Source organism: Sorex fumeus, unplaced genomic scaffold (genome assembly GCF_029834395.1).
Source record: "Sorex fumeus unplaced genomic scaffold, SorFum_2.1 ptg000054l, whole genome shotgun sequence".
NCBI classification, from domain to species: domain Eukaryota; kingdom Metazoa; phylum Chordata; class Mammalia; order Eulipotyphla; family Soricidae; genus Sorex; species Sorex fumeus.
The window spans coordinates 29,543,649-29,615,737 of record NW_026606111.1 but is presented as its reverse complement, the minus strand read 5'-3'; the positions used below and the strand labels follow the sequence as shown (position 1 = coordinate 29,615,737).

The window sequence follows — 72,089 nt, the reverse complement described above, 5'->3', positions numbered from 1 at the left end:
GAGAGTATCCTGCACGCACGGCAGAGCCTGGCAAGCTCCTCGTGGCATATTCGATATGCCAAAAACAGTAACAACAAGTCTCACAATGGAGATGTTACTGGCTACCCGCTCGAGCAAATCGATGAACAGCAGGAGACGATGCTACAGTACTACAGTGCTATGTCTCTAACACCAAGGAAGGGCACAGCCTGCACAGCTCAGGAGCTCCTCCAGCTCTGTGCTTGGGGATCACTCCTGGCAGTACTTGGGGGATCATGAGGTGCAGGGGATGAGTCTAGCCCAGGCCTCCTGCATGCAAAGCATGAGCTCAATCCTTAGAGCTCTCGCAGGGCCCATGGAAGAGGCACATTAAATTTTTTTCTTTCCATGTTTCCTCACTTGCCTTGCTTTCCCCCCACTCTTCCATTCTCCTTTCTAGCTCCTGTTCCCCTCTTGATTTTTCCCTGGTCTCCCTTTTCTTCCTTGCCCTGGAGCCTGGACTCAATTAAGAATCACAGCTCTGTGCTTAGAGAAACCTTATCTGAAACAAACAACCCATGGGCTGGGTTGAGGTTGTTCTGTTTATTACCAACTTGCAATGTGGCATGGTCAGTCTGTTCCCATTAGCCCACTGGCCCCTGTTCCAGAGCCATCTCCTGCCACCAGGTCAGGTCGTGCTGTACTTCCTGTAGCCCCATATGAGTCTTATTGAGCAGGGTAAGAGTAGCAGCCAGTAAATGTTCCCTCGACTCTTGGGCTCAACATTTCACCTCCTTCAGCAAATCAAATGGAGGAGCTTCTCTGGGAAATTCTGCAAGTAAACTTGGAAGATTTCTCTCAGTGCAATCTGGACCTGAGCCAAACTGTTCACTCAAAACCAGCCTTCCACTAAGCAACCCAATGGGAAGCTTCTCGTGCATTTGAGCAATAAACAGAGAGCGTTAATGAGTTTAAAGGAGTTTGCTAACTCCTGACTTTCAGGCACTTATTTTTAAAAAATTGCTTCCTGGGGAATGAAGAAAGACCTCGAGAATCTTTCACTGGAAGTATCTAAACTGAATGGGAGCTGAAGCTCCTTCTAGCCGTAAATGTATGTTTTTATTCATTATGACCCCCCTCCCCCCCGAAACACACAGGCTATGTCTTTAGGACGCTTCTGCCCTTTGTTGTTGATTTTGAAATGCCTTTTATTAATTTATTTTTGGGTTTGGGACTACAAACAATGCTCAGGGCTTACTCCTGGTGGGGTTTGGGGACCCTATAAAATGCTGGGGGAGGAAACCAAGCCAGTGGACTTACCCCTGACTATTTCTCTGGCCCTCTTCACCCTATTGTTGACTTAAATGATGATCTAAAAAAAAAAAGTTGGTGAACAGTGAACCTTGATCGTTTAGGAGCTAGTAACGTGGCTTATTAATTACTCAGGCTGCTCACTCCTGCCCTTCCTCTGTGTCTGACTGTGCTATTTGTCTTCCTTCAGGGACATAACACCTTCATTAAATCCCAGCCGTCCTTGCCTCCGAGGCGTCCCCTGAAAGATATCCCCTCTCTAGATGCATCACCATTTATCATCACCCTTTGTTTGTGCTCTGTCAACCAGTTTTCAATTTATTTTGAATTCAGTTTATGATTAAAATTTAATGAGATCCAATCAAGTGCTTTTTTCAAATCAAGATGCTGCTGCAGTCTCATTCATATCCTCCATTGTAAGGGCATGAAGGAAAACCAGGACAGGTTTCCAGGCTGGCCATTCTTTCTGTGTGTGTGTGTGTGTGTGTGTGTGTGTGTGTGTGTGTATGTGTGTATGTATGTGTGTGTGTGATGTATCCATGCTCCCTTAGCTTCAAGGTGAATGACTTTGAAACATTCCAGAAGCTTTTGCTCTATCTTCTTTTCCACATGCCCCACCCAGCCCCCCGCTTTTCTCTCATAATAGTGCTACAACTCGGTGCTCCCAAAAGAGGTACAAATGCTTAAATGTTCAGGATCTGGTGTTGAATTGCTTTGCTTTGAATCCCAGTTAGGCTTCTCACTGGTCATGTGACCTTTGCTAAGAAAGTTTCTTGATTTCCCCATACCTCAGTTTACCTATCTGTAAAGTGGGACTGACAGTAGTATCATGTAGGATCACTGATTATTGAATAAGTTAAAATTTATAAAATAATTGGTATATATTTGATACATAATAAACATTAAAAAATGTTAACAATCTGTTTGGGTTACTTATTTTTTTGGCATGATACTCGGCAGTGCTCAGGGCTTAGTCCTATCTCTGAGCTCAGGGATTACTCTGGTAGTGCTTGGGCGTGAAAGTGGAGGATGTTATATGGAGTGCCTGGGATCAAACCCTGGTGGCTGCAAGCAAGGCAAACTCCCTACCAACTGTACTATCTCTCTTTTCCTCCCCAAAATGTTAATTATTGCTAATTCAGGGACAGTTTTATTAGGTTTATGATTTGGTTTATTAACATAATCTAAATCAGGCCAAAGGGGCCCATAGCCTGGTACTTAAACCAACTACTTGCTGAGAATAGTTTTTTTTTTATTATTATTAAAATAATTGTTTTTCAACTTTGGGCCATACACTGTGGTACTCTATGCTGAGGAAGGGCCCCTGGTGGTACTTAGGGGATTATACTTGGTGCCAGGGATCTAACCAGGGTCAGCCTGTGCAAGGCAAGAACCTTAACTCCTGTACTATTTCTCTGCCCTGAGTTTTGTTCAGATACCACCAGAATACAAGACAAAGACTATTTATATTCCACAAAGTAAAAACTATTTATTATCTGGTTCTTTAGAAAAAATACCCAGCAAGCTCAAGTCTGTGTGACTTGATGAAGAAAGTAAGGGCAGCTATAGGCTAGATAGCTGTGAATGTAAAAATAAATATTTATCCATCTTAGCCTCTATGGAGTAGGAATGGGATAGTGACACCATACACATCACCAAAGCTTGTTTCGTTTTGCCTTTATTTATTTATGACTTCAAATTTATTTTATTTTATTTACAAACTCACTGATGATCACTGTCCTCCCGTTTTTCATCGATTTGCTCGAGCAGGCCCAGTAACGTCTCCATCGTGAGACTTGTTGTTACTGTGTTTGGCATATTGAATACATCACGGGTAGCTTGCCAGGCTTTGCCATGCGGTTGAGATACTCTCGGTAGCTTGCCAGGCTCTCCGGGGGGTGGGGTTGGGGGGGTGAAGGAATTGAACCTGGCTCGGCCGGACCAGCTGCGTGCAAGGCAAACGCCTTACCGCTGTGCTATTGCTCCAGTCCATAAACTCAAATTTATTTTATTTTAATTTATTTTTTACTATTAACTCAAATTTATTAAGATCAAACCCAGGGCCTCACACATCATGACAAGTGTTCTGTTACTCAGGCACTTAACAGTATTATTAATGTACTTAACATTATTGGTGACCAACCCTGCCATATTGTTTTGAAAACTAAATGAAATTGTACATTTCAACTGTGCTAGAAATACCCAATGTTGGCTAAAAGTATATGCTCTCTGTAGATTAGGTTCATATCTGGTGTTAATCTCAGGTATTAGATTTGTAGAGTTTGGGGACCCAGGATGTAGCTCAGTGGAAGAGCATGCAAGTAAATTTCTCAAGGTCCATAGCTCATCGTGCAGTCAACAAAGAACCTTCGGGTGTTGGAATCAAGAGCCAGTGTATTTAAGGGCAGCATTTTTTCTCACCTACCCATGTAGGCGGTGCTGCCTGGGAAGGCCATCTGGAAGGCAAAAGCCAGTGTCAGCTGAGAGTTTGGTATTAGTTGTGCCTGATAAGTGCCTTGAGAAGCCTGGTAACCAGTACAAGTCTGGGTGGGTCTAATGGGCCTACAGGAAGTGAGAGGTATGATGGGCAGGAAAGAAACTTTCAGATGACTTTGAGCTCAGAAAGCTGGGGCCATAGAGATACCGGGCTCTATTTTGAGAATATCCTGGGGACAAGAAAAGGTTGTTAGGGACAGACGTGTGTGGAGTTATAGGCAACTTGGGGGGTGGTGACTGAGAGCCGGGCATTATAGAGGAAGAGTGGGGAATTCTGTGAATGATTGTTATAACAACATCAGGATCACTTCTGAGTCCTTTCCTTTTCTCTTTTTCTCTTTTAAGTAGATTGATAGGCACTTGTTCCAAATTTCAAAGAGATAAAGTTTTCTGATAACAAACCTTCCTCCTGCTCAGGTTCCCCCTGAACAGTTTCCCTCCCAGAGGCAGCCTGGGAAGGATTTCCTGCCCGATAGAACAAAGGGTAGCTCACTCCACAAGTAGTTCTGCTCAGTCTATATTTAAACACACACAAACTTAGAATTTGGTCTTGGAGAAAGTTGCACTTCAGTTTACACAGCACTTCTTCTGTCTTATTTTCTTTTTAAGGCAGAGTGCTCACTGGGTCCCCATTGTAGGAATACAACTCTGCACACGCAGCTGTTTTCCAGTCCTGGCCTTTACAAACATCTCAGCAGGGCCTGTCTCCGTCGCCTCCTGAGCTCACACATCATACATGCATCACTGCAGAGGTGGAGAGTCAGTTCATTCTTAAGAGGCAGGTGCTTTTCAAAGTCCTGAGAGTCACTGCCAAATAGTACAGTGTAGACTCCCCTTTGGCAAAGTGGCAGAGAAGCTTTAAACGAAAACATAGGAAAGTCTTGGCCCCACCTCAGAGTTCAGGAGTGGAGCTGGGGCATCTACTATGAGTGTACAAAAGGGTTCCTGAGTCAGAAATTCTCCTGGGGGTGGGGGTGGGGGTGGGCTGGAGTGAAAGCATAGCAGGCAGGGCATTTGCTTTGCACACAGCCGACCCGGATTCAATCACTGGCACTCCATATGTACCCCTGAACCTGCCAGCAGTAATTCCTGAACACAGAGCCAAGAGCACTGAGAACTGTTGGGTGTGGTACCCAAAGCAAAAAAGAAAAGAAAAAAAATTGTCCTGAGGCCCCAACCAACCCCCAGTCCCCCACCCTGCCTCTCCTGTGCCCCAGGGATTTGCCGGTATGAGATGGAGTTGGCTGTTGTCCTCATGGCCCGATTGGACTTTCCAGGCTCCGTATTTGGGGCTCATGAACCCCAGACCCTCCAGAGCACTGCCTAGCAGGTTCTGGGTCCCCTCTTAGTGTCCTGCAGGTGGCGGCTAGAGAGTAGAGGTTTTCTTGCAGTCCAACCCCAGCTTTGTCTGGGAGGGCCGTGAAGGCTGTGCCCTGGTTTTTACCACATGAGCCACAAGTGGGAAAGGGTTGGAATGAAACGGGAAATTGGAACTGTGGAAGAGTGCTGAGCTACTGAGAGCTTTTCAATATTTTGGTTTTGGGTTTGGGGACTACACCTGGCTGTGCACAGGAATCACTCCTGGTGGACTCAGAGAACCATAGGTAGTGCCAGGTTGACCATGTGCAGGGCAAATACCTTACCCACTGGATGAATGCTCCAGACCTGGCTTTTTACATTTTTTAGATGTTGTAATTTTATAAGAGGATATTAAAGACCAAACAACAAAAAAAAATAACCTCATTTCCCACATAGCCACTGGCCTGCCCACAGCCCTCAGATGTGGCATTTGTGTCATTGTGGCCTGTGACACCCTCAGGAAGGTGTCAGATTTTGCTCTGGAGGCACAGGGTATCCTAGGGCTGGAAGAGTTCATGAGCCAGCAGTAGGCATGCCTTGCCCGCTGCCTTTCTGGGTGAAGCCCTGAGATCACCTGGGGAGAACAGAACAGCATGGAGGTATCTGGAGCAGAGTAGTGGATGCTCCGGCCCGAACATGGACAGAATCTTTCCTTTATTCTGCAAGGGAGGCTAGCTCATGGCAACACCTCTTTGGCAAGACTCAGGTCCACTCTGGAGCTTGACACTCAGTGGGAATTTAATAAATACTTTTGAGAAGAAAAGAGGAAGGTGCAAGGGTACCCAGGTGGTACAATTTTAAGACACCTGAGGACTTGGCTCACCCAGCATTCCAGACTATCCCCAAGTGAGCCCAACATTCACCATCAGTGATCAGGTCTCACTTCCAGCAACTCAGATATGACCCCAATCTGAAATAATTTTTTTTTATTCGATATGCCAAACACAGTAACAACAAAGTCTCCAATGGAGACGTTACTGGGCCCGCTCGAGCAAATTCCTCAAGGGCTAGAGTGATAGCACAGTGGTAGGGCGTTTGCCTTGCACGCAGCCAACATGGCTGACCCAAGTTCGATTCCTCCGCCCCTCTTGGAGAGCCCGGCAAGCTACCGAGAGTATCTCGCCCACACGACAGAGCCTGGCAAGCCACCCATGATGTATTCGATATGCCAAACACAGTAACAACAAAATCTCCAATGGACACTTTACTGGGTCCGCTCGAGCAAATCGACAAACAATGGGAGGGCCTTTACTTTACTTTACTTATTCCTCAAATGCTTATTGAGCACTTACTATGTGCTAGGTTCTAGGTGCTGAGAACAGAACAGTCCGAATCATGGCCTCATGGTTTTGGGGAGATAGTTCAAATGGTTGGAACTTATGCTTTATACATGCGGGAGGCCTGGGTTTGTCCTTGGTCCAATATGGTCCTCTAAGCACCACCAGGAGTGACACCCCATCCTCAAACTCTGCCAAGTGTGGCCCAAAAGCAAACAAAAATCATGCCTGAGTGACAATTACATGGGGTGGGGGGAGTATGGAAAGATAATAAACAAGAAATATTAGAATTCTTGTATTTTTGTGTTAGAGTTCTTGTATTTTTGTGTTAGAGTTTTTGTATTTTTAATATACATCTTGAAATGTAGCCTGGCATCCCTTAAAGTGGAGCTGTGTTTTGAGGAATGCATTGCTCGACAGTGTTTTCATTGTGCAAAGTTCTGTGTAATCACATAGATCTGAGTGGGAGAAATGACTTCATAGCAAGGTCATACGGGATAGCCTCTGGGTCCATGTCAAAAATATTACTATGTGCCACAGGCCCTAACAAGCAGGGTGATCCCTGCCAGAGAGGACAATAAATAGGGAAGGGTGACAGAGTCAGGGGAGCTTAGAAACATTCTAAAGAGGACGACCAGGGATACCTCGATGAGAATGACAGTGCTGTAGATGATGCTGACCATGCAGATATACAGGGAAGGAAGAACGAGGACAAAGGACCTTTAAATTTTTGGACTCCTTTTCTCTTTTGAGCTGAATCAGAAGCAAGTTGAAATTTGAAATAATGTTTTCTGTGTTTTAAAAAAAAATTTAGTTTTGATGAGGGTCCAGAGAGAGAGAGAGAATACAGAGGTCTTGCCTTGCACATGGCTGACCCATGTTGGATCTCCAGCACCTTGCATAGTTCCCCAAGCCCCACCAGGAGTGATCCCTGAACCAGAAGTAGTCTCTGAGTACCATTGTGTGTAGCCACAAACCAAAACCAAATACTTTTTATGACCTTTTATCCAAGACCGCTTTGTACTTTGAATTGTATATCTCTCAGAAGTATTACTTTTTATTTTTATTTTTTTATTTTATATATATATATATCATAAATCACAAATCATCCTGTTATTCATCGATCGCCTCGAGCAGGCCCCAGTAACGTCTCTTTCATCCTAGCCCTGAGATTATATTCAAGGCTCTTTAGGAGAATGAGACCCATCATTGTTACTGGTATTTGGCATATGGGGTACGCCACAGGGAGTTTGCCAGACTCTGCCGTGTGGGCAGGCTATATTCGGTAGCCTGCCAGTTTGTCCAAAGTAGGAATAAGACGTCATAATAAGATGTCGCGCGGTTCCGGGAGCTGGTTTTTATAGTCTCTGGGTCTTGGCCGTTGATGGGATTACACGGTGCCAGGGGGCCAGTTGGTGGGTGTGACCCCTGCCTACTGGAGTTTGGAGGATCTGGGTGGAGGATGCCCGGCCCCAATCCGAGTAGGCTTGGAGATCTCGGCCCCGGAACCCGCGTGACTTTGTCCCTCTGCCAGTACCTTCATGTGTGCGGAGAGTGGTCTCAGCATGGTGGTGGCTGGTCCTGGAGGTCTTTGGCTGCCGTGTAATCCCATCAACGACCAAGACCCAGAGACTATAAAAACCAGCTCCCGGAAGAGACCAGTGCAGTCTCCTGCCCCCGCGCCTGGCTGCCCTCGCCGGAGCTCCTTGGAGGGGAGCGGGTTGAGCTTTCCTCCCCGCCCCGACCAAGGCTCTGGCAGCCAAAGACCTCCAGGAGCCAAAGATCTCCAGGATATATATATATATATTTTGGGTCACACCTGGCAATGCACAGGGGTTACTCCTGGCTCTGCACTCAGGAATTACTTCTGACGGTGCTTGGGGGACCATATGGGATGCTGGGGATCGAACCCGGGTAAGCTGCATGCAAGGCAAATGCCCTACTCGCTGGACTATTGCTCCAGCCCCAAAGTATTACTTTTTAATTTAAAAAAATGTTATGTGAGCTTATGCCTTTAAAAGAGATAAACAGGGGGTATGGTGCCGCCAGCAGGTCAATCTGTACCTGTGAGGCGAGTGCATCAGCAGCCTTATGGCACCTTCAGACTTCCAGATACCCCCAAGTTGCTGCTGGGGTCTGCCTTTGGCCAGACCCCAAAAACTTGGGGCAAAATTTACCAAGAAAGTAAATTGCCAAAAGTTAGGTATGTGGGAGACACACCCACAAGCCACCTTGGGCTCAGCTGTATAATTGGAGGCATGGCCTCTCTTGTTCTTTATTGAACTGCTTAATGGCCATGATCCCAGAGACTCAAACAAATCTCAAAACCCAATAGCTTTTGGCAGAAATGCGTCTAGTCCCCGCAGTATCGGCACTGGGCCAACCCAGGTTTTGTGCCTTGGTCTATTCCCCCTGGCGGCCCGGTGGCCGCCATCCTCCAGAGGCCACTGGATGGGGGTGGAGCTGGCACTTTCCTCCCCACCCCAATGAGACCTTGAGTTGTAGCCCACGAACGGCCTCTCTGGCTCCTGATCAAGCTGATTAATGGCCATGATCCCAGAGACTCAGAAACAAATCTCGAAACCCAGCGGCTTTTGGCAGAAATGCATTCAGACCCCACAGTAGGTTAGTGTCGCCGGGCCACCCCAGTGGGGAAAGGATGCTGTCCCTCCACCTGCTCCCCCTTGGTGGCTCAGTGGCCACTATCCACCAGAGGCTATTGAACAATCAGGTTTGGGCCCTCAGTGATGAGACACGCGGGGCCTCATGGGATGGGGGTGGAGCCGACCCTTTCCTCCCCACCCCACGAGACCCCAAGTCGCCGCCCATGAACGGCCTCTCTGGCTCCTGATCAAGCTGCTTAACGGCCATGATCCCAGAGACTCAAGAACAAATCTCGGAATCCAGCAGGTTTGGGCAGAAATCCCTCCAGATTTAATTGTTAAAATTTTGGAATTTCAAAATCACGTGGCCACTACTGCAACCACAGGACATCATATGTTATTCTTAACCAGGAATGGGAGACAAACTGTCTACTGTTGCCTTTTCAGCAGATCTGAGTGTTGGGGTAAAAGCCCAAATAATATGGTGTGTCTGGTGTCAAAATATTGAATCTGATCAAAGTAGAGAGTAATGTGGAAATCATCTGTCCCACAGGTAGGGGGAGGGTATAGGATGGGGGTATACTGGGGTATTTGGTGGTGGAGAATGGGCACTGGTGAAGTATGGGTGTTTCATGGTATGACCGAGACTTAAACCCGAAAGCTTTGTAACTGCTCTCACAGTGATTCAAAAAATAAAATTATAAAAAATGAAAAAAAAAAACTGCTCTCACGGTGATTCAAAAAATAAAATTATAAAAAATGAAAAAAAAAGAGATACACAGAAGAGAGGTAGATACTTAGTAGGACTCAGTAATTATTTATTGTCTTGAAATTCTGAAAGTGATACATTCAAAATTGATCATCTCATTCTTTTCATAAGGTTAAAAAAACCTAACTTTTCTTAAAGTCCATTCATGGTACAATGCATTTTGATGATTAGAACATACCACTTATTCCTTTTTTTTTTTTTTTTGGTTTTGGGCAACACCTGTCTGACTCAGTGCTTATTCCTGGATCTGGGCTGAGGGATCACTCCTGGTGGACCTCAGGGTACCATGTGGGGTACCAGGGTCTAATCTGGGTTGATCAAGTAAGGCAAGAGCCTTACTTGCTGTATTATTGCTCCAGCCCAACTTCTTTTCAGATCAGGTTATGTTTTGGTTTGGTTTTAGTTTGGCGGCTACCCCCAGCAGTGCTTTAGGGGATTACTCCTCTCTTTGCACTCAGAAATCACTACTGGTGTGCTCAGGGCACTATATGGGATACTCAGGATCAAACCAGCCACAGGCAAAACAGGTGCCTTATCCACTGTCATATCTTTCCGTCTCCTTAAATCAGTTTTAACTATAAAATTCTCCTCATAGAATGGCCTTCAGATTTCAAGTTGTGTGTGATAACCACACTGGTTATTTTTATTAAGTGAAGTCTCCTGAGCTAGGAGAGTAGACTTTCTTAGTGTGTTGAGGGAAGCCAGGGAGAATGCTGTCCAGGTGGTCCTGAAGTGGAGGAATGAAAATGAGTTGATTTAATAAGAATTGACCGGAAGGCTTCCTCTCCTCAGTTGGTCTACTCATTGCCTCTTTTTTTTTCTCCCATTCAGTGGTGGGTCTGCAGAAAACACTTGTTCCTGGCCAGATGGAGAGCATGTGGCATGGCACCACCAATTGCATAACTGCAGAAAAGCTGTCATAAAGAAAGGGAAATAAGGACTAACATTTTAAAATAAGAAATACTCATGTGTGTCAGGGGAAAGTCCCCCTGTGCATTTATACAAGGTTTTATCCATTCAGGTGGTGAGAAATCTTTTCTGCAGAGTCACGAGGCAAAGTATTCCCACAACCTAGAGACAGGGGGGAGGACAGGCTGAGTCTGGGAGGGAGGCTGGACAGAGATGAGAAGCTGGACTTGGCTGTGATGTGAGTAACCAGACAAAGGTTATTCACAGCAGATGGTACATATGATACCAAGTTAGGGTCAGACAAGTGCTCAAGAACATTCATTTATCACAAGTACAGAGCAAACCACAGTCTCGCTCAAGAAGCAGTGAAGATACAGTTGATAGAAAACTGCCGGCTCCACTTCCTCCAAGGGATCTTATTTAAAAGTGCAGCTTGGCCTATTGCTATTAGAGGGGGTCCAGGACTCCAGGGCAAGTAAATCCACATATTCCAAAGCATATCCCAGAATAATAGTTGATATACAAAGAGACTTTAGTACACGGTAACCCGCCGTCAGTGTTTGTGGTTGAAATCTACAGAGATCCCCAAATAGGAAACTAGAACCCCATCACCAGTGGACACCATCTCTGTTATTTGGAGGAGGGACTGTGCAGGGCCAACTATTCCATATTTTCACAAAAAGCCTTGTTCTAGAGCCTTCTGTCTGTAGGCAAAGCTCCACCCCCAACACCACCCGCTGCCTCTCACTCCTCTGTAGTCTCCTGGTCCCCCTCCTCTTCCTTTCCCCTTGACTCTTGGCATCTTGGGGCATCATCACCTCCAGTTTAATGATATGGGAGGTAATATTCTTTCTCACTCTACTATTTTGCTTAGAAATCCATGGTTGCCTGGACAGAGGCTAAGTGCTCTGTGGGCTGACAGCTACTTGTGCAGCCATGCTCATTCATGACTCCAGCACAGGGCTGATGGCCAGGGCTACCTTAACTGCAGGCACAGTGCTGGAGGAAATTAAGTTCTCCAAACAACCTATAATCGGTAAGTGGGAAATGTCACTATGACCTTTTTCTCAGTGCCTTATTTCAACTTTTCAACAACGTTTTCCTTTGTGTTTTTTTAGACTTTAAAAGTTGGGGACCTTTAAAGAGATATTACAGCACACAGGGTCTTTGCCTCACACACAGTTACCAGTATTCAATCCTCACTACCCCATAGGGTCCCTGAGCCCCAAAGCCCTCCAGGAGTAATTTCAGAGCACAGAGCCAGGAGTAAGCCCCGAGCACCACTAGGTGTGGTCCCAAAACAAACAAAAAATTAGGTAATTGTTAACACAGAGCAAATTTTTTCAAAAGTTTAAAGAATGAAAACTCTGCTTCTCATTCCTTTATCCCAACTTCATTGCGTCCTCAAAGGCAATTAATATAACATGCTTGGTGTATCACCCCCATATATGTATCAGCTCCCCAAGAGCAGTCCACATTGCTATCATTTCTCTCTCCTTCTCATGGGACTGTTAGTGTTGCCCCTCTGGAGCCTGACCTTGTTGGTAAATTCTTATACCACATACTGGTTTGGCTTCCTTTTTTGAATCACCTTCCAGAGAAAAAATATCTTCATGGGGCCTAAGGCAAAGCATAGGGGTTAAAGTGCTTGTCTTGGGGCTGGAACAATAGCACAGTGGGTAGGGTGTTTGCCTTGCATGTGGCCAACCCGGGTTCGATTCCCAGCATCCCATATGGTCCCCTGAGCACTGCCAGGAGTAATTCCTGAGTGAAGAGCCAGGAGTAACCCCTGTGCATTGCTGGGTGTGACCCAAAAGGCAAAAAAAAAGTGCTTATCTTACACGTGGGTGACCTAGTTCTATCCACAGTACCACATATGGTCTTCTGAGCACTGCCAATAGTGATCTGTGAGCACAGAGCCAGGAAGAAGTCCCAAACATGGTGAGGTTTGGCCCCAGAACTAAAAACAACTGCTGCATAAACCTCATAGCTGGAGGCCAGGCTTACAGCGTGAGGTGCTGGGGTTGTGTGGAAAGGCCAGTATCACACCACTGTCAAGTTGAGCCACCTCTTGAATGAGGTCCCTGAGGCCATAAAAAGGGTGGGTGGGTGGGGAACCTCATGAAATTATTTATCTTCTGAGGCACTGGCTTGTTTTCTCTTGTTGCAGAAACTAGAATGAACCGAAGCATTCCCGTGGAGGTTGATGAATCAGAGCCATACCCGAGTGAATTATTGAAACCCATCCCAGAATATTCCCTAGGAAAGGAACCAGTACTACCTGCTCCAGATCAAAGGAACATGGCCCCCTACAGCAGGGCCACCCCCCAAACCTCTCCCTCTTCCTCAGGAGACTTTTCTCAGGCTCACCCACCTCTGAAACTTTCCGAGCACCAGCGGCCCATGTCCCAGCGGATGGCCCAGCTGCGCACGAGAGTCCTGGAGGAAAGTGAAGACAGCTTCTGGAGGAGGCACCCAGATCCTGGCAAAGATTTTCCTTCAGGATCCTCTGCAGCTAGTGAGCCTGACACCGTGTCTGTGATCAGAGGTCACCCCGCAGAGCATCAGTTTTCATTTACGGATAAGCATCATCCATGGCTAGAATCTCAGCTTCCGGCAGCTTCTCCTGACACTGGCCATGACTCAGACAATTCAGACCAGAGCTTACCTCAGACCTCAGCAGAGTCCTGGGGGAATAGCCAAGTGACCATGCAGCGACCCCAACTGCACAGGAACCGAGTGGCCCCAGATCTGCCGACGATAGACACGGGGTATGATTCACAGCCCCAAGATATCCTGGGTATCAGGCAGCTGGAAAGGCCCCTGCCCCTCACTTCAGTGTGTTACCCTGCAGACCTTCCCAGACCACTGAGGTCCAGGGAGTTCCATCTGTTTGAAGCGCCGAGATATCCTGCACAGATGCTGCCTCCCAACCCTTCCCCGCATGCTCAGTGGAACAATCATTACCGCTGCCCTGGAGAACCCGATCACCAGGTGCCATGTAAGTGAACTTTCCTGACTCAAGACATTCTGGGTAGGGAAGTGTGTTCCCACAAGGGTCTCATGGTGTTGCCTCCTGTTCCTCCATCAGCACAGATGGGTCAGAATGTGGGGAGGGAGCTGGGGAGATAATGACTCAAAGGGCTGAGCACATGTGTTGCATGCAGGTGACCTGGGTTCTGTCCCTGGTATTCTACATAGTCCCCTGGACACTGCTGGGTATAGCCCCTGAGCAAACAAGCTGTTTGTAGGACATGCTCTCTTTCCCATAGAGGCTTTCTGGGTATTCTCAGATTTGCAAGGAGCTTTGGAAGAATGCCTGATATTAGCCCCAAAGCCTGACCCACTGAAACATGTTTCTCAAGGAACCTTGAGGGATCAAACAGAATCTTGTCTCCATTGCTGTTTCCCAAAGTGAGTGATATGCTGGCACTTGCTGGAACAATTGGTGGGGGTGGGAGATGGGAGTGAATTCGTAGCCTCCATGGAGTGGAGGGTGCTAGAGACTCAAGGGCTACTGAGTAATTAATTTCTGAAAAGAGGGAAGTAGAGCAAATAAGGTTTGGGAACCACTGGTAGGTTTGTTGAACCGGAACCTGTCCCAGAGGCAGGAAACTAGCCCATGTGTCTCTGCAGCCTGACTTCTTGCACTGTAGATTTTCACCCCATGCAAGGCTGTGTCACTGACTGTGGAAGCAGTGGTAAAGGGCTTCTGTACATACAATGACCAGAAAGTCGTTCAAAATCAATCATGGAATGAATCCAGAGTGTTTCTGGCTTTGCTGGCTCACATGGCATTTCTCAGGAGAAAATGGGCTGCAGGTGGAAAAAATGTAAAAGAAGCCCTGTTCCAGAAAACCTGTTTGTTTTTCCTAATTCTTGAATATCTAGATCCTTCTTCTCTGCACACATCTGTGCTTCATTTTTTTCAGAGAAAAGCACCTTTATTCAAAAGTGACAGAAAGTGCTGGAATGCCACTGAGGCTCGGGGTTCATGCCATGACAAGAAGCTGGAGAGACTTCCGTGGTTCTGTTGCTTAAGCCCCTTCCAAGTCTTGAACCACCCACACATGCCATCTACACGCCAGCCAGGCCCAGAGATTGGCCATCATCTCTCTGGCCCGGCTATCTCACATCTGGGTGCATCTACCCAGGCCCTTTTCTCTCTAAGATGTTCTTTCCCTGTTTGTGAATTTTCCCCAGGTCTTGTTCTCTCTCTTTTTATAATAGTTTTTTTTATATCTTATTATGTGCCATAGGGTTTGCTCTTTGCATATTTTAAGAGAGCATCTCAAAGAACTATAGTTTATGTACAGAGTTACACTGAATTCATTGTTTGTGTCATTAAAGAAGTAATTGTCCCTCTGAAAAGTTTCCAGATGGTTCCTCTGTTCCCTTGTGCCCTGCTTCATGACAATAACTTGGCATTTCTTAGGGAGGGGCCCTTCCTCAGCTTGCAAACCTTTGCACATGAGCAAAGGTGTGTTTCCCATCCATAATTCCTAGCATTCAGTACAGTGTCAGCATATACTGACTCAATTCTTTATTTCTGAATGAGTGAATGAAGAATATGTATCAGTGCAAGTGTGCATTTCTGAGCATGATAAAAAAATCTCAGATTGAGATCAAAGGGCCGTTGCAATTCTTGACCTGAAGACTTTGCTGAGTCCACCAGAAAAGAATTGTAGGACTTTCCAGATGAAACACAGGGCAGTGAGATGTGGTGTTTTTCTTAGCAAATGAACACAGTGGGGGGAAAGCAGTTCATATGGTCTGACTGGGGTCCAACAAATTTATAGAAATAACCACAAATGCTGTTAAATTCATAATGTGTGTTCTGGTAGATGTACACTTAGCACAAAGCCTCCTAAAGTGGATGAAATACATGGTAGTTCATCATTTGGAAAAGGGAAAACTGGAGGTAGAGAAATTTAGCTCAGAAGATGCTTATAAGATACAGGGTGAGAATGAATGTCAGGTTAGGAGTGAGGCCAGGCCCTGGGAAGAAGCCAGACTTGGGGAGAATGTGTCTCTGGGTACACAGCTGGGACCTAATGTGTTGGGCAGCAGGAAGACAAATGACTGGGGGTGTGGCTGCCACCACCTGCTCCTAACAGCATGGTGTGTGGTGTCAGAGGCCCACAACAGGAATTATAGAAGCAACCCTCCAACATTTCTAAGTTACAAAGGAATAATTTGAGGTTGGGGGAACTGGCAAATATGCCTGGCAAGTTTGAAGTTCTGACACCTCATGGCCCCACCCCCTCACCACTGGGTGTACCCCTGGTGGCCTTGGCAGTGCAAGGTCTAATGGCACTGCATCACCAGGCTGGCCCAAGTTTTGATCTCCCAGCCCTGTTAGCTAAGGATCGCCAGGGGTGGTTCCCATCTCCCTGAGGACTGCTTTAGAGACACTACCAAAAGGGATAATTTGTGAGTATAGTACCATAAATGACCATTTTTTTTTAGCATTCTACACTCTGCATCTGTTTATCTAATTTTTTTACAGTGCATTACCCTTCCCTTTCTTGCTGTTGTCACATGACCAGGAATTAGTTGCCCATACTTGGTTGTAGCACTCACACCCTTGGTAGCAGTGTCTTGGCTTTCATACATTTTGTGTCCTAGTGATCCCAAAAGGCAGTGAAGTTGAGACTGTGCTCAAAGCATGTGGGGCAATACTGTGGGTCAAACTGGCTATTTCGCACCTATGAGGCATTTGCTTTATCCCTCAGCCTGTCTCTGCTTTTAAAGATGCTGGTGCAGGAATATGGCCCAAGTGGTGGAACACATCCTTGGTCACATACCCTATCTCCACTCCAGTCAAAAGAACCAAAAGGTCTGGGCCCCATAAAAATAATAAATAAGTTCAGGGAAGTGGCTCGAAGGACTCGAGCATGTGTGGTCATGCAAGAGTCCTAGGTTTAACCCCCAGATTGCACAAGCACCCCCCCCCAGAGTAACCCCCAGCATCTCTCAGGCATTGACTCAGCATCACAGGATAGCCCCAGAAGCAAATGATAATAAAGAGAATTTTTTTACCATAACATTAAATTTATTCACTTTGAAATTTGAAATACACCCAAAGTTTAATTCATTTTTCATCACTCAAATATAATTTCTCATTGGATAAGCTTGATTTTCCCCTTATTTATATGTTTAATGTAAAAGTAAATAATACTCAATGATAGCCAATGTATTTTATCCAGCATCTAAATTTTAAAGTGCTACATAGTATTTCATCAGTGGGATCTACCAAATTGTTTTGCTTTTTTTTTGTTATTGATTTTTAGGTTTTTGTTTAGTTTGGGAATCACCGCCTGGCAGTTCTCAGGGCATACTTCTGGCTCTGTGCTCAGGGATCACTCTCATTGTGCCTGGGAGACCATATGAAGTGCTGAACTATGTGTCCAGTCCCTCTACCAAATTGTTTTGAATTTGTTATATACGTGTATATACTGTAGCACTGTAGCACTGCCCTCTCGTTGTTTATGGATTTGCTTCAGTTGTTTATGGATTTGCTTCAGCGTGCACCAGTAACATCATCTCCATTGTGAGGCTTGTTGTTACTGTTCTTGGCATATGGAATATGCCATGGGGAGCTTGCCAGGCTCTGCTGTGTGGGCGAGATACTCTCGGTAGCTTGCCGGGTTCTCCGAGAGGGACAGAGGAATCGAACCCGGGTTGGATGTGTGCAAGGCAAATGCTCTACCCGCTGTGCTATTGCTCCAGCCTATATTTAATTTAAAAATAAATAATATTCAGTGATAGCCAATGTATTTTATTTTATCCAATGTATTTTATCCAGCATCTAAATTTTAATGTGCTACATAGTCTTTCATCAGAGGGATCTACCAAATTGTTTGCTTTTTTTGTTATTTTTTTTAGGTTTTTGTTTTGTTTGGAGGCCACCACCTGGCAGTCCTCAGGACTTACTTCTGGTTCTGTGCTCCGGGATCACTCCTCGTGGTGCTTGGGAGACCATATGAAGTGCTGAATTATGTCTCAAGCCCCTCTACCAAATTGTTTTGAATTTGTTCTCAGTTACTAGATGTTTTGTTCTTTATTTTACTATTTTAAGGGGCCTCCAAGGTATGCTCAGTAGCCCAGGTGTCACTCCTGTGATATGGGTCCAACTGTGTGAGCTTGACTGTCTTGTACTTGGGCTGTTGATGCAATGCATTCCTGCCCAGTGGTGTCACTTGGGTTCAGGGATGCTGGGCATCACCAGGACTATACCCCCACCCAATGCTCAGGTCATGAAGTGCTAGAGATTGAACTTAGGTCCCCTTGCATTCAAGCATGTGCAGTATTCCTTTGGGCCATCTCCACAGACCATGGGGGACATTTTAAATAGTTTCCCATTTCTGATCAAATAAGCAATGATATGACACATTGTAGACATGAGTTTTTCTCTGCACTTCTAATTAATTCTTTCTATTAATGTGCAGAAATGTGAATACTTAGTCAAGGCTTTGTGATGGCTTTTATCTACTAACAGGTGAAAGCCTCATCATGATAGAGGAAGAGAGCAGTGATTCATTATAATTTGTGGGTTCCGGGATAATCTTCCACTTGAGAATATTTTTTGTTGAAGCCGGAAATGGCACCATTAGCAATGTCGTCCTTAGAGGGAGGCATTGCCTGCTCTAGGCAGGCGCTTTTCAAATGCAGGCCCTGGGAACACTTTTAGTCTCTAATGCATGTTGACCTGCCTTCTTTCATCAGGTCTCCTCCACTTGTTCTCTCTCAATTATTTTGTTCCATTTAAATTGGGAAGAAACTGGTGTCTAGGAACTTCTGAGTGAAGTAAGAAGATAAAGCTGATAAGTGAGAACCTAGAGAGGCAAAGGGAAAATTCATAAAAGACATGCAGTTATGGGGGGCTGGAGATATAGGACAAGAGTTGAGGCACTTGTCTTACATGCACCTATACCTGGATCCTGCCGTAGCACCACCTAAGGTGTTTGGTGTCTCCTAAGCACCTCCACGAGTGATCCCTGAGCACAGAGTCAGGAGTAAGCCCTAAGTACAGCTGGATGTGGCATCCATAAGCTGAACGGGACCAGTTATGGGACTCCATGATAAAGTACTTGCTTTGCATATTTTAGACCCTGATTTTGATTCCTGTTACTGACAAATGAGAAAAATAATAACTGAGCTTACCATAACTAAGAAATGCAAAATTCTTAAAGATATCTTTTTTCCTAATTAGATATGCAAAAATTAAAACCACAGACAATATCCAGGTCTAGTGAGTTTATGGGGCAAATGTACATTTCCATCTTGGTGGAAGCATAAATGGGTAGAATATTCTAGAAGTCAATTTTTATTTGTGATCAAATTTAGACCATCTGTCTTTCTTTTAGGTATCTATCCTATAGGAATATTAACTAAGCATATAAAAATATATGAACCAAAACAAGGATATTTATTGGAGCATTGTTATATTAGAGTAAACATGAAAACAAATGTTTATCAATGAAGGGACAGAGAAGTCATTTGAGATTTATTTATACAATGGACTACTAGGCCTCCATACATGATATATCACATCTTCTGACATTAAAAAAAAAAAAGATTAAGCAATTGGACTGGGGATATAGTTCAAAGGTCTGGAGTATATACTTTGCATACTGGAGACCAGAACTCAATTTGGCCTGGGAGTTACTGCCAAGCCCTGAGGCTGTAGCAACACCCAAGTACCAACAAGTTAGGTCAAAAAAGGGGGGTAAAGAGATAGTACAGTGGCTAAGTGCTTGCCTTGCATGCTGCCAATCCATGTATGAGCCCCAGCACCCCATACGGTCACGCAAGCCTTACTGGGAGTGATCCCTGAGCACACAGCCAGGAATAAGCCTGGAGCACTACTGGATGTGGCCCACAGACAAACAAAAAGTGGAAAAGTAGAATGCAAGATTGATCCCATAGATATGGTTTTGTTTTGTTTTCTATGCTTCATGCTAGAAATTGAACCCAAAACTTTGTGTGTGTGTGTGTGTGTGTGTGTGTGTGTGTGTGTATGTATATATATATATATATGTTATGGGCTGTACCATGAAATAACGCTTATGGTTTCCTGTGTATTAAAACTATATTTTTGTTTTTTTGCTTTTTGGGTCACACCCAGCGATGCTCGGGGATGACTCCTGGCTCTTCACTCAGGAATTACTCCTGGCGGTGCTCGGGGGACCACATGGGATGCTGGGAATCGAACCCAGGTCGGCTGCATGCAAGGCAAATGCCCTACCTGCTTGTGCTAAAAAACTGTATGTATCTAAAAACTATAGGTTAAAAAATCTGAAAGGTGGGCTTAAGTGATAGTACACAGCTAGGATGTTTGCCTTGCATGCAGTCAACACAGTTTTAATCTCTGGTACCCACATAATCCCAAGTCCCACCAGGAGTGATCCCTGAGCACAGAGCCAGGAGTAAGGCTTGAGGACCACTGGGTGTGGCAAAAAAGAAAAGGAAAGAAAAGAAAACTGAAATGATTTTCTTGATGACTAACTGTGATCTTGGGGTGAGGGCATAAGAAAGAAGGTGATTAAGATCAAGAAGAGATGGGTAGATTTTCCTCACAACATTGTGCATTTTCATTAAATTGCTCATACCAAAGAGATATTACTTTTATAATTAAAAAATAAGGAGACATTAAAAATGGAAAAGTAAAGTGAAGGGAGCAAGAGAGAACACACAGGCTCCCCCATAAGCATGTTGCCTGCGTCCAGCTGCGAAGGAGAGCTGACGGCAGAGAAGGTCAGGGCTGGACCAGTGTGGGCAGGGAAGCCCAGTGCTTCTGGCACTCCCCCTGGGTTCTCTAAGCCCTAAATGCTGGTGAGACCTCCAGCAGCAACGGCTCTTGTGTGGGTTGCTGTGAGGCTTAAATGAGATAATGTGTTCAAGTCACTCAGGAAGTGGCAGGTTTGTGATAAGCCCTCAATCACTAGCAGCAATTAGTTATTATTGTTGTTATTTAAAAGGATCCCGCGTCCCAACCCTGCAACGTGCCCTTCTACTTCCAGAGCCCTCTCACTGGCACTGATTTTAAGCATTCAAAGCAGGTGTACAAATGCTTCATTTCATGTCAGGGCTATAACTGCACTTAATTGCCAACAAAACCACTTCAAAAGAGCTGTTCACCTAAGGGATGCCGGCGCCGCTGGCAGCCCAGGCTCCGTGGCTCTATATGGCTTTAAAAGAGCATTACTTCTTCGTCCGTTAATGAAGCTATAAATAACTCATGATTGCCATGCAAATGGCACACCATGGCCTTTGCAAGGTACAGAAAAAATGGTGGCTGGACACCCCTTTCATATGGTTTAAAAAAAAATAGTTCTCCAAGCAGATAAAAAACGAGAAGTAGAACAAGCCTGTTTCCCCTCTCCTGCCCCGCCCTGGGAAGCCTCTTACTGCCTCAGAATCCTTCCCCTGAAGGTCACCAGAATACAAATCGTGAGTGTGCAATCCAGTAAAGCTCATGATGTAAATAAATGGGTGGAAAGAATAGCATTAAGCTAAAAAGTCCTTATTTTACAATAAAATTCTTGCTCTCTTTACCAATAAAGTGGAACACCTGCCTTCCATTGCCCATATGGACTACCTCCCCTGCACCAAAATTTTTTTAAAAAACGGTTCACATATTCAAATGTGTGCACAATTAAAAGTAAGGAGAATACAAATTCAGTAAAAGATACTAAATAAATAGGGTGTCTTTCATAAACTATAGCTGTTTACAGCTGTAGGAGTTCCTGAAACCATTAATACTGGCCATTCCCCCCCTCCACCCCCCCGTGGCTCAATTGTATTCTATCATCCTCTCTTTTGATAGTTTGAAAATCAGATTTTATTTTTGTTCTCATAAACTCTTTTAATACCATTCTTAATAAGGGAGAAAAATGTTAGACTGTCTTGACTAATAGGTGGAAAACCTCATTCAGGATTTGGTTTACAAATTCTAAATGGTAAAGATGGTATAACTAGGCCAGGAAGATCCCAAGATTGACAAATTATATGAAGTCTGGGCACCTATTTCTGACTGGATGAGATTAGTACTTTTGTTTGGGATTAACCTGCCTCAGAACTGAGAGGTGGCTACACTAACAAATCCATTTTCTTCCCTAGCATCCACCACCTTTCATTCTCCATCACATGCAGAATAAACTCCCATGGCATAATTTTAGGCCCCTATAGCGACAAGTCAATATGGGGCGATATTTTAGGGTGCTGCTCTGGAGTCTGCTGTGGGGGTGGCTACTGTCTTGAACGCTCCCTTTCTCACACTAACAAGTGTGGGTTTGTGTTTTAAAACAGACACCCACAGACCCAGAGATTTTCTTGCCATTTATTTTGAGCTAGTCAAGGAAAACTATATCCTATTTGTCTTTGCTTCACTGCTTGCCAAGCTGTAGAGGTTCAAGAAATATTTATTGAATGAATAAAAAGAAATAAATCTGTCCTTTCCTTTCTGGGGAGAGGAGTGACCCTAGTTCAGAGGAGAGGTCTTGTGACATCCAGCCTGGGAAAGGCCATCTGTAACCGTCTTACAGGAGAGGAGGGACAGAGGAAGGTCAGCGGGATTTGGAACTAGCTTTCACATTCATTTGCCAACTCATTCAACCAATATTTGCCCAGTTGGGCACTGGGTGTACAGTGGCGAATACAACTTACACCTGTTTCCATCAGGTCCACGGGCAAAAGGCATGGGGGAGGTGGCAAAGAGTGAAAGATTTGCAAGCAATGTACAGCGTAAGTGCTATGAAGGACAGAATGTGGTGGTGGGACAGTCATTCTTAGGATGTCAGAGCAGGCTTCTTTGGAGATGTGATGGATTAGCAGGGATAAGATTGAGGAGCCGGCAGCTTGGCAGAAGCAAGGATGCCCCCAGCCCACCAGCAAGGCTGGGACAGGAGAGGGCAGGACACTCGAATGGTATTTCTCAACATTTATTCGACCCTGGTCCTCTGCTGACCTTGTTTCCTTCCCATGGTTCCTCTGTCCTACTGGTTGACCTTCTAGTCTTATGCCGTGACCTTCTCTCCCACCCCTGCCCCGTTAATCTGATTTTCACCTGTGATCCCCTTGAACTATCCTGGGGGCCTACAGACCCCATTTGAGAAACGTCACCCTGGAAGATGGAGGTTCCAGAGCGTGGTAAGGAACTGGGATTTCACTCTGAGCTCAACTTCTTTAGAAATTGAATGCTAGGATCCTCAGTCAGAAACTCTGAATAACACTTGGCTTGTACTAGGTATTCAATGAATGTTAGCTTTTATATATATATGTAAACATAAATGTTTATATTACCCAACTAGGTATGTACCCAGCAAACCTAGTTTTCATTTAGTAACTTTTCCATACAACTAGCCAAATTCCAGACAAACCTGACAAATTCCACTGACAAAAGGGAAAACATGTTTTAGTTTGGGGCCACAAACAGCAGTACTCAGGGGCTAGTTCTGGCTTAGTGCTTGGAACTAGTGCAAGTGCCCAGAAATCCAACCCAGACCTCAAGCAGGCAAAGCATGTGCTCCAGCCCTGAAGAGTTCTCGCTCTAAACAAAAAAGCTTAGTCTCAATGGGTCCTCTGATATTCAAGATTTTATTTTGTTAATTTGTTTGTTTATTTGTTTGGAGGCCACACCTGGCTGTGCTCAGGGCTTACTCCTGGCTCTGCTTTCAGTGATCGCTCCTAGCAGACTCAAGGGACCATCCAGGGTACCCTGGATCGAATTCAGGTAGACTGCATGCAAGGCAAATGACCTATCTGCTATACTATTGCCCGGGTTTTGTTTTGTTTTGTTTTTTTTATTTTCAAATGTTTCACTGAGGTTATTTCTTTGTTTTAAGGAATCACAGCACAGCCTGAAATGCCCTAATTGCCAGTAGCCTAATTTTAGAAATAGACGAGGTGGATCATTTTCATCTGCTCACATAAACCCGTGTAAGTTTTTTACCACAGGTGGCGATTTCAGAAATGAAAGTTACAGCTAATCAAACACTTAGCCCACATGCCTTAGTGATTTTAATGATATGATTTGTTGCTATGAGACAAAAACATGTTGTGCGGGAAATAATCTCTTAGACATCATATGACCTTGATTCAAAGGCTTTTGATTAACAGCACTAACATCCGTGGTTTTTTTTTTTTTTTCTGGAAGAAACACAAAGCCTATGATTAGAGCTTGGTAGCCCTTTTAAAGCAAGTGAAATAGTATTCGACATTCATTAATAGCTTTGAGAAGCAAATAGGGTTCCAGACATTAAAAATGTTCAAGGCCACAGGTAGCCTTTCTCCTCCTGTATCTTAACATTCTCTTTCCTGTTTTCCAGAGGGAGATACTGAATGAAAGAAAAAAAAATCCCCAGTGGTCATTAGATGACTAGTAAGCCAACTGTATGGCCAAAATGACTTACTTTTCTCTCTGTGCATGGAGCTGGCTGGGGGTGGGTGCAAGCTTCCGTCTTTCCTTGGCTGAGCACTCCCTGTGAGCCAGCACTGTCTCTAGGTATGCGGGGGCCACACACGGCTGTGCTGCTTGCAGAGCTGATGCAACGGCAGAGAAGATAGATAAGAAGTGATTCACACACATTTACACAATCACATGGCAGCTCCAGATACAGTAAAAGGGGAGGAAATAAAGCAACTGGGAGAAGGGGCGGGCCTCTTTGAACCAGTGGTCTCTGGGCTGAGTTGTGAATGACAAGCTGTCATTCAGTAAGTAGGCAAGACAAATAGGGCAAAACCATTTTGAGATGAGAGGATGGCAAACTCAGGGTGAAGAAGGGAGAGATTAGTATGGGATGTTTAAGACAAAAAAAGATGGTCAGGGTAGCTGGGGGAGCCTGTGAGTGTGGAGATGAGGTCGAAAAGAGCAGGATGCCATCTTACAGGGCACAGTGAAAAGTGCAACAGGGGATGGAGAGATAGTACAGCAGATAAGTGGCCAACTATAGTTTAGTCCCCAGCACTGCATATGGTCCCATGAGTTCCATCAGAATGGTTCCTTAGCTCTGAGCCAATAGTAAACCTTGAGCAAAGCTGGGTGTGGTACCCAAACCAAAAACAAAACCCAAGAGAGTACAACGGGGGATGGAAGTGCAAGTGGTGACTAAAAGGGATAGTGCACAGCCTTTGCATGAAAAAACTCAAGTTGATCCCCAACACCATATAGTCCCCTGAACACTACCAGGAATAGTTTCTGAGCAACTCATTGGGAGTATCTCCTGAGCGCCACCAAATGTTAAGACAAAGGAGAAGAGATAAGATGAGATGAGACCGTATCCAGTTGTAGCCCAGCTGCCATGGGCTTTCAAACACTCTGAGCAGAGAGCCAGGAGGAGCCCCTGAGTACAAGTGGAGTGGACTGGTGGATGTGGCCCAACATACCCCTCACCCCACAAAGACATCTGAAAGTAGGACTTGTCCCTCTGTGGTCACTTGCTGGCAGTAGCCCTTTTGTTTTTTTTCTAGCTGGAGAAAGAGCAGTGGTTAAAAACCAGCCCTCTTGTTCTGAAACCTTCACTAGTGATCTAGACCTCCCCGAGAATAGAGCTCACCTGACGCAGAGGCTGTCAAAGCAAAACCTGAGTGGTGTCCGTCTTCTAGGTGTTAGGGTCCCAGTGCTCTCCACACCCTGCCTCCTTTACCAGCAGGATGGCTGTGCTAGACATCAGCTCCCTCTAGCTGCCCCCACCCTCGACCCTCTCTAACCTCATGCCCATCAGGACCAGGAGACAAGCTGGTAGAAGGGGTAGGATCATTTTCACCAGAGGAAGCAGACAGGGAGGTCCTGGCAGGAGCCACAGTGAAACAGACCACAGACTGGAATCAGGGACCCTGACGAATCTGAGATCACCTTGGGCACACTTCCAGGCTCATCCATCCAACAGGTTCCCAGAGCCCTGACACTGGGTTCTTGAGGGCAGCCATACTAATGAACACAACGTTTCTTTATCTTTTGCTCTCTACACCAGTACCCTAAAGTAAAGCAAAGACACATGCAGTGAAAGAAAACTAACGAGGCAGCCCTAGGGGATAGGTTGGTAGCCAAAGTGCCTGTCTAGCAAGCATGAGGCCACGAGTTCAGTCCTTGGTGCCACCCACATGCACTAAGGACTGTCCCACATGTCTACATCAAACCCTGAAGACCCCATGGCTCCCAGCTTCTTACTAAGCCATCAATAGATGCTTCTTTCATTCCACATCCTGGTTGTGGCCTTATCTGGCACTTTCTTGATCGCTCATAAAGCTTACCAGCTCCCCTTCCTTTTTGCTGTTGTTGCAATGACCAAGGTCACACACTTGGCAGTGGTACTGCCACTTCTGACTTGTCTGTGGTACTTGGAGGGGTGCAGCACACATTTTGGCTGTGGGGCTCCTGTGCATTCTATTTGTAGTGGCCGTGGAGATTGCTGTGGTGCTTACACATCTGCTCACTCCTGGCTGTGGTATTCATACATCTATTGTAGTAGTGCTCTCTGAGGTCACACATTTCAGTGTGCTCACATAGCCCTGGCTGTGGTGCTCAGAGATTTCATACTTTGTTGCTACCCCAGGGATCCCAGATATTAGAGTTGCTGGGACTGTACTCAGTTCATGTGGGTGGCATCAAAGATTGAACTCATGGCCTCAAGCTTGCAAGGAAGGCACTTTGGCCACCAACTCATCCCCTAGGGCTGCCCCATTAGTTTTCTTTCACTGCATGTGTCTTAGCCATAGAGCAAACAGACTTGATTATTACTTTATAATCAGGAGGGGGAAAAATAAGACGTTATTTATTTTTCAAATATAAGCCAGGGAAGTGATTCAACAAAGAAGCACATGCCTTGCATGCATGAGACCTCGGTTTGACCCCTGGCACTACAGAAAAAATACAGCTCAAATAAGGTTCCTGGGCAGGAGAGAACTCCGTGGACTGGAGCACATGTTTTGCATGCAGAAGGCTGGGATTTGATCCCTGGAACCAAATGGTTTCCTAAGCTCAATCAGAAGTGATCACTCCCCCGCCCCTACACACACACACATACCCAGCACAGAGCCAAGAGTAGCCCAAGTACTGTCAGGTGTGGCCCCAAAATAGACTAAACAAAAACTAAGATTCCTTCTTGCTCTAAGTGATTAGGGTCCTTCATCCAGCTTCTGCTTGGGCAGAGATAGCACTGGATGGGGCATCATGGGGCCAGAAGATTTTCTTTTGTTGGGTTACCCCCCCAGGCCTCTCATGCCTCTTGGAGACTGGACCCACACCTAAGGTGTATCCCACCCCTTACCTCTCAGAGTCCTCAACACCTGAGCCCTTGTGGTAGATGACACCTTCCATATGTCACTTCCAGTCCTGGCTGTGGCCCCACCCTGCCCTCTTCTAATTGCCCTGACCCGAGTGAACAGAGAACAAGACAGCTGGGCGGTGATGCCAGCTGATTGGCTGTTCTCCAGGGACAGGAACCAAGTGCTCATTCATTTGCTCCTTCTGAAGAGGGAGTGGAGAGGTATGGGGAGGGCTGGGGTGTGGGTGTGTCCCCATGTCATGGGGGTAAGTAGTAGGGTAAGAGAGACTCTTCATGGTTAGGTTGTCCTGTGTATTTTATTAAAATAGGAGCTTGGGTGGAATTTGCACTTTCTGATTAGAACACAAAGCAGGAAACTGCACTTAGAATTTTAGTTTAAAAAGCCAGTTTCACAATAGCCAAAATCTGGAAAAAACCTGAGTGCCCTAGAACAGATGACTGGTTAAAGAAACTTTGGTACATCTACACAATGGAGTACTATGCAGCTGTTAGAAAAGATGAAGTCATGAAATTTACATACAAGTGGTACTACATGGAAAGTATCATGCTAAGCGGAATGAGTCAGGAAGAGAGGGACAGACATAGAAAGATTGCATTCATCTGGGAATATAAAGTAACAAATTGGAAGACTAACACCCAAGAATAGCTGAGATAAGTACCAGGAGGTTCACTCCATGGCTTGGAGGCCAGCTGCACATGCTGGGGAAGAAGGCAGCTCAGATAGAGAGGGGAACACCAAGTAAAGGGTGTTAGGAGGATCCTCCCAGGATGAGAGATGCATGCTGAAAATAGACTATAGACTGATCATGATTGCCACTCAATGCCTCTTTTGCAAACCACAGCACCCAAAAGGAGAGAGAGAACAAAAGGGAATGTCCTGCCATGGGGGTGGGGTGGGATGGGGGTGGGGAGGTGGGAAGGATGCTGGGAGCATTGGAGGTGGGGAATGGGCACTGGTGGAGGGATGGGTACTCAATCATTGTATAACTGAAACCCAAGCACAAAAATTTGTAAGTCTACAACTGTACCTCATGGTGTGTCACTAATAAAAATTTTAAAAAAAGAAGTAAAACAAATAAAAAAAAGCGAGTGACTCAATTTAACAAAAATGATCAAGTCAGTACTAGCACAGATAGGTAAACCACTGTGGAACTCAAAACTGGCATCTGGAACCTCCAGTTGGTAATCAAGGCAAAAATTGTTCTGTGCTTCCTGTCTTTTCATGAAGAAACCAGAATAATCTGTCCTGTTGTTATCTTCACCTAGATGGCCAAGAGTACCCTAGGGCAGCCTACCAACAAGTGGTCCAGCCAGCCCTGCCCGGGCAGCCCCTACCTGGAGCCAGTGGGAGGGGCCCTCATCCTGTGCAGAGAGTCTTCTTGAATTATCCGAGTCCCTGGGACCAAGAAGAGACGCCTGTACATAGAGACTTCTCCCCTCCAGGGATCCCAAGGTACCAGTAAGTATACTGACTCTCAGATATTTTGTTGTTGTTTTGGGACCACATCCATTGATGCTCAGCACTTACTTCCTTGCAGTGCTCAGGGGACCAAATGGGATGCCGGGGATCAAACCCCAGGTTGGCCACGCACAAGGCAAATGCTTTACCAGCTGTACCATCTCTCTGGCCCAAATTCTCAGATCTTCTTTTTTTAATTTATTTTCCCACTTTCTTTAAACATTGTGGTTTACAACATTTCTTGTGATTTGTTATTGGCATTCAATATTCCAGTGCCAATCCCACCATCACTGTCTCCTTCCCGCCACCATTTCTCAGATATTTTTAATGTGTCAAAGAATTATCCCTAGCAAAATGCAAGCAAGAGGCCTCAGTATGGCCTGAATATGACTATCTGGACCCACCAGCAGGCAGAGAATCTCCATGAGTGTCCCCTCAGCACTACTTGGGAGGGCTCTCTTGGTTTACAGACCTTAGTCACCTGGTTGGTGACTAAATCTCACAGGGAAATAATAAAGTCTGTTCAGGTCAGGATGAAATGAAAGCCAATTACCAACAATCCCTGCACCAGAAAGCAAAGTGCTTAGTGACCTCCTAGTCAAAACTCTTAGAAGATGCTCAGTCACACCCCTCCCCCTCTTCACTTTCAGGTTACCCAAGATTTTTGCTCACAAAATAGATTTTTCTTATTTATCTGAGACTGACTTCCACCATTAGGAACTTGGGCATGGTTTATTTATATTTTTTTCTGTTTTTTTGGGGGGGGAGGGTTGGGAGTGGGGGAGGGGCTGCAGGGAGACCTACACCCAGAGGTGCTCAGAGGCTATTTCTGGCTTAGTATTCAGGGTTCGCTCCTGGCAGTGCTTGGACAACCTTCTGCAATGCAGGGGATGAAATCAGGTTCAGTCATGTGCCAGACTTAACTTCTGCATGATTTCTCCAGCCCAGGAAGTTTTTTGTTTATTTTTTTGTTCAGTATCTCTAATTTGGTAACTATTTATTTTGAAATTCTAAATTTAATTAGTTAGAATAGAAATAACCTGGGTGGTTTTTTTGGTTGGTAATAAAATCATTCACACATGTTGAACACTATGATTAGATCTTTTCTAAAGATCTTTCTGAGAACAATACTCATTTTCTTCCTTCAGTTATCAATCACATTTCTCTTCATTATATACATACACGCGCACACACACACACACATTGGTGGGGGTTCTATGTCAAGATTTTGGGCCTAATTTATGGATGTAAATGATATAGAAAATACACATATTAAAGGAGAACATACTAATTTATTACCGAGGGGTTTCTTTTCTTTCTTTTTTTTTTATCTGTAATGGGCAGTGCTCAGGGACTAAATTTGTCTCATTGCTTAGAGGTTGGCCCCTGGGGAGTCATAAGACACGGGGGATTGAACCCGGCCTCTTTTCTGGGAAGCATGTGTTCAACCTATTGAACTATTTCTCCTGACACTCAGGGTGCTGCCTAATTTATGACAAAATTGGAGAGTGCCTGAACTGTTTGCTCTTGCTCAAGCACAACTTATATTTACTGTTAAAAATAAAGCTGTATTTGTTTTGAAAATAGAATGAGATAGGAAGATCATATTAAGATGAATTTTTCAGAAAAACAAAAATGGTAATTAGCTCCAAATTTCGAAGAGAAAGAAGAATGGGGGATAATGCCCAGTTTCCTCACAGATAAGGCCTGTGCTTGCTTTTCTTTTACTTGGGAGTTCACACATTCACTGATTTTCTTTCTAGACCAGTGCCTTTGTCTTTAAGCAAAACAACATCAATTTTAAATATTGGAAATAAGTAAACTGTGGTTTTACAACAGGGTAAGCTTTGTTGTTAAATAAATACCTAAAATTCTAAGACAAAATGTAAGCAGCTCTGTGAAATAAATTGGGTGTTAAATAGGATAGGCAGCAGTCATTTTTAAATAAATTTTATTTTGAAATGCTTTTAGATTTACAGAAGAATTGCAAAGGTAGTACAGCGTAATTGCTTTTGTACCATCAATATAAGCCTGCTATGGTCTCCTTGGACTTATTTTATCATTTTAGAATAATGAAAAATAAGTTCAGGTAATAAAGCTAATTCTCCTCTTACTGATAATTTGAAAAAGAAGCTTAATACAGAAAGTTTATTCTGCCATTAATCTTCATGATGTTTTCATATGGAAGTTTTTTAATATTATCAAGGATTTAACATATTTTTATCTAATGAGCAGTCATCTTTTATAACAACCAAGCAACTTTGGGTATAAAGGGATTTAATGCAAAAGATAGGGAGCAGACTCCCATTGAATCAAAACATTCTATAGGAATTTTTAGATTCAGAACATTCACATTTAGAAACATAGTACAGTTTTGATTTTAGATTTAGAACATTTTGTTCTATTTAAAGCAGTTTGACTTTATAACATTTTGATTTTAGAAATTTAGAATATTTTGATCTTAGAAATTTAGAACATTTTGATTTTAGATTTAGAATATTCACATTTAGAAACATAATACAGTTTTTGATTCTATTTGGTTTTCCTTTAAATCCTGTTATATAAGACTCTCAGGATTTTTAATTGCTCTTTGGTTCAAAATATGAAACTATGGGGGGCTGGAGTGATACCACAGTGGGTAGGGCATTTGCCTTGCACGTGGCCTGACCCGGGTTCAATCCCCAGCATCCCATATGGCCCCTCGAGCATGGCCAGGAGTAATTCCTGAGTGTGTGAACCAGGAGTAACCCCTGTGCATTGCTGGGTGTGGCCCAAAAAGCAAATATATATATATATATACATATATATACATATATGAAATTATGGAGAGGAAGCTTATGAGGCAGAAGGTGCATATTTTATCCCCAACATTGCGTGACCACCCTGAGCATGAAGCCAGAAGTATCCCATGAGCAACACAGGGCATAGCCTCCCCAACAAATGGTATATAAGTGTTTGTATGTGTGTGTTTGTACATATATATATGCAGTATAAAGGTAAAGGTAAAGGCCCTCCCGTTGATCGTCGATTTGCTTGAGCGGGCCCAGTAACGTCTCCATTGGAGACTTTGTTGTTACTGTGTCTGGCATATCGAATACTCTTGGTAGCTTGCCGGGCTCTCCGAGAGGGGCGGAGGAATCGAACTCGGGTCGACCATGTTGGCCGCATGCAAGGCGAACGCCCTACCCGCTGTGCTATCGCTCCAGCCCCATATGCAGTATAAAAGCTTGAAATTTTTTAAATACATTAAATGAATCAATAAGGTATTAAAGCTGAGTAAATGCATATGTATTTTATAATTAAAACATTTTTTTGAATTGTATTACAGGTCCAAAAAGATCATAATTCAGGGTAAGGGCACAAGTCTTGCATGAACAGGGCCCTGAGCTGAATCCCTAACTGGTTCCACAGGAAATGCCAAATATAGCCAAGCATGACCTAGGTGGCTGTGGTGTACCTTTCGGCCTGAGTAGCTCCACTTACCTAGGCCTGAGCATTGAAGCACCAAGACAAGCCGGTCAAGCACCACTAGGTCCCCACTATGCTGCTTGGGAGCCCCACCCCTCAAATGTATGCTATTAAATAATTTTAGACACAATAAATGACAAACATCTAGGTAGAAATACCTCAATCTTGTTCTCTCTCTCTCTCTCTCTCTCTCTCTCTCTCTCTCTCTCTTTCTCTCTCATCTTTAGGTTTTTGGGTCACACATAGTAATGCTCAGGGGTTACTCCTGGCTCTGTGCTCAGGAATCACTCCTAGAGAGCTCGAAGACCCATACGGGATGCCAGGGATCAAACCCGGGTCAGCCTTGTACAAGGCAAATGTCTGTCTGACCTGCTATACCATTGCTCCGGCCCCTAATTCTCTCTTTTTTTAAAATTTAATTTTTATTGAATTATCATTGACTCACAGTACTATGAATTTTGAGGAGCTTGACTGTAACTGTCATCACCGCAACCACTAATGTTGCAGTGCCACCCCACCACCAATAAAACCCCTCTCCCATTTCTCCCTCTTCCTTCCTCCCCTTGCCCTCTGGTAACCCCATAATTTTCACTTTGTTTAGATGTTGGTTTTGCTATTTATTGCCAGTTTGTTTTCTCTAGTCATTTATGTTCCACATATGTGTTGAATCATCTAGTAACTCATTTATTTCACTTGGCAAAAATCACATCAAGTCCCAAATATTTTAACTCAAAAGATAATATTTCATATTTTTAATTTGTTTTTGGTAGTGGGGAGAACTTCCTAAGCAGTGCTCAGAAGGTTCAAGGGCCCTAGGCAGTTTTCAGCCAACCAGGCTGGAGGTTCAGTGCTAGGTTCTGAGTATACAGTAAAAGAGGTCTCCAGGACTATATCTGCTAGTGCTCCAGGGACCATGTGGTGTCAGGCATCAAACCCACTGTAATGTCTCCTGGCCCAATTTCAACTTTTTTCATGGCAGAATAGTATTCCATTGAGTATACAGAACACAGCTTCTTTATTCAGTCATCATCTGTAGGGATTTGGGCTGCTTCTGTGTTTGGAATTGTATATAATGCTACTAGGAAAACAAGAGAACTCCTGTATTCTTTTACTATTTTAATCTTCTTCTAAAAATCCTTCTTACTATCTAAAATTTAAAATATTGACATACTGCCACATTTTCTTCAGAGTTTCTATAAAAAGAAATAAAACATTGTAGGCACAGGTTTAGTCCTATAATCAGTTAGGATTCAGTTATAGAAAAAAATGAATAACTCAGTGCAGGAGTGAATTTAATAAAGGCAATTGTATACTTAAAAAATTCAGGAAGTGGGGCCAGAGAGATAATACAATAGGCAGAGCATTTGCGTTCCTTGCATGTGTCCAACAGGGTTCAATTCTTGGCACTCCATAGGGTTCCCCAAGCCTTGCCAGGAGTGATTCCTGAGTTCAGAGCCAGGAGTAAGCCCTGAGCACTGCTAGGGGTAGCCCCCAAACAAAATAAAGCATAATTCTGGAGGTTGGAGGAGAGAATTCCAGGCTGGGATTCTAGGAATGATCCCAAAACAACACCACAGAACACAGAGCAGGACTCCATAGAGGCTGCCACCTGGCATAGTCAGAGAGGTGGATGATGGATGACCCAGCATGTCACTCTCCCTTCAGGCCCCTTCTCCCTGGTATAGTCTACTGAATCTAACATCTAATCTAGCATCTAAGCCCTGAAGCCACTGTCAAATCCACTGGCCAGAGCTGGGTGTCTCTAGCACTGAGGAGCTCTGATGGGACTCTGGGATGCTTCCCGAAGAACACTGCACCCTCTGATGACATTTAGCAACAGAAACCACAGAAGGGGCTGAAGCAGAGTCTGTGTTTCCTTCTGCCTTCCATATCTCACACAAATGCATGAGACTGTTCTCAGCAGATACTGAAGTCAAAAACAGCAATCGAGATGCCATATAACAGTGTGAATAAGTGAAAGTTATTTAGAGAGTCTTCAAAATCAGATTTTTCATCCATTTACATGTATATTTTTGGTCTGGAGGGAATGCACCCAGCTTGGGGGCTATTCTTGGCTCTGTATTTGTGGGACCATGGGTGCCAGGAATTGAACCCAGCCTTTGCATGTGCCCAGTCCCATCTGGATATCTCCAGCCTTTACATCCATATGTTAATAACCTAAGTATTTTATACCTACATCACCTTTTCTATCTTTTGTTTATTTATTTATTTATTTTTAAACAAGCACAGCAGGTAGGGCGTCTGCCTTGCACGCAGCCAACATGGCCGACCCGAGTTCGATTCCTCCGCCCCTCTCGGAGAGCCCGGCAAGCTACTGAGAGTATTCGATTCGATATGCCAGACACAGTAACAACAAAGTCTCCAATGGAGACGTTACTGGGCCCGCTCGAGCAAATCGATGATCAACGGGAGGGCCTTTACTTACTTACTTAAACAAGCCATTCTGTCTGGCTGGCTTTTATTTTTATTTATTTATTTGATTTTTGCTTTTTGGGTCACACCCAGTGATGCTCATGGGTTACTCCTGGCTCTGCACTCAGGGATTTCTCCTGGCGGTGCTGGGGATATAGGATGCCAGGGATTGAACCCAGGTCGGTCGCATGCAAGGCAAATGCCCTACCCTCTGTGCTATTGCTCCGGCCCCTTTTCTACCTTTTAATACATAATTAAATGTTCTTTATCATGAACTAAAAGTCCTGTTTTCTTATCTGAATGCCTGATGTCACCCATCAACTTGTTTGTGAGTAATCTTGTTTTGTGAGTAATAAACTTGTTTTGTGAGTAATCTTCTCTTCCATGTGCATAAGACTTGTCTACCAATTAGTTAGTCCAGGGGTCAAAAAAATGAAAGCCCACTTCCTTCTTTTAACTCCTAACACAGGCCCTTACAATGTCAGCTGACTAAACTGCATATTGATAGAAACTTCATGGAGCAACTCTCATTCCTCTGTCTAGAAAAGTAATAGAGGCAGAGGAGAGAAGTAGCTCCCTGGTGCTCTCCCAAAACTTTCTGCACTTCAAGGTTTACCTTTATAAGAAATGACAATTTAAGGTCAGAAGGAGAGTACAGGGATTAAGATGCTTGCCTTGCACGTGGCAGACCCTGGTTTAATCTCTGTCCCCTAAGTAGTGCCAGGAGTGATCCTGAGCACAGAGCTAGGAATAAGTCCTGAGAACCACCAAGTATGACACAAGTACCCCAACCCCTACAAAAATAAAGAAATGCCTGTTTACTTTAAATGTATTCTTTTGCAGGGATCCACCCCACAAGCCGCCACCTAACAGAGCCAGAGCTTCTGAGGAGTCCTTGGAGTGTCCCGGGGAGCTGAGAGCACAGGGACCCCAGGCTTTATCCCCAGCTGCTGTTCCTAGACCCCCTAGTAACCTTCCAGTCAGAGGAACCCTAAAAACCAGCAATTTGCCAGAAGAATTACGTAAGTTGTTTACAAAGTTGCTTTTACGGCTTTCTTGTCAGGCCTTACATTTTAAAAACGTTTGATGGCTCTTCATAAATTGAATATTTCTCCTGTACACAGAGAAATCTACTTTTTTTTCTTGACTTTTACAAGAAAATAAAATAAAAGAGAACCAACATTCATTTTAGAGATTCTGACATGACTGGTAATACTTACAAAGTGCTTACCCCAAGATTTTCTTCAACATACTCCTCAACAACAAATAAATCCAACACTTTCCCCTCTTCTCAATGATGCTGTTGCGTGGCCCTGTCCCCGGGTGAATTGATTGGCCACCCATGTGGTGCTGGCCAGGAGGCTAGTTCTCCCTTGAACTAGCATTAGCTTTGCTGTTGCGAACATGGTGATTTGATTTCCTGTTAGAGCTAGCTATCTTTTTATTGTTGATTTTTTGTTTTGACAACAGTTCAGGGATGCTTAGGACTTATTCCTGACCATGTTCAGTGTACCATATAAGATGCGAGGGATCAAACCCGGGTCAGCAGTGTGCAAGGCAAGATCCTTACTCACTGTACTATCTTTCTGGCCCCTGAGCAATCTTATTTGGGAAAAAGGAGCCCAGTATTCTCCATGCTTCTTTACAGCCTAGTGCCAACTCAGTCTTTGAATTTAAAAAAAAAAAAAAAAACATTTGTCAGGTGATGGATGATTCTTTTTCCAACATTTTGCAGCCAGAACCAGAAAATGTTGAAATATCACCAAGATGTTCTCTTATTAATGTCAGGACAGTATGCTCCAGAAATTTGAAGAAAACAACCCGGGCTTGTGAAATTATTAGATTACATTGAGATTGCTTGAGTAGCCTAGCTAATTATCATAATAGGCCCTTTCCAAATCCAGGCACTACTTTGAACTAAGCCTGAATGCCCTTCCGTTTGTTAATTTCTATTAGGTGACCTTTGAATTTTCACCATTTAGGACTCTGAAAGATCTTTTTTTTTCTTTCTGGGACACACTCAGCAATGCTTAGGGGTTACTCCTGGTTCTGCACTCAGGAATTACTCCTGGCGGTGCTTGGGGGACTATATGAGATGCTGGGGATTGAACCCGGGTCGGCCATGTGCAAGACAAATGCCTTATCTGCTGTACTATGTCTCCGGCCCCTCTGAAAGATTTTTTAAAAAATTTATTTTGTATTATGGGATTATGAAAGATTTCTATGACAACAATCCATTATTCATTCTAAAGAGTTTTATTTTCAGTCACTGTAAGTTACAGCTATTCATGGCAGGTTTCAGGCATACATTGTCTCAACACTGATCCCTTTACCTGTGCCCACTTCCTTCTACCAATGTCCCCCTTCGCTCCATTTGCTCCCACGCACCAGTATGCCTCAACAAAGAGAATTTTTTAAAATATATGTTTCCACACTGTGATTTACAGTCTAGGACTGGAGCGATAGCACAGCGGTAAGGCGTTTGCCTTGCACGCAGCCAACATGGCCAACCCGAGTTCGATTCCTCCACCCCTCTCGGAGAGCCCGGCAAGCTACCGAGAGTATCTCGCCCGCACGGCAGAGCCTGGCAAGCTCCCCGTGACATATTCGATATGCCAAACACAGTAACAACAAAGTCTCCAATGGAGATGTTACTGGGCCCGCTTGAGCAAATCGATGAACAATGGGAGGACAGTGACTTGATTTACAGTCTGTTGCTGATAAGGTTTCATACACAACATTTTACCACCTTTCAGTATGGCTTCCTCCTCCCAGCTGAATGCTCCCCCCCCACCACAGTTGTTGCCCCCCTCCCTGTCTGTCCCCAGCCTCCTCAGTGGGCATGATTCCAACTGAAGACTAGTTTTCAGGTTGTTTGTTTCCATTATCTTTGGGTGTTTGTTATTTCCCCATTATGTTTTCTTATACTCTGCACATAGAGATCATTCTGTGTCGGTCTCCCTCCCTCTAACTTCACTCAACACGATACTCTCCAGGTCCCTCCATGTAGCAGAGATTTGCAAGACTTTATCTTTTCTTATGGTCAAGTAAGATCCCATTGTGTGTATGTACCGTAATTTTTTATTCAATCATCCATTCTTGGGTACTTAGTTGTTTCCAGATTTGGGGTATTGTGGAGAATGCTGCAAAGAACAGAGGGGTGTAAATATCTTTTCTCCATTTTATTTTGGGATATTCTGAGAAGTGGGGCTGCTGAGTCAATTGGAAGTGGAATTCCTAGATTTTCTTTTTCTTTTTGGGCCACACCCGGCGATACATAGGGGTTATTCCTGGCTCTGCACTCAGGAATCACTCCTGGAGGTGCTCAGAGGACCATATGGGATGCTGGGAATTGAACCCGGGTTGGCAGCATGCAAAGCAAACACCCTACCTGTCGTGCTATCGCTCCAGCCCCCCTAGATTTTTTTAATGAATGTTCATATTGTTTTCCAGAAAGACTGGACCATTCGATATTCCCACCAACAATGAATGAGTCTAAAAAATGTTTAAGTCTTCTTAAATGTGTACACATTTTCATTCTGAGCATTTGGGGAGAATGAGGGTGGCCCTGCCAAGTTTACCAATCTGTTGTCCACTATAGAGCCTAATTCTCTTACTGTGATCTATAAAGGGAGTCCCCAATTCTTTTAGAGGAACTGGAGTATTAGGTATTGACAAGAAAATTAATCATGGGGCCAGAGAGATAGTCCAGTGGGCAAGCCCTGCACATAATTGATCCAGCTGAACATGGGACTCAATCTTTGACACCACATATGGTCCCAGAAGCACTGCTAAGAGTGACTCCTGAGCACAGAGCCAGGAGTAAGCCCTAAGAAGACATAAGTCTTCCTCCCCCACCCCACCCCTCAAAATAAAACCACATATACCCAAAAAGGATATTAGTCACTATTAAGTCCCATACATATTCAACAGCCTGGCTGCTTAAATGCATCCCTGTGACCACTGTGTTCAATTCCATTTGAAAAGGATCTTTTAGAGAACAGCCTAAGCAGAGGGAAATACAGACTCATATTTTCTCATTATTCCCCTTTCTTCTCTTCCCTCTAGGAGTACGCTGATTTCCAAGGGCTTCCTGGAATTTAGCCCATCCATTCCAAACTAAAAGCCAACACACAGATGGGGCCGGAGCAATAATACAGCGTTTTCCTTGTATATAGCCAACCTGGGTTCAATCCCTGGCATCTCATATGGTCCCCCAAGCCCACCAGGAGTGATCGCTGAGTACAGAGCTAGGAGTAAGCCCTGAGCATCACCTAGTATGGCTCAAGTCCCCACCCCCAAACAAAAGCCAACACACAGAGATGATTCTCATCTCTCACTTGAGCACACTAGCCTGATCATTTCCTCATCCTGGTAAGATAAAGCAGAAGGGGATGGTACCACCTGCTGCTCTATGTGGGCTTGGGAAAACATTCTAGGTAGTGGCCAGAGGCAGTCTGTTCTTCCAGCTGTTGAAAATCTTACTGACATCTCCCAGCTAGACTTCAGCCTATGCTGACTTCCCCATCTGCTGCCCATAGCCCCTCTCCTCCCCACACCAGTGAACTGATGTGGCAGGTCGTGGAATGGTGTGGGGAGTCACTTTCTACCTCCCCCATCACTTGCTCTTGAAAAACCAGAGTTCAAGGCTGCAGAGAGCATCATGAGATCAAAAGAGGAGCCTCCTGGGGAAGGCTCAGTTTATTGGTGTGCTATGAGAGTGTTCGCCGGGCACCGGGCCAAGTATCTCTAAGAAACTAGGCAGTGGCCTAATCTTTAAACTCTGCAGGTTCTGGGTGATGGATTTTTTTTTGCTCACACACCATGTGGTTTTTCAGAAGACCTCCTCAGCTTGTCTCAGCTTGCCAGCTCTCTCCCTTCTGCTTTTATTTCCATTCACCCCAAGCTATGGACACCCCCCAAGGACAGACCCCCGACTCCCCAGACCTGAGATCTAAGTCTCAAGAATAGCAATCTAAACTGCAGTGACAAAACCCTGAGACCACACCCTCCTCAAGGTTCCTTTTTATTCTAGAAGAACAAAAAATAATAATCCAACCAGTTACTAATAAATATGAAACATCTCTCTTAGGGAAAGTCTTTATCACTTACTCTATGGACACAGCCATGGAGGTGATGAAATTTGTGAACTTCTTATCGACAAATGGCTTCCAAACTGCGGTAAGTATTTTCTCCAAAGAGACGACTGAACAATTCAAGTGAGTACAATGAAAACAAAGACAGGAGAAAAAGTCTGAACTGTTGTTGGTGTTTCAAATGATATGATACGATTTCTAGAATCTGAACTAAATGCTGTTAAGTGCATTCTCTTCAAAAATTTTAAACCATCTAGTCTCCTGCATTTTTGCTGGGTGTTTTTCGAGTGACCCTGAGCCCCAACCTGTCCCCTAGTAGCCATAATGGTGGTCCTGTGAGCACGTATGCATCTGGTTTAAAGTGGAAGGTGGGCCTGACTCTGGCTGCACTTTGGACCTTTGTCCTTTTGCACTCAGCACACCTGCTTGGGTTGTGATTCTCGTGATGCCAGAAGCTGGCTGGTTTACAGGTCCCTGTGTCCTGCACTGGCTTGTGAGGGTGGAAAGAGGAGCCCTGCAGTCAGGTTCCCCGCTGTGCACTATTGCCACCCCACAGCTGGAGACAGCAGTGACACCTGGACAGGGAACCCAGGACAGGGTCCTGCTTATCTAGCACAGTTCTGATGTTTACATGAAAAGCACTATAAAAGTCACTTTAGATCCTAGCATAAGGTGGGCTGGAGCAACAGTACAGTCAACAGGGCAGCTGTTTTTCAATGGTTCAATCTCCAGCATCCCACATGGTCTCCTGAGCACCTCTAAGAGTGATCCCTGAGTGTAGAGCCTGGAGTAAGCTCTGAGCACCACTGTGGCCCCCTAAATAAAACAGAACAAAAAAAAAATCAAAACCACTCTTCTTGTTTGCTTTTGGGCCTTGCCCTATGATGCTTGAGAGATCAGATGATGCTGGGGGTTGAACCTGAGCCTCCCGCATGGAAATCCTGAGCTCATCCTTTATGCTCTCTCAGGCCCCATCCCCTACACACACACACACACACACACACACACACACACTCACTCACCAAATCACTACTTTCCCTCCTAGAGAACTCCTGCGAGTATTAGTGACCATAAATCTTAGCAACTAGTGAATGTTTTCACAGAAATGCCTATGAGTAGAAGGGCTGAAGGATAAAGAGGGGCTAGTGTTAAAATTTATATATATATAAAGTTAAGCATTAATTGAAATTAAAATTTTTTTTCTATAATTTAAACAAAAATAAGAGCATCTGCAAGTTTGAAAAAAACACATACAATAGATACAAGCCCTTTTGTGAGATGGAATCTAAGTGGGGCTGAGGCTTGTGTGGTACTTTTAGATACTAACACAGAGATTTTCTCTTAAAGTTTTCTCACTCAGGATCTTTTTTCAGTCACCAATTTTTATGTGACCCTGATTCTAACATATATAAAATAGGTATGCAAAACAGACGTTTTCTGATAATGTTATAAATTTATTTTAAGACAAAAAATGTTTAAGTTACACTTTGTAAATTATACTGCCGCCTCCCCCCAAAACACACACACACACACACACACACACATACACACACACACACACACGGGGGTCACAAGCCCTGCTTAAAAAGCTAGGCTCTAGGGGACATTAATGTAGAAGTAAAGCAGACAAGCTATGTGGGAGGGAGAGAAGACTGGACACGTGCAGCATGGAAAGTTTGCTGAAAGGCAAAGACTGGATTTGATCACCCTAAATGACAAAGTAACTTTTTAGATCATTGATTTGGAAGCAATGTTAGCTGAATCAAATGATTTCTGCTCAGGAATACTGTCCCAGAGTCACCATTCAACAGTATAATCCCCTTCCAACCACCAGCACACATGTGTGAGGACATACATACACACATACATACACTCGTATAAACCTATGCATGCATACATCTACACACATGTGTACATATGCATATGCACACAGCCCAAGAAAACCCTTCTTCTTTGGTCTCCTGTAGAAAATAATGGTTTTTCTGCCTTTCAAATACTCTTTCAAAGACTTGATATTTAATATCTGGTCCAAGAGTTCTTCCTGACTTTCACTGTAAACCACCATCTCAGTCATGATTGCTCCTTGGATTGGCTCCAAGTTTCATACACTCCTTTTAAAAGTGTGGATCGAAACTGGACCTAATACTGTAATAATGACCTGGCTAATGCAAAGGAAACACCGCAACTGTCTCTCAGTACTTACATACTATACATCCATTAAAATGATCCAGGATTATGTTTGCCTTTTCAATTACAGATACCTGTGTAGATCCATATGGCATGTAGGTTGCTGGCTTGTTTCCAACTTGGTGGTCTACTTTATCCCTCAGATTTTTTTCTGGTCTCTCAAATTTTTAAAACATGATTATTGTGTAGCTCCAAACTCATTTTGATGTGTACCACTCTACCCTAATTATGAATAAAAATACTTAAATGCATAGCGAGGTTGCAATAGGGAGCATTTTAGGAAAATTATATTTTATTTTCTTACACTTAGAAACTCCTCCCTGCAGAAAGCATTAGTAATTCTTCCCACTTTTAAGGCATTTTGTCTCCAGTACTTTCTGTTGCTTTGCATCAAGAGAAAGCATCTCATTAAGAGCCACCTCTCACATCTATTTCCTTGTAGATTGACATGTTTGAGGATAGGATTCGAGGCATTGATATCATTAAGTGGATGGAACGTTACCTCAGGGATGTAAGTACATTCCAAAATTCTGAGCTTTTCTGGTGAGAAAGACAATTAGCTTGTGAAGTTATTTTCTGAAAGAAACCCTGGCATGGTCAGCCAGTCCCAAGCTGAGAAAATCCCAACAAAGCCTCTCTTGTTGGCAGCTGTGCAAAGACTTGGAAAGGAAGGATGGGGTCGCGCTCCTGGACTTGCACAGGCAGGAAATAACAGGAAAACCAGACACAGGTGGTTGATAACAATCAGAACATTTTTTTTTTTTGACCAGAAGAGGAAAGGAGGATGAAATGAGATGGCAAGTGGGGAAGAAGTGGCAGGTTTTAATTCAGTCGAAGGTCACCCCAAGTGTGGAAGCCTCGAGCTGAAGAGGGGTCCCTAGGATAGCCTTCATAACCACGCTGCACACCACCCCCAGGGACCCCCTCGTCGCCCTTGACTTGTTTTCTGCTGACAGGATCTATACCTGCCACGGGGACCCTGTGCTTTAACAAGATAGAAATTGATTGCTGCCGCCGTGGCCGTGTCGGCTGCGCTTGTGCTTCTGGCCGAGGGAGCGGCGGGGGGACAGCGTCTCAGCAGGCTGGGATTGTGCAGCTTTGCCTTTTGTCTGCAGCCCGACGTTTGCTTTTGTGCTGAAGGGTCTGTTGCCCCTGACGGTGCTCAGGCGTGTGCAAGGCTCCTGGCTCAAGCAGCAGAGTAGCCGCGCTGACAGCTTGGAGCCTGAGGAGGGAGGAAGGCAGGGCTGCAGGGCAGGGCGGGAGGAGGCCTCAGCGCGGAGGCTGCAGAGCCTTTTAGCTGAGTGATGCTGGTTTCCCCCGCCCCACCCCCACCCCATGTTTATTAGTGGTGGTTGTAGGAATATAGGCAAAACCACATCCACTTCAGAGAGGTCCTGCAGGCGCCGTGTGTTCTGTTTGGAAGGGAGGATGGGAGCCGGCCAGGGGCTGCCTGTGTGGCAGAGCTGTGCCTTTCCCTTTCCAGGGCTCTGGGTGCAGGAGCAGAGAAGGCAGGATGGCCATCAGCTGGCCCCTTTCCAGCCAGCCTTTCCCAAACAAACTCACCACCACCCCCCGCACCCTCCCCTCAACGTGCTTTCTCCCTCTCCTTCCTTCACAGAAGACAGTGATGATAATCGTGGCAATCAGCCCCAAATACAAACAGGATGTGGAAGGCGCTGAGTCGCTGCTGGACGAGGACGAGCACGGCTTACATACTAAGTACATTCATCGCTTGGTGAGTGATGAGGGGACCGCGGCACCCCTTGGGCATGGGTTCTTTCTCCTGTGAAGCCCTAGCGTTCACTAGAAACTAGAAGACAGAGAAGGGACAGAGGGGGGCAGAGGGGTGCTGGTCTGGCTCTAGCTACCAGAGTTCTTGGGCAAATCACCACCATACCTCTGAGGCTCCATGTTCCTCTCAGCAAGCAGGGGTGACTCGTCTGTGATCTCTGAGACACAGACTCTTGGCAACAGTGCTTGACTGCCTTGGAGGGTTACTCAGCAACAGAAGTGCAGTCCTCGGGGTAGCTGAGGCAGGGCCCAAGGATCATGCTTTCCTGCCTCAGTGTCATGGTCTGAAGTCTGTCTTTGAAGAGAGGCGGGGCAGCATAGTGGACAGGACATAGGCTACTGTGTCCCACGGTCCTGAGTCAAAGCCAGTTTCTTCGTATGGATGGATGGCATGAACAAACTGCTTAGACCTCTTTGTGACTTTGCCCATGTTCCTCCAATGGTTGGCTGATATTTAGAGCATTGTGGGGAGAATTCAATGAAATCACGTCTGTAAAGCATCTGGCACATATCAAATGTTCAATCCAAGGAGGAGATTGTTCTCAGCTCATGATGGATGAGCGCTGCCACGCCCAGACCCACAAAGCCTGACCTGACTCAAACCAGGGAGCGGGTTTGTAGAAAATCAGGCACATTCTGACTGACAGTATTATTGGACTTTGGAACTGGCTATTTCTGTGCAATCTCCCTACTTTCCATGATTGTCAAGATTCTGTGGTGACAGCTCTTGTTTGGTGAGGATGCGGAGCTAGGCCTTTGACTTTCAGATTTCCCTGCAGAATCCCAAATTGGTACCCAGGTAGGCTATGGGTGGGGGTTTCTCTGAGCCTCCCTCCCCAGATCAGCAAATGCCTCTAGGGCTTGTTTGACTGGTAAGGAGTCTGAGATTCAAATAGGTTTGAAAATCACTAGCTCAGAACATGTAAGCCCTGCTTTATTCCACACTCAGGGAAGATACCTAGAAGGGCCATAAAGGATTGCTGAGTGAGACAGGAGGGTGGGGCAAGAAGCAGAAGGGGCCAGACAGAATAACCAGACAGCACAAGGCAGGCGGCAGGCAAGGGACATGCAACGTTGCCTCAGAGGAGGTCAGCCTAGTTCTGTCCCTCAGGTTAAGAGTATAGAAAGAAGACAGAGAGAGTGGAAGGGTAGGTCTTCTCCTTAATGGTCTCTGAATTTTCTTCTTCCAAGCACCATCACTTATTTGAGTCCAGAACCAACCAGAAATAAAGGCCAAAGCCAGGCAGTAAGATTGAGGAATAAAGCGATCAGTCAATGTCTCTTTCCTGTTGTTCCAATCTCACCTGGTCTGACAGGCCATAAGTGGGCCCCAGGAAAGGTGCTATTGGGGCCAGAGAGATAATACAGAAGTTTAGACACTTACCTTGCACATGGATAATTCATGTTTGATCCCCGTTACTGCAGAGGGTACCCTGAGCATCACCAAGAGTGACCCCTGAGCATAGAGTAGAGGAGAGGGGAGTTGAGAGGAAGAGAGAAGTGAGGGGAGGGAGAGGTGGGAAGAAGATCAAGGCCCCCTTGGGGTGTCGTCCTCCTTGGCTTTCATCATATGCATGGTCCTACAACACAGTGTGTCCTTTCTGCGTATCCAGGGAGGGGCCAGTCCCAGGAGCTGACAGCTGGAGTGTGGGAATGACTCCAGATCCCTGTCAGTTCCTGGGAAAGCCTATGGGAACTCTGCTGGGGTATATCTGCAAGTCCTCCCTAAGCACCCAGCTTGAACTAGGTGGTCTCTCCAAAACCAGTGTTTTTGCAACAACATGTCTGAGGTTCTTCGTCAGACCTGAAGGAGTTGAAGAGGACAGATAAAAAAGAATCTTCCAGCCCATTTGGCTGACTTCCTAGTCCCCTCCAAGCAGCAGAAAATTCTAGGCCAGAGCAAGTGAAGAGGTACTTAGGAGTAACTGCATCGTAGAAACAACAACTTCCCAGAAAGCCAGTAGCTGAAAACATGTGAGAAAAACTGGAAATTAATGACTGTTGGTTAGTTAGCAGCTGCTTAGTCTAGTAGATGAACAAAATGTTATTGTAGGTGGTATCCTATAAATCAGAATCAAAATTCAGTTCTCTATTGACTTATAAATCCTATGACCTTTCTTACTTGGATTAACTGGGTTGATTCATACTTTCAGCTGTGTGGTCCTTGAGCTATTTAAATATATGCTTTTGCTATTGTCTTCTTATTTGTTTTTGTTTGGGGGAGCCACACCCATTGAAGCTCAGGACCTATACTCCTGGTTCTGCACTCAGGGATTACTCCTGGTGCCTGGGGGCACAGATAGTGTACCAGGGATCAAACCTGGTCAGCTGCTGTACTTAACTGCTGTGCAAGCAAGCGCCTTACTTGCTGTACTATCTTGCTGGCCTTCTCTTCTGATTTTTACAGAAAGATAATTTTGAGAAAGCATCTTTTATTAATTTTTTTTAATATAATCACCGTGAGATAGAGCATTACAAAATTGTTCATGATTGCATTTCAGTCAAACACCCATCCCTTCACCAGTGTAATTTCCCAGCACCAGGGCCCCCAGTTTCTCTCCCACCCCTTCAAGCCATCCCCCACCCCAGCCTGCTTCTATGACAGGCACCTCTCTTCTCTTTTTCTCTTTCTCTCTCATTTTAAGCATTATGGTTTGCGATACAGATGCTGAAAGGTTATCGTGTACATCTCATTACCTGTGGAAAGCATATTTTTTTTAAAAAAATTATTTAATCACCATGGATTACAAAGTTATTCGTGATTTTTTTTTGGGTCACACCCAGTGATCCTCAAGGGTTACTCCTGGCTCTGCACTCAGGAATTACTCCTGGTCGTGCTTGGGGGGCCATATGGGATGCTGGGGATTGAACCTGGTCGGCCTCTTGCAAGGCAAACACTCTAGGCGCTGTACTATCACTCTGGCCCTCATGATTGGGTTTGAGAGATATGATGTTCCAATACCAGTCTGTTCATCAGGGTCCACTTCCCCCAATCAATGCCCCCCATTTCCCTCCCACCCACTATCCTGCTTTTAGGAGTTTTTTTTTTTTTGATAACTTTCCATACTGTGATTTCCAGTGCTGCTGCTGATATGGTTTCAGCACCATCTCCTCCTCCTGGCTGAAAGCTTCCCTCCACATTGCATCACTATTCTCTTCTCTGCCCTGTTCCTCGTCCCCCGCCCCACACAAGCTTCCTACTGAATCCAGTTTTGAGAAAACATCGTGTGGAGAGTCTGTGTGCGCTGTGATATAGGTGCATGGGAGTTTGTGTGTGAGACTGTGAGTGCGTAAACTCAATGGGCTGAGCCATGCACTGCATGCAGGAGCCCTGGGCACTCTCTCTAGCCCCGTACTGTCCCCTGAGCATCACCAAGAGTGATACCTGAGCACACAGGGCAGACTAGGCCCTGAGTATTGCCATGTGTGGCCCCAAACAACAACAAAAAATGTATCTAAGGACCAATTTGATCCCTGACACACCCTCCCAAGCATCACCAGCTATGGTGTTGGTGCAGTACAGGCCCGGGCAGCAGTATCCTCAGATCTGAGCAGGCCCAGAGCCATCAGCCAGTTACCGAGAACTGCTGGGAGTCCTCTTTGGGGAGACTCCCCACTACACAAACACACTCCAAAAATCAGAATGTGTGTCTCTGAAGTGGCAATGTCAGTAACCAAACTCCATTCTTCTCTTCTTCTTTGTTCTGTTTTCCATTTGCAAACATGGCAAAGACTTCTCAGTTTATAAAAGTCAATTGAAAGGTAAAAATAGTTGGGGTGCATAATTACTCATCTTCTTGTCATCTTTGTGCTGGTCTTAGGATTTGGAAAACTTGAACTTCCCTCATATTGAAAAGTCTGTATTTGAGTTTATTTTGTTTGCTTGACTGGCAATTTAGGGGGGGCAGGGTGTCTCCCACCGAGTGCCCAGGAGGCCTGCAGCCCCCATTGATTCTCAGACAGCCAGAGCAGCTCCTACTGTTAGGATGCAATACTGCTCAGGTCCTGTGGTGCTTCTAATTACCAAGGCCACCCCTGCAGAGTTCAGGGAGCTGCAAGTAGTGGTACTTGCAGGGGGTGGGTGGGGTCTATGTGATACTGGGGAGCACACCAGGGTCAGCAGCATGCGAAGCATTTACTTACTTAACCCCTGTACTATCTTTCTGGCCCCTTAATAGCCCCTTGGTAGCTAAATTGTTTGGAACAGCTATAATGTCAACACAAACTGAACCTACAACTTAGTCCAAGTGTGGGGAACCTAAAACTTGAACAATATTCCCGATCGATCTTCCTCTCCCTTACTTACCCCACCATTCTGTGCTGTGACCCCAACAGCACCCGAGGGATCCCCACCACACTGACATCCTTCTTCCTGAGGTTCACTCCTGCTCCTGCTGCTGAACCTGACCTTCCCTGCCCCTCCCTTTCTCCCTGCCCGCCCCTTTCTTTTCTTTTCATATCCAAATGCATTGGCGGCACTGATGTTTTGAGCCTCCTCCTGGCAGTCTGTCCACACTCCCGCACCCTCTGTGTTAGCTTCGCTTTCTGCCTGTGCACAGAACCTCCAGCTTTATAAGGGGAGGGATTGTCTCTGTGCTGTTCTGCTAGACTGGGTCCCCCCCCAAACTCCTAATTTGTAGCATTCGCTCATTTCCATGGTATAAATATCCTCCCCGTGGCCAATTTCAAGCTACCGACGTGCAGGCACTGAACTCAGAATTGGGAAGAGATGCACACAACTGACTTTTGTGAGCTGATGGGAGCCAGCTCAGCGTACCTTGGAAGGAATCCAAATCCTTGAAACCCTAAGTCTGCACAGAGCGGGGCTTTAATAGGCCTTCAATAAATGATTGATGAATGAGTGAGTGGCAGAGATGCATAACGGGGAGAGCTTAAAACTGTAAGTGTGTAGCACTCAAAGAAAGAAATCAGAACAAAAATACTGTGTAGGCTTGCATGGTTGTGGATATGCCATTAACTCCTTCTCACGCCTGAAATTAAACCTGCAGGTTTGTTCTATTACAGATGCAGATTGAGTTCATCAAACAAGGAAGCATGAATTTCAGATTCATTCCTGTGCTCTTCCCAAACGCTAAGAAGGTAAACACACAAATCCCTCTCTAAGGCCTGTTTTGGTGTCATTGCGCTGGGATTTTAACTGGAAGCCCTTATCTACTCATTATCAGTCCTTGGAGATCACTGTGCTACTAGCAAGATCAACACATTGTCCCCAGCATCAGCAGCATGCACCAAGAAGGTTGCAAAGTGTTATCTGATAAACCTCTGTCCAAGTTGTCCATTACACACAAAGAAGTACTTTTTATTTTAACTCATGAGCTGAAAAGAGACCAGAAACTGTTCATTTGATACTTTTTCCCTTTTTTTTCTTTTTTTGGTCACACCAGTGATGCTTAGGGGTTATTCCTGGTGGTGCTCGGGGGAGCATATGGGATGCTGGGTCGAACCCGGGCCAGCTGTATGCAAGGCAGACACACAACCCACTATACTATTGTTCTGACCCCCATCTTATACTTCTTATCTCTACACCATATGAGTCAAGATGTGTACATTTTTGCCTGTATATTTTTGACATATTCTGTTGTACAGAGTTCAGCTCTCAGAGCTGGAGAACATCAGAATGCAATCGACAGTAATTAAAGCGAAGTCTGCAACAAGCTGTTCCTAAGGAAGGGGGTTTGCCCCAGAAGTGCAAGCCAGCAGGTTTGGGGTTTGGAAATGAGGGGCATCTGAGGCCAGATGCCAGGCTTGATGAAGGGAAAACAGTAGGTGGTAAACATTTGAAGTAGGGCCACAGTATCCTGAGCTCTGACCCAGCATCACCCTGGAGGATCCCTGGTGGTCAGAACTGCATCTTGGTCTCTGTCGCAGTGGGGCAAGCATCCCATGGAGGTGAATGAGCCACCCAGTGGTGCTTCCCTCTCAGGCTGCAGATAGTCAGCTTTTCCATGCTCTACCCACTAAGAGGTCTCCTTACTGCTCTCCCTGCTCCACATGGACCCTATACTAGCCCACCCCTACTGCCATCAAAGATATAGAGCTCTGACCTGTCTCCCCAGCTGAAGGCTTTTCTGGCAGTTTTCCCACCATGCCCATGAGATCATATCCACCTTTTTTCTCATGACATGGTGCCCACTTGCTCCACCTTCTGTCTTAACCTCTACTGGGGACTCCAGGTCTTGGGCAGCATCCTTTTTGCTGCAGTGCATTCGTGCTCTCTGTACCTTCTGCTTACCATATACTTCCCTCACTTGTCTGGCTACTGAACTCTTGCTTTTTCCTCCTTATGTGATAGCACAGCGGCAGGGCATTTTCCTTGCACGTGGCAGCGCTGGCGAGCCAGATTCGATTCCTCCGCCCCTCTCGGAGAGCCCGGCAAGCTACCGAGAGTATCTCGCCTGCGTGGCAAAGCCTGGCAAGCTACCTGTGACATATTGAATATGCCAAACACAGTAACAACAAGTCTCACAATGGAGACGTAACTGGGCCTGCTTGAGCAAATGGATTAACAACGGGAGGACAGTGCTACAGACAGTGCAATGCTACCTACTCCTTCTAGCCACTCCCCACCTTACTTCTTTTGTTTCAAAATATTTCATAGTGTTTCTCTTGAGAGCTCTTAATTAGAGTACCTTGAGTCAGAGGAAAAATTGTTTAGAATTACTAGAGCAGGGGTGGTAGAAAAAGCAGACCAATGTTTAGTTGGTTTCATGAATGTTTTTAAATGTCTTCAAATTCCCTTGTTGCTGGCGATCAGGTCAGACAGCTCACACTATTGCTGGAAAATGCTTTTTTTTTTTTATATTTGGTCTCCAGCATAAGGCGGTGAATTCTTCAAGGCAGTAACTGGTGTCTCCTCAGTACCCAGTGTGAAGCTTGACATGAAGCATAGGTCATTTCTACACTCCAACTCCTCTAAGGAGCACATCCCAGGCTCTCCTTACACAGCCCTGCACACCTGCTCTCTTCTCTCACTCTTCTCTAGCCCCACTGAACTTGCTCATCCTTGTACAGGCCAGACGGCTCCCACCAGGCCTTTGCACTGGCTCTTCTCACTGGCAGGACCCAGACCTTCACAACACTCCCTCCCTCTGTTCTGTAAGGTCTTGCTTCATTTTCTCAGGAAGACCTTTGCTAAGTACCTTATTAAAAACCGTAAACACGTGTGAGGAAAAGATAACGAGGTGGGAGAAATGAGGAGCAGGGGTCACTTGCATAGAGCGATGGTACTAGAACTCTTGGAACAGGGGCAGCTGTGAGGCATGGTGAGATATATACAAAGAGACATGAAACTGCTCCAGAAGTTTTGCAGTATTATTATAAACCAAAGATAAAGCAATCAAATTTGATTTAAAAATGTTTAATCCTGCCAACTTTTCATCTCTGCCCCAGCACTCCCTCTCACGATCCTGTTTTATTTTTCTTCCTATTATGCACCATGAAACACACATTTGGCATATTCAGTATCTGCCCTTTCCCCAACAGAATGTCCACTCCATGGGGTTACTGAAGCTGTAGCCGCCTGCCTTTCCGGGCACCCGGGTTCTGCCTTCTCCCGATCAATCTTTCCTGCCGCCAGCCAGACCTGTGGATGGAATGAGAGGATAATGAATTAGATTAAGCCCAGAGACTTGGCATCCCTCTTCCAAAGCCACAAGGGAATTTACATCACGCTGCCTGACCCCGGTCGTCCCCCTTTCATGTGAGGGTGCTGAAAAGCATGTTGAAATGCAAAGGGCAGGTAGCCTGGGAGACTGATGGAGAATGCTGTGCACATGTGGTTCCCATAATGAGCTCTACAGCTTGCACCCAAAGCCAAGAGCCCTGCACAGGCTCTCCCCTTCACTTTTTTTTCCCCATATGCAAAAACAACCCAGTTCCCTGGGTTGCTCAGCAGGGAAGGCCTGTGAAGGGAAAAGCCAGAGAAGTTTGGGAGCCAAGCCTGGGATCTGGACTCCAGGTGCTTCTCTAACGGCCTTTGCCCCTGTCACTCTCCCTCCCACAGGAGCACGTGCCCACCTGGCTGCAAAACACTCACGTCTACAGCTGGCCCAAGAACAAGAAAAACATCCTGCTGCGGCTGCTCCGAGAGGAGGAGTACGTGGCACCTCCCCGGGGCCCTCTGCCCACCCTCCAGGTGGTTCCCTTGTGACCTAGTAGCCCAGGCCCACTGGGGGCCACCATGCCACCGTGGGGCCTATTCTTACATCTTCTCTTGGAGGCTAGCTGGCAGCATTTGCTGCTGCTGCTGTGTCTCCCCTAGTGGCCTCCGACCCCAGAAAACTGCTCTGCAGAGGACACTTCCTCCTGCACCCAGACACAGCCTGGCGAGAAACAGGAGGACTTGGCCATTCTGCTTTCCCTCCTGAAAATCCACGGCATGTCTTTCTGCTCTGATGCATTAGTCCTGTGCCCTTTGGTGCTTACGCAAATAGATGAGTGACGGTAAACAACCACAAACACTTTCCCCTCATTTCCTATATGAGTTAACCAAATGTTTCTGTGTCCCCAAACGGATTCATGTACAAATAATAAAATGCTGTTTTGTAAGCCTTTGTTTCACTTATCTCAAGTGAGATAGATATTAATTTATAATATGGGCAGTTGCTTTCAGGGACAGCAATAAAACCTCTTAGATAAATGAAATAAACTTGCTATGCGGTTTTCAAGGATTAAACGCAGATAAACAATCCCTTTTAGCATCGACTTGAAAGTTTTATTCTTGCGATAGAACTTTCTCACAAGACAACTTTGTACAGGTAACAAACATCTCAACAGAATCTACGTGGAGTCATCCAAGATAGGTGAAATCTGAGTGTGGTGTGAAGGGACTGTATGATTTGACTTGTGGTTTTGGAGATCTGTGTTAGGGTCTTGGTTCTACCAAAAACTGGTTGTTTGATCTTAAGTTATTCTGCTTTTCTAAAACTCCAGAGATTTATTTATAAAATGGCAGTATAACATCTCCATTGGCCTAGACTAAATTCTAAATATTCTTTTGAGGAATGACTAATTTTCATTATTTTATTTCCCTGGGGATAAAAGTGCCATTTTCTTAACAAAGACATTTTTTCTTTTTTTAAAAGGAGCTTCAACAATATCTTCACATTAATCATTTTAGAAATACATTAACATCTTGCTTGTATGACATCTAAAATACACACATGTGAAATATATATAAAATTTAGATAAGCTGTTGAGAAAGGTGGAATATTATGGCCCAATTTTGTAAACCTATGTAAAGACTTTCGGAGATAAGAGGAATGTCTCCCCCCCCATCTACTTAACCTCTTAAACAAGGTTAGATTGTCCTATGAGACAGTTCAGTCCTAATATATTATAGCATGGAAGGCAAATAGTTAATCAGCTGAAAAGACACTTTGCTAATGAAACACAAAGAATATTAAAAATTTACCTTATAAACTACACATCTGTTTATAAAGTCTTTGTTTTTAAAAAATGGGGTGGTGTAAGCTAGTATAGCTTATGAATCATTTGTAGTACTCTGTAACAAGTATGTATTAATTCTTAGCATTTGGGATCTGGTAGAACTTTTTAATTATCTTGAAATGCCTAAAAAGTATGCCAATACTAACTTAGAGTATTTTCCTTTTATTATCTTTTTTGAAGATTACACCACCAGTACAGATTTACATACAATTTTAAATAAGAAAGACATCAGTATGACCCTAAACTATTTCTAATATCCTAGGGTCTGATAACAGGATGCTATTACCTGGGTCTCTCTGCAGAGAGGAGCCCTGAGTTCCCAGGCACTATTCCTCCAACAGGTAGAAGGGAAGGTCCCTGGGGGTTTCACACTAAGTCACTGGAGTGTTATAGGTGGTAGCACTGGTAGCACGGGTAGCAAACAAACAAAACAAAAAACAGACACATGCAAAATACCTGGCCAAGTGATGAAAGTTTGACCCCTGAAGTCCTGTGAAATCTGATGACCATGAATATCACAGGAATTTTAACAGCTATTTGAAGGCCCTGACAGTGAGATTAACATGTGGTTTATTTAGAAGTTATCCTGGTCCTGGTACATTCATTTGCAGTTATTTAGGGGATGGAAGGAGGGTGGGGTGACTCAGTAAAAATAACCTCCAGCCTCACAGCTTTCTTCAGACCTAAATTGGTTTGGTAGGAGTGAAGTAAGCAGAATGTGAGGTTAGAGTTTCATATAGTCTTTAATGAATAATCAAAAAAATTAAATGTCATTTTTAATTTCAGCAACTAGTTTCAAATGATCTACCTGCTTGATTTGAGTTTTATATTATTCAAAGTTATCTCAATTTGTGGCTACAAACAAGGATTAGACTTGCTCTTTCTCAGCTGAGTGCTCAGAAATAGTAGTCTTATTGATCCCCCTTTGCTTCTTCCCTACTATAGTTAATGAATTTCCCTATAAATTACCTAACGGCTGGGTTTTGCAGAGTCATCTCAATGAGGGAAGCAAACTATTCCTTTGAACATTTCAGACCTTGTTTCAGGATGCTTTCTATGCCAAGAACGTTTCTCTTGTCTATCTTTTTTTATTTTTTGGTAGTGGGGGATTGTATTGGGCAAGTGTTTAGGGGAACCATATGTGGTGATAGGGGTTAAAACCAAGGTAAGCTTTATGCAAGGTATGTTCCATAACCCCCGTACTATCTCTCCAGCCCCAAGAGCATTGGTCTCACCCTTGACCACATCACCAACCACTTCATCCACTTTGCCAAATCCCCCAGTGTCACTAGCATCTCAGCAAAATGGATTGCAGAGTACTATAAATATTGTGAAATGATCCAGAAAGTTGCTCAAAACACAGGATCTTTCTGTTTCTTAATGAACCAAGAAGAACCAGTGAGACCTCCTTTCTAGTGGCAAATGAAAAGAGGAGGAAGGTTAAACTGTGGGAAATACCACATAAAAATAAATAAAGTGTGTGGGGGGAGGGGAAGAAATGCCTCTCATCCCGAAGAACAACTCAGAATAAATAGCTCTCTATAAGCCCACAATTAAATAAATGACTACCACAACCATGAAAATCAGGAAAAGAGAGTGGGAAAGAGGAAGGAAGCAAGACAGAAAAAATCAATTCTCAGATCATTTATTTATGTTGTGAAATCTTTAGTCTGGAGAGGACCTTAGAAATCATGTACTGCTAAAAAAAAAAAAGCGGTACGCAGAAAACCTGTGGGGCTCTTTCTTCTAAGTTCACTCTTGGGCCTGAACCCTTTATTCTGGTCTCCAGTCTGCAGACTGGATCCTAGACAGCTTTCTAGGTGAACTGAACAAATGACCCAGCCTCTCCCTGTGGTAAACCGAGTCTCCGGAACCTAGGAGGCCTTCGGGAAGCTAACCCTCTGTCCTCTGGTGACTGGATCATGTTGCAACTTTTTTCTGTGGGGGATTCTTTGGGGAATTAATTATTACTGTAATTATTGGGAGTGCTACTTTTCTTCAAGTAGTTGGGCATATTTATCTTCTACAGCTATTATACAAAACTTAGGTGCAATTTAAAAGATCTTGGTGTTTTCCTGAAGTTTACAGACAAAACTTGCTCTCAGTCAGATCAATTTTCTTTCACTTTTGTCTGGTAAAACCTCCAAAACAACAATGAAACAGGTTTGTTTGTTTTTTTTAATACTGTGCTATTCAGTGTCCCCTCACTCTTAACTCTACAAGAATGGCACGTGTTTGCACAAGAATAGTAGAGATAAGTACCAGGAGGTTTACTCCATGGCTTGGAGGTCAGCCTCACAGGCTAGGGGAAAAGGCAGCTCAGATAGAGAAGGGAACACCAAGTAAAGGGTGTTGGGAGGGCCCGCTTGGGATGGGAGATGTGTGCTGAAAGTAGACTATAGACCGAACATGATGGCCACTTAATACCTGCATTGCAGACCACAACACCCTAAAGGGGAGAGAGAGTAAAAGGGAATGCCCTGCCACAGAGGCGGGAGGGGGGGGGAAGGGGGAGGGGAGGAGCGAGGCATTGGTGGGGGGATGGGAAGGATACTGGGAACTTTGGTGGTAGAGAATGAGCACTGGTGGAGGGATGGGTACTTGACCATTGTATGACTGAAATATAAGCACAAAAGTTTATAAGTCTGTACATCACGGTGATTCATTTAAAAATAAAATAATAATTTAAAAACCTATAATAAATGAAAACACTTGATCACTTGATATCCCGTTACTCATTGATTTGCTCGAGCTGGCACCAGTAATGTCTCCATTTGTCCCTGTCGCGTGCTAGTGTAGCCCAGTGGCATCTCCGCGTTCTAGGAACACAAAGAGCCTCAAACTGATCATTCAGGGTCTTGACGAAGAAGTCTGACCATATTGTAGGTGGGCGGCCACGCAATCTTTTGACGTCTCATGGAAACCCGTCGGTAACGGCTCTATTCCAGCAGTTGTCTCCAAATCTCATTACAAGTTCAGCACATCTGATTTTCGACGCCTTCGCAAACGAGACAGCGTCCCTGATTCTTGACCATCGACAGAGGTCAGAACTCCGGATTCTTTCTCTCATTTGAGTGAAGCGGGTTACTCCAAGCATAGCTCTCTCGATTGCTCTCTGGGAGACCTGAATAGCGTTCTCTTCCCATTTTCGTAGGGCCTAGGTCTCTGAGGCACATGTTAATGCAGGAAGAACAGTGGAATCGAAGAGATGTGCCTGGAGCTGGAGGTTCTTTGGCCTCTTAGCTATTTCTTTGACGCTATTGAAGGTGTTCCAAGCCACTCTCTTCCTCCTGCGCAACTCAGGTGCCAGGTCATTTATCATGTTATTTTTCATTTTTCATTCATTCATTTATCTTATAAATGAGAACAAGGAAAACAAAAAAAAGGCACGTTTTTGACTCGTCAGTATTGTCAGATTTGGGGTGATAGTACAGTGAGTAGGGCACTTGCCTTGTACGTGGCAGATTCGAATTTGATCCTTGGCATCCCATATGGTTACCTGAGTCCTCCAGGAGTAAATTACTGAGTACAGAGCCAGGAATAACAGCTGAATAAAACCAGGTGTGGCCCCAAAACAACAGCAACAACAAAAGAATCCTCACATTCCCAGGGGCTGGAGCAATAGCACAACGGGTAGGGCGTTTGCCTTGCATGCAGCCGACCTGGGTTCGATTCCCAGCATCCCATATGGTCCCCCGAGCACCGCCAGGAGTAATTCCTGAGTGCAGAGCCAGGAGTCAGCCCTGAGCATTGCCCAGTGAGAAACAAATGGGATCAATGAAAAACAAATGGGATCAGGGAATCCTCCCTGGGGTGAGAGGGGCCACAGGGAAAGCACAAAAGACAACCCTTCACCAAGGAGGAGCCCAGCGCCTATAGTTGCATTCTGTTTTGGGACATTTGGGGCCCAAGCGGGATGGCAGTTCCCTAATATGTTCCATCTCCTATCAGAGAAGCTTGCAGAGAGGAAACCAGGTACTTGGTGAGGAGGTGGGCGGTGTTTGCAGACCTGGTTGGTGGGTGAGCCCCCTTCTTATGGCTAAACACTTACTCCCAAATCCTTAGCTTCAAGTCAAGCAGAAAAGAGTTGAGAGAGGAAGATGGGGTTCAGTTCTCTTTAACTTTTTTGCTTTTTTTTTTTTTTTAAAGTGGCAAGGAGGGTGGTGGGGAAGGTTGAACCATACTTAGCAGTGCTCAGGGGCTACTCCTGGTTCTGAGCTCAGGGGTCACTCCCAGGTAGTGCTCAGTGAACCATATACAGTCTAGGTCACACCTACCCAGGGCTTACACATGTGATATCTGGGGTCTTCTCTCAACCATGCAAACCAGGGACTCCGATGTATCTCAGCCAACTGACCACGTTCTAGGCCTGCCTGCTCTTTTCCAGAAATGCTTGCAGGGAAGGAGTCACTGCTGCTGCAGATCTCCCGGACATGTGAGTGCCCCTCTCAAGGCACGGGTTTCTTGTCCCTTGCCTGACCTCCCTTTGCTCCCTTCTCCAATTGGGCGCGGACACAGGCAGCAGCTGGGGAGAGCGGGCGGGGAGGGCGCGCGCGAGGACTCCTGCCTGATGGATCCCATTAGGCTTAGTGTGCAAAGCAAGTGGAGATGAAGTAGCTGCTCTGGTATTCGGCCAAAACTGCGGTGCTATTTTTAGCCTCTCCCTCGTGCTTCTCTGCCTGCACTGTAGGCCAGGGCCACCTGGATCAGCAGCAAAACACGGAACTGAGGCACTCGGTTGTGAAACTAGACCGAAGGAGGCCACAGATGCGGGGCTCATTGGCCGATGAAAAGGAAGGAGCCGTGGAATGTTAATGAGCGGGCTTGGTGTTCGAAGAGTTCAAAGGAGAAGGCGGACTCGGGCCTGTGCCCAGCACACGCGAACCGCTGATAGAGGGAAGGAGAAATCAATTACGCTGTCGCTGGCTTCTATGCCATTGTGTTGGAGTGGTTAGAAAAGGTAGGACAAGGACCAGAGCTCAAAAGGAAGCACAGCCACATGGCCTTGAAGTCTAACGAGTTTGCCATGGCAACTGCTGGAAATGAGCCTCCCGGCACTGAGCAGGTGTGTTATCTTCCAGAATAAACAGACTTCTCACACTCCCTGGTTTTTATCATAAAACCTGTGTTTGGATTACTTTCCCTCCTCTTTGTTACCGGGAGAAGTTGGCTGTTATACAATGAGCCCAGGGCTGCGGTTGAGGGAAATGTAATCAGTGTTATCAAAAGGGCTACTTTGGCGAAGCCTGGCTCCAGGCCTGGTCCCTGCAACCCCCCCCCCCCCCCCCCCCCACTTCCCCAGTTGGGCACAGGTCCCCCCCTGCCTGACCTTTGACATCTTCCAGGCGAGTCGCGTGTATTTTCTGGAAGAGGACTGCTCGCCCAAGGCGGGTGGTCAGAAGGCCTGTTCTCCCAGGGGGAGGAGAGGCTTAGGTGAGGCTGGGGCCCGGCTGCCAGCACCCTGTGCCGTCTGGGCTGCAGGCCAAGGGCTTTTTGAGTTCAGGGATTAACTGATTCCATCTTCCAATCTGTTGTTATCTCCAAAGTTCAGTTACTCAGAAACTTGCAGAGAGCTGCAATTTCCCTGAGCTTTTAAATTCCTCTCAAATGGGTTCTGGGATGATGGATTCTCATGTCCCCATAGACACGAATTGTGGAGGTTTTTATAAAATCTTCCCAAATCGGAAAGAAAGGTTGGCTGGTCTGCTGTGACAGTCAAAAATAATGATCAAGTTGGTTTGTCTTAGTTTTTATGGTTCTTTGTAACGGAAAGAAAACTTCTTTCACCCTAACTTCAGTTTGTTTTACTTGTTTGTTTTATTTGGGGGCGCTACTTCTAGTGCAGTGCTTGGAGGCTACTACTGATTCCTGGAAGTGCCCAGGGCATCAGGGAGTGCCAGGGATTGAAACCAGGGCTGCGGTCTAGCCCTTTGAGCTATCTCCCCAGTTTCCTCAATCTGACTTTCAAAACAAGACACTTTTCCACAACAGGTTCCTAGAATGCACCCACATTCGGGGGTTAGATTTTGGAGTCACATCCAGCTTTGCTCAGGGAACCATATGCAGCAGCAGCAGGGATAGAACTAGAGTCAGTCATGCACACGGCATGCACCTAACCCTCTGAACTCTCTCTCCAGCCCCCACACATGATTTAAAGTGCGGTGGCGGCAAGGTCAGCTGAGAGGCAGAGACCTTTTATGGGCAGAGCCAGGCAGCTTTGTGCTGAGTGGTTCCTGTTCACCAGGGCCTCTGTTGCTCTGCTCTGCTGAGATGTCCAGAACCTACTCCTCGGCTTCTCTCTTCAGGTCATATCCTCCCAGCCCCTCACACATCACCTTATGTTTGACTCTAATAAGAATCTGAGGGCTAAGGCCCAGTGGATGGCTCAGTGGCTAAAATCACCTGCCATGTAAGCATGAATCAGGTCCCCACTGCTGCCCATGTTTTGATCTCTGCTGTCTGGGACCCTCACCCCTCAATGGAGTCTGTTGTCTTTGGTGCACAGCCTGGTATGTGCAAGGACTGCAATTAAAGTGTGTGACACCCAGTGAGCAACCCCAAAGAAAGAAGATGTGTGAACACTGAGGCCAGGAAGACGATCCCCGTGAGTACTGTGACTGAGTGTGAGAGCACTGCAGAATGCATGCAACCCCTGGTCCCCACCACAGCAGCAACAAAGGGAAAATAGAATCAACTCATTCATTTAAAAATGATCTAGGGGCTGGAGAATAGCACAGCGGGTAGGGCGTTTGCCTTGCACATGGCCGACCCAGGTTCAATTCCCAGCATCTCATATGGTCCCCTGAGCACCACCAGGAGTAATTCCTGAGTGCATGAATCAGGAGTGACCCCTGTGCATTGTCGATGTGACCCAAAAAGAAAAAATGACCTAATGGTGTGCTCGCTTTGATAGCACATAGACTAAAATTGAAATGATACAGAGATTAGCAAGGCCCCTGAGCATGGATGACACATATCAAAATAATGGCTACATAAAAAGTCAACTGCAGAGGTGAAAACATTTCATGTAGCCGGGTTAGGGAGTACAGTGGGTAGGACATTGGCCTCAAATGAGACCAACGGAGCTTCAATCCATTGCACACCAATATAGTCCCTCAAGCACTGCCAAGAGTAATTCCTGAGTGTAGAGCCAGGAGAAAGTCCTGAGTACCATCAGATGTGCCACCCCCTTCTCCAAAAACAAAGTTTCATGTACTGTTACCAAGCAAAAGAGTGTCACCAAGTTCAGCTATTAAGCTACCTTGTGAAGCCAGCTAAGAGGGCGTATTCTGGAGAGGGTAGGCAGGGCCCTTCCATATTCAAGTTTTCATAATTCAAGATGCCAAAGCAGAAGTCTCCCCAGCACCCCAGAGTGAGTCTGAGTGGTCTGGTTAGCCATCTTGCTAATGGAACCCTCTCTTGTGAACTAACCGAGAGGTAAGCAGCATGCACACCAGTTAGCAGCAACTGAGCTTAACTTACCTGTTGTGCACAATGCTGTGCTTGACCCCAAGGAGTGTGGTGCACACTCTGGCCTTCTGGGTATATCAAAGATAGAGGGAGAAGTAGGACAGAGCTTGTGAGGAGTCCACCCGGCTACAGGACAGTAAGTGCTACGCCAACCAGCAGGCTGAGCCCCTTTCTCTCTGACCCAGACTGAACTCATCTTTACGCAACTGATAAATAGAAGGCCTCTCTTCCCTCCTCTCTCCTTTTATATGTTTAATACTCAAAGCCCTTATAAAACATCATGTAGGGGCCAGAGAGATGGTACAGAGGGCAGGGTATTGCCTTGCACACATTCAACCTAGGTTTGATCCCTGACAACCTGTATGGTCCTTTGAAGATTGCCAAGAGTAACCCCAAGCATTGCCAGGTATGATCCAAAACCCAATAGTAAATGAATCGTGTAAATGACATCCAAAATTAGAAGAGGGAATATAAGAAGTAGGAACCCAGGTGCATCTGCATACTGGCATCACCTACATCTCAACGTTGGCTATGTAGTTCCTTTCTTGGTGGCAAACCTTCAGCTCTCACCCCTTTTGAGAAGTCCACATTGTCTCTTTAATATGTCTCAGTCTCTGTCTCCACCACCCCATATAGCCATAATAAAACTATTTTACTTTAACAACAACAACATACCACAGAGCGTGCAGATATAAGTAATCAATGACAGTGCAGCCCACAGTCCTCTCTGAAGAGTCCTCCAGCCCTCTCTAAAGAGGCCCCTAGGTCCAGTGCCTTGGGAAAGTCAGGCAACACCCCGGGGAAATGGGAGGAGCAGAATGTGCTTTGCACACAGCATCTTCCATCTAAGAAGAGGCTGGGCTGGCTGGTGCTGGGACCAGCAAAGAGACAGCAAATGGATTTCTGCACTCTGTTAAGGGAGGAGGGGATGGCTGAAGTTGACCCTGTCTGCTAAATTTACCAATAATGGAATGACAAAGCCAAAAATGAGGTAATTAAGCTGAAATGGGCAAAGAAATGCTTTCCATAAATGAATATTGGCATTATCCAATTTCCCTCCAACAAATCTGCAGCAGAGAACCCTGACCATGCTGAGTCTGTGATGTGACTTAACATGCTTCTTGGCTTCATAATCAGAGTAACCTGGGTCGGACTCCCACTTCAGATCCTCACAAATGGTATGACCTGAGACAAGTTGGTTTTTCTGAGTCTCAGTCATAAAATGACCTCCGGAAGGCACGTTAGGGTAAAGTCAGATGGGTGGTATAAAGCTTCTCAAATATTGCCTGGCATATGGTAAATACATAAACATTCCAAAGAGATAGTATAGCAGGGAGGTCATTGTGCTCTCATGTGACCAACTAGGGTTTGATCCTTAGAGTCCCATATGGTCCCCCGAGCCTGCCTGAGCACCACTGGGTGTGGCCCAACAATTTTTTAAAAACACATAAATCCTTTCTTGTCCTTCTACCCCCTACCGCATCAGTAATAATCACTTATGGAAATTTCCAAAATGTCAAATAGGAAATGCTAACCACAACAAAAAGTATTTCAGGGCCTGAAAGAAAAGCACAAGGGCTTAGATCTCCTGCCTTGCAAGCATATGGTCAGGAGTTCAAATCCCTGGAGTTCCACATGCATGAGCATGATCCTGACAGTCCTGATGTTTGCTCCTGTCTGCTTTAGTGTCTGTGATGCCTAGTGTCACAATGGATCTCCAGTTGTACTCTAGCTGGGTGTGTATAAGCACCACTAAAGGGGCTAGATCCTTGGTAGGTGCACGGCTAGTATATGTTCCAGTGTGCCATGCCCAGGAGCTGCCGTCTCTGGTCAGCATGCTTGTAGCACCACAGCTTCTGCCACAACCATAATTGTGTGTGAGCTCCAGGGAGCATGTGTGCAAACATCACAAATGAAGGAACGCAAACCTCTCATGAGCACTGTGGCCAAGTGTGTGAGCACCATGGCATGATCTGGGTTCAAAAGTTGTGAATACCATAGTCAAGTGTGTGCATGATCCCTGGTCATTGCAACAGCAGCAACAGCAATGACAACGAAGATGGAGGTGGTGACAAAGCCAGGGGAGGAAATTTATCTGAGGGGGATATTGTTGGGCCATCAGCACATATTCAAGGCTCATTCTTGGCTCTCTGTTCAGGGATCACTTCTGGCAGGGCTTGGGGAATTTATGGGACTCAGGGTGATAAAACTAGGGGCAGATGTATGCCAGGCAAATATATTAATCCCCATACTATCTGTCTGGCCCAGGAAGAAAAAGGGCAGGAATTAAAAATAAATAAACCTTATACGAAGGTCAATATATGCCCTTTTAAGTAAAAAACTTGATCCAGGTTTTTTCGGAGATTATCAGAACAGCTTGTTATCTTTGCATTTGTTTATTTGAGTACCACAGCCAGTGGTGCTCAGGGGCTACTCCCAGATCAGTGCTCGGGGAGCCATGCAGTTCTGGGGACAGACCCAAGACCCTCTGCATGTAAAGCATGTGCTCAATGCATTGAGCTCTCTCTGGGGCCCACAACTTGTTTTCTTAATGAGACCTGGCAGAGGCCTTGGAAGATTTAAGGATAGTCAGGGCATCTGGAGACAGCCTTCTTTCCTCTCTCATCTGGTGAAGGTGCAAGACTTCCAGCAGTACTGGCTAGAATGATTAAAGGCAGAACACATCAAACTTCGCAACAATGGTTGACTTTAAAGGAAACTAGCTTTAGAGAATCACAATGGGGTCGCCAAAATAGGCGAATGGATTTGAAAAGTATTTTGAAGAGTAATTTGAAAGGCAGTATTGTATTCCTATTATCCCTATTATTAAAAAGGAAAAACCTGAATTCAGACTGGGAAGACTGCTACACTCTCTGCTAGCTTTGCTTTTCACGCAGTGAAGTCTCACCGTCACCTCCAGCAGCGCCCACTCTGAACTATGTGGCAGGGGAGGAAAGGTGGAGGCAGGTGGGGCTTAGCTAAGCTAATGGAAAATTGAGAGTTATAAATGCTTCGTGAGTCTCAAAACTCATCTTTTAACAAGGAAAAATAGTTTTTCTGAAACTTCTTTGTTGACAAATCACTTTTATTCCATTATTTCTGTAGTAGTTAGGCATTAGCACATTAAAAAGCATTAGTATACAAAAATGAAAATTTTAAGAGGTCTGTTGCATAGCAATATAAAGATACTTGACACTTCCAATTGTATACTGAAAAATAGTTAAGACAAGGGACTGGGGAGATGGCTCAAAGGATTGAAGCATAAGCTTTGCATGCAAAAGCCCTGGGTTTAATCCCTGGTCCCCTGAGCACCAACAAAAAAAGAAAAATAATTAACTTCATAAATTTTATGTTATGTCTGTGTGTTTTAAATCCCCTGTAGCACTGTCCTCCCGTTCGTCGATTTATTCGAGCGGGCCCAGTAATGTCTCCATTGTTAGACTAGTTGTTACTGTGTTTGGCACATCGAATACTTCAGGGGTAGCTTGCCAGGCTTTGCCGTGTGGGCGAGATACTTTTGGTAGCTTGCTGGGCATTCCAAGAGGGGCGGAGGAATCAAACCTGGCTTGGCCGGGCCGGCCGCACACAAGGGTGTGTGCCAGCAGTTTTTCCATTTGGGACTATCCTAGTGCCTCAGTGGAGTGTATAATCCCCAGCTCAGCTCACCATGGCCAGGTGTGTGAAAGCACCTCAATTGAAAATTGTGGGGGCCAGGAAAATAGGATAGGGGTTGGGACTCCTGCAACGCACCTGGCCCAGGTTCTGTCTCAGCACCACACAGTGCCCTACCACTGTGCTATCGCTCCAGCCCCTTAAATGCCCCCCGCCCCCTGTTCCTTTTTTTGCTGCTATTATTGCAGTGACAGGGGATTGTCCACACAGTAATGATTTTAGCTCCAGGGAGGTCACACTTTTTCTTGGGGAGGGCCTTCCAAGCCGTCAAGGATCCGGGCGCCACCCCTGGTGGTACTCAGTCTTCCAGGCTGGTAGTTAAGGGCTTGACCTCCCGGATGCAATGCTGCTGGGGTCATGGGGCTGTGGGGGCCACCAAGGCAGCTCTCAAAGGCCTTGTGGTGCTGAGACGGAACCTGGGCCAGGTGCGTTGCAGGAGTCCCAACCCCTATCCTATTTTCCTGGCCCCCACAATTTTCAATTGAGGTGCTTTCACACACCTGGCCATGGTGAGCTGAGCTGGGGATTATACACTCCACTGAGGCACTAGGATAGTCCCAAATGGAAAAACTGCTGGCACCCATCTTTGCATATGGAGGAGGACCAGGGATTGAGCTCATGGCTTCACACTTATATGGTAGATGCTTTAGCCACTGAGCCATCCCTAAAACCCTGCTGTGTGTATTTTTAACCACAATTTTAAGGCTACAATAAGAAATCAAATTTACATAGTAGATACAAGAAAATCACCAAATAAATTCAAATAAAAACATTAATCTAGTATGACAGTGGTAACATTTTATTAAAAACAAGTAGCCAAAGTTGAATTTAATTAAAATTTACATATGTAATTATAAAAACATAAGATGTTTTTATGCATTTTACATTTCCATTGTTGACTTAATTACTTGATTTTGAGTATGATGGACAATCATTCAACTTTCAATCATTATAATTATCATCATTTTTTCTTCCCATTAGGTTACTCACTTGAAATCATCACTTGATTATTTTAATTGGTGCAACTGATTTAAAAATGGTGATCTCCAAAATATAATATTGCTAATTTTTTAAGGCTTCTAATAAAATGTTCTTCATGGGGAGGGGGTAGAGAGATACACGGGCACTTTCTTTACACACAGCTTGCCTAGATATAATCCCTGACACCCATATGATCCCCCCAAGCCTCACTAGGAGTGGTACCTCTGGGTGTGACCCCCCCCCAAAAAAAATCTTCATGAAGAATATTTGCAAGTTGGTTTGTGATATAAACACAGACTCAATCAAAGTAACTGCCTATGCCTGGCTGCTTTTGTATTCAGCTACTGCTGCTGTGTGACCTGTAATGACTCAATTTTCTCGCCATTTCCCTCTATTTGAACTACTGTAAGACTTCACTCTCGAGGGTGCCAGGATTCATTTGGCCTTCACTTTGCATGAATGCATCCTTTGTGGATTAGGTGAGTGTGGTTCTTTTCTCATTAGCCTGTGACAAAGTAGCATAGCAATTTTTATGAAAATGGAAAATCGAAGTTAATTCATTGAAAAATTAAGAAACTAAGCTTAATTGCATCTTATTACAGAAAAAGAACAATTTTAGTTTTATATTGGATCATGCAATATAATTTTTATTAAATAGAAAGCACTTCTGTTTTGATGCCAGGAATGCCAATATAATGATTACCCACATATTAAGTTAAATATTATCTCAGTTAGGACTGTATGGTGCCAACTCCACCTTAAGAATAAAATAAAAATATGTAATTATAAAATGCACATCCCAGATAAGTCAGATATCTTTATGTTTTTATTTTAGACTTTTCCCCAGTCATTGTTGAGATGAAAACATGTTATTACTGATAGATCATCAATAATATATGCACAAACTCCTCTACTTGGTGGGGAAACTGGTATTACTGGTAGTATGTAAGTAAATAATACTGTTTTTTGTTTGTTAATGGGCCACTCTGGTGGTGCTGCAAGGTTACTCCTGGTTCGGTGTTTGGGGGTAAATCCTGTGGTGGGGGGGGACCAAACCCGGGTTTCCTGTATGCAAAGTATAATGTCAGCCCATTGAGGTATCTCTCCAGCCCCAAAATTCTTTAAAGACTTTGAGCACTGGGAGAGAGGATAGGGTTCAGTGTCAGGCCCCTGCGGGTCAATAGGAAGGGGCTGGTGTGACTCCAAGTCAAATGCAAAGTAGCCAAAAGAATGGTGCAGTGCAGGCTGTGGAGTCCCAGTGGACTGAGGATGGAGGGCAGTCTTGGAGGGCTGGGGGTCAGTGCCCAAATGGATGAGGGGAATGTTCTGTAGCACATGGTGTGTTCCATGTCCCTGCCAAGAGGAAACTTGATATGGGATTTCAGAGTCCAATGGGACAAGGAGAAGCCTGTCTATGAAGGAAGTCCAACAAAGCTGTTAGAGCCAAAACAAGTTTGCTCTCTAATAAATCAGAGTAAGCAATGTCAACTCTCTCATATTTCTGAAAAACATGTCATTTAATTGTAAGAAAACACCAAACACACATGAAAGGGCGTTTTGCAAAATAAAGCCCCTATGGTCTTTAAAATATCATGAAGATGAAAGTCTAGCAAAGATGGAGGAACTAGTCTAGTTTGATGAAGACTAAGGTCACAGGAAGAATAATCACAAATGAGGATCTGAACTGGATTGTTTTCCTATCAAACATATGGTTGGGGCAAGATGAAACAATGGATTTTGAGGTTGATCCATCAATGTGTCAGCGCTGATTGTGCTGTTTGGACTGGAGTTACATAGGAGGCTGTCTTGGAGCAAATACATGCTAAGATCTTTGGGAGCTAATCAGAAGTTAAATTCACATTTTTTTTTCTGAGGTAGTGGGGGTGGGTGTTCAGGTCCATATTCGACTGTGTTCAGGGCTTCCTCCTGGCTCTGCACTCAAGGATCGTTTCTAATGGTACTCAGAAGACCACACAGGGTGCTGGGATCAAACCCAGGTTTAGGGATGGATAAGGGAAGAAAAAGAAAAGGCAGAGAAAAGAGGACAAAAATGAATGCATATTGTATGACCTACTATGTAGAAATATCTTACAAAATAGTATGACTTTTCATAATGAACACTTATCAGATCTCTTTGAAACTGCACATCAACCTTTTGAACCTCAAACAATCTGGGCTTAGAAAGTCAAAGTCACTTTTCCCAGTTTATTGACTAAGGATTGTACTTAAGGATTGAGGGTAAGGCCCAAAATGTTAATAGCAGGAGTCTCTGAACAGTGGCACTATGAATGAATTTTAGTTCTTTCTTCTTGTAGTTTTCAATATTTTAGGAATATTTGCAATAGCATATTGACTTTGTAATTAGTAAAGAAAAAGTGGAAGCCGCCATTTTAAAAGTAAGTCATTTGTTGTGAAACAATGCTGTAAAATTATGCTAATTACTCAAAACTATATTCAATGATCCAAACTATTAACAGTGATGTTCTTTTCTAGTATTGATCTCATTGACAATTTTTATTTAAATAAAATTGTATCTCTGCAAGTTGTTCTTTCTATTATTAATCGAAATAGCAAATACAACATTTGTTGTATCTACAACACTTTTATTTTCCGATTCTTCTGTTCCTCTCAGAGAGGAACAGCAAGCTACCAAGAGTATTCCACCTGCACGGCAGAGCCTGGCAAGCTCCCCATTTCATATTCAATATGCCAAAAACGGTAACAACAAGTCTCACAATGGAGATGTTACTGGTGCCCGCTCGAGCAAATCAGTGAATAACGGGAGGAGGACAGTAGACAGTGGATTTTTTAAAAAAAAAAATGGCCCTTCCTTTCCCTCTCCCTCATCATCATTCAAATGGCTCCTTCTCTCTCCTTTAGGATCTCTCCTAAGGATCTTTCATGAACATCTATGGTAAATTCAAACTAGTTACCAGATGCTGTCTCTGCTATTTGCTTAATTTCTTCATAGACAATTGTCAGCTTTTGAAGCTGGAGTGGGTACAGCACTTGCCTTGCACACAGCATATCTAGGTTCAATCCCTAGGACCCCGACCTTGCCAGGAGTAATCCCTCAGCAGAGAGCCAGGAGTAAGCCCTGAGCACTACCAGGTGTGGCTCAAAAGCCAAAAAATAAATAAAATTGTTATCATCTGGGACAGTTTTGCCCACCAAGTGGTGCCCAGTTTCCCCAAACACATGGCATGATTATACTTCCTCACCTTGTGCAGTTGGGTTCAGCCATATATCTTAATTTGTTTAGGGAAACATAAATAGAAGTGCCATGTGTCATATGCAGGTGTAAACTTTAAGTGCCTGTGTACAGGGGCCAGGGAAATGGTTCAAAGGACTGGAGCATATGGTTTGTATGTGGGAGCTCCAGGCTTCAGTCCCCAGCATCACCTGGTCTTCCAGCACTGCCAGAAGGGATCCCTGAGCATAGAGCCAGGAGTAATTTCCAAGAGTCGGTGTACAGTTCACTCTACTCTTTTCGCCCTCACCCACAAAGATGAGATGTACTGGAAGTTCTCCAGCAGCCTAAGCCTCAGGGAGAAGCGGAACAGGGCACAGTCCAGCGGGCCTGCAACAAACCTTCAGTCTATCACTATATCAGTGTCACTGTCATCCCATTGTTCATCGATTTACTCGAGTGGGCACTAGTAATGTCTCTATTCATCCCAGCCCTGAGATTTTAGCAGCCTCTCCTTACTCGTCTTTCCCAATGATTGGAGGCTCTTTTAGGGTCAGGGGAATGAGACCTGTTATAGTTACTGGTTTTGGCATAGCGAATATGCCACGGGGAGCTTGCCAGTCTTTGCCCGTACGGATGGGATAATCAGTAGCTTGCAGGGCTCTCCGATATATATATATATATATATATATATATATATTTCTCTATGATTTGTTGCATACTGTCTGAGCTCCATCAAACATGGTGTGGTAATTATGGAAAATGGGTAGGAAGTTGTCTTATGATGTGTCTGGAAAGCGGCCTGGAGTGTTGCGGCGGTTGGGTAGTGGAGGTCAGAGGCCGGGGCTGGGTCCTTTGGGCGGGGTGGGGGGGAGGGCTCTCGCCCACTCCCCTTTGGGGTGCCCCGAGTGAAAACAGCCTGGCGCAGAGTCCCCTTTTAGTCTACTGTTTCAAGCCACTGTTATTCTGGGCTATTAAGTGCCACAATATCACCTCAGCTGTCCTAACAGACATTATATATTTGTTTGCTATCTCTAAATACCCCCCGCCCCCCCCCCACACACTATATAATACGGCCTCTATGATGGCAGGAATTTTTCATCGTGCTGTTTCCAGGGATCAGTACCTGGCATATGGTAGTTATTCAATAAGTAATTGTTGACAGAGTGAATGATCATCCTAACTGAAATGGCTAATGATGGCAGGTGAATCTAATCCTGGACTCATCTACCACACATGCATCCTGCCTGATCTGAATGTGAGCAAAAATGGCTCCTGACTGAAGATGAGAAGCTGGGTGGCTTATCATACCGGACCCCGCCTGAGTTCACAGTTTGCCTATGGGTGCACAGCAAGTCATGAAAGTACATGAAGTTGCTCAAGTTACCACCCAAATGGAGGTCTGACACAGTGCTGAGGGGACGCGATGACAACCGTCAATAAGAACACATTAGCAGCGTTTGTGTGGGGGATGATTGCTGATGTGCTCCCCATTCCCGTGTGGACATTAGCATTTGCAGTGAACTGAATGTAAGAGGCTTGGGATTTTATCTCGCATGATTACAAATGGGGAGATGAGTCCTTCTCCGGACTTCTGCAAGAGCCGTGTGTGTTTTTGTGAGCTGCTTTCTTTTCACATGCTTCCTCCCGGTATGCCTGAATTTGGATGGGGATAATGCATTTCCTGTATCATGTGGCACAGTACAAGGAAACTCATTGTATCCCCTCAGAGGAAGAGTACATCTGTAAGTAGTTTTTAAGCGTGTACTGAAGGATCTTGTTAGAGTGACTTATTCTCCCAGTTCCATTTGGTTGATGAAGTGGATCACGTGACAGATGTGCATAATGAACTGCTTCAGTGGCTGCCAGTGGGAAGCTCTGCCTATAAAATGTGAAATCTCATGGCCTCATTGAGGGCAGAGCCAGCAGATCGCATAAGGGAGGGCTGCCTCGTTCCACATTGTCATTTCTTACTGCTGCATACAATGCACCAGTGTTTCTAGGCTTTGGCGTTTGCTTTCCCTAAAAGTATCTGCCTTTCTATTTTATTTCTAATTCAAACCGGAAAGGCCATTCTTCTGTCTACATTTCCCTAAAGGGCAAACATTGTTAGGGTGTGCAAATCATCAGCCATTAATGACACTTTCTGCAAGCAAGGAGTCTTCTCGTTTTGTCACTTAAAAAAGGAAAGGGGGTAGGGAGAAGTGGGGAGATAGCTTGGCACTCAGGAGCACTCCCAAGTTTGAACCCCAGCTCCACAGGGCTCTCTGAGCCCTGCCAGGTGCAGCACTGAGGCCCCCAGCACTCATCCTTGGCCTCTGGTGCAGTCATCTGGTTGGGTATCACGTGGAGTGGTTCCCTAGGCTCCATGAGTACTGCTTGGAAGACCCCCAAACAAACAAAAGGAAAGGTTATGTGGGAGGTGGACAAGTGACAGAGCACTAGCTACGCATGCACAAGGTCCTAAGTCTGATCCCCAGCACCGCAGGCCCCAGAGCACCAGAGGACCAAGTTCCACCTGTCAATTCATATCACCAGCCCCACATTATCAGGAGCCCAAGAGCCCTGAGCACCACTGGGTGTGGCCTCTGTACATAAAAAAGAAGAGGGGAAGGGAAAGGAAAGAAACACATTTAGGTAAGAACAGTATTGCTATGTTAGTTTTGAGGTTTGTCTTTTCCCATCATTTATTTTTCTCTGCCCCCCCCCCCTTTTCTTTTGTAGGGGGGAAAGACTGAGGAAAGTCTTGAGGAGGGTATCCCAAGCAGTGCTCAGGAATCTGGGAACTAACCTCACCGACACTGTCTGGTGCTGCTCAGACCCAGTATGACGGGAGGTCACTGGGGCCACCCAGAAGTGCTCAGGAGAACATATTGTGCTGGGAATTCAGCCCTGGATCTCCACATACCAGGCTTGCATTTTAGTCCGTTAAGTCATATCCCTGGCCACTATCATTAAAAAAAAAAAAAAATCCCCCCCCCCAACTGTTCCTTTGCTCAGTTTTCCATCTTTAAATTCACTGGTAGTTCTTTAATGACTCCAATCACAGGGCCATTATTTGTCTCTTAGTTTTTCATGGGTGGTACAGAAGTGCGACGTATAAACCAAACAATATAAGTAACAAACCTATGCTAGGTATGCTCCAACCTATAGCTCTGTATCACTAAGGGACAGCTAGTAACTGGAAAAAATAAAAAGCAAAACTGCAGGCTCCAGTCTTAAGACATAATAATAGAAGACACGATGAAAACAGGTCTGATTCCCTTTATTCATTGCTATTGCAGAGTTTCTAAGCTGGGCACTGTGTGAGGGCTCCAGGGACAGAGAGATCCTCTGACCTTTGACTTGGAAAAAAACTCCATGAATCAGTGACAGCATGTAATGACATTCCCCTATACTATAACAACTTCACAGAAAATATGGTTTGATGTGGTCCCAAAGGGAAGCTCTCGGGGAGAAACTGAATGGTCAGGAAAGACTTGGTGCGGGAGGCAGGCACTAGGCTAGATCTTGAATGTCGTGTAGGTTGTCTCATACTTTCAAATGAGGAGAAACCCTTGAGCTGGAGGAATAGTGCAGGGGCTTCGAGCCTCTGCCCTGCAAATATGTTGTCAGGGTTCAAATCTCCTGTATCTCACTTGTGCCAAGCGTGAACCTGGCAGCTGCACTCTCTGTGATTCCTGGTGCCACAGGCAATGTTTTGGCTGCACCACAGTCAAGCGTGTGAAAGTACCACAAAAAGAGGTGTGACATACAATAAATAAAAGAAGGTGTGCAAGCACAGGCAATGTGAACTTCTGGCAAGATGCATATGAGCACCACAGAGACCAAGGTGCTCACCGCCTCATAACTGTGTGCCTCTGCTAGGAGCGCAAGCCCCAGCAAGCAGGTGTACAAAAACAG

The 72,089-nt window shown here is 45.0% G+C and overlaps 1 protein-coding gene and 1 non-coding gene across 2 annotated transcripts; both read left to right on the top strand.

Moving 5' to 3' along the window:
* The first annotated feature begins 11,618 nt into the window (after window positions 1-11,618).
* TRAF3IP2 (TRAF3 interacting protein 2) lies at window positions 11,619-51,674 on the top strand. The gene is made up of 9 exons (XM_056125453.1): window positions 11,619-11,718; window positions 12,853-13,683; window positions 28,238-28,430; window positions 35,175-35,353; window positions 39,424-39,512; window positions 42,057-42,125; window positions 43,233-43,349; window positions 48,431-48,505; window positions 51,429-51,674. Exons 1-9 carry the CDS (start codon window positions 11,619-11,621, stop codon window positions 51,573-51,575), a joined length of 1,800 nt encoding a protein of 599 aa, XP_055981428.1. The 3' UTR covers window positions 51,576-51,674.
* Window positions 51,675-59,770: 8,096 nt separating this feature from the next.
* LOC130033713 (U6 spliceosomal RNA) lies at window positions 59,771-59,874 on the top strand. The gene has a single exon (XR_008793976.1). It is a non-coding gene; the product is annotated as a U6 spliceosomal RNA (small nuclear RNA).
* The last annotated feature ends 12,215 nt before the right edge of the window (window positions 59,875-72,089 follow it).

What these genes read in the sequence shown, in the direction of transcription:
- TRAF3IP2 (XM_056125453.1), top strand. Translation starts at nt 11,619, where the DNA reads ATGCTCATTCATGACTCCAGCACAGGGCTGATGGCCAGGGCTACCTTA. An exon ending in CAAATGGCTTCCAAACTGCG is followed by an intron (nt 39,513 to 42,056) that starts GTAAGTATTTTC and finishes ATTTCCTTGTAG; the next exon opens with ATTGACATGTTTGAGGATAG. An exon ending in TCTTCCCAAACGCTAAGAAG is followed by an intron (nt 48,506 to 51,428) that starts GTAAACACACAA and finishes TCCCTCCCACAG; the next exon opens with GAGCACGTGCCCACCTGGCT.